This window comes from Miscanthus floridulus, chromosome 8, assembly GCF_019320115.1.
Source record: "Miscanthus floridulus cultivar M001 chromosome 8, ASM1932011v1, whole genome shotgun sequence".
Lineage (NCBI taxonomy): Eukaryota > Viridiplantae > Streptophyta > Magnoliopsida > Poales > Poaceae > Miscanthus > Miscanthus floridulus.
The window spans coordinates 18255398-18327486 of NC_089587.1; the positions used below are offsets into that span (position 1 = coordinate 18255398).

The 72089-nt window shown below is 45.4% G+C and overlaps 3 protein-coding genes and 1 pseudogene across 4 annotated transcripts; 2 read left to right on the forward strand and 2 right to left on the reverse strand.

Annotated features, from left to right (window-relative positions):
* Positions 1-21507: 21507 nt before the first annotated feature.
* LOC136468647 (uncharacterized) lies at positions 21508-31134 on the forward strand (annotated as a pseudogene).
* A 2083-nt stretch (positions 31135-33217) lies between these two features.
* LOC136471261 (squamosa promoter-binding-like protein 4) lies at positions 33218-36730 on the forward strand. Its single transcript, XM_066468992.1, has 4 exons — positions 33218-33673; positions 34322-34458; positions 34817-35050; positions 36073-36730. The coding sequence occupies exons 1-4, from the start codon at positions 33351-33353 to the stop codon at positions 36384-36386; spliced, it is 1008 nt and encodes a 335-aa protein (XP_066325089.1). The 5' UTR covers positions 33218-33350; the 3' UTR covers positions 36387-36730.
* Positions 36731-37548: 818 nt separating this feature from the next.
* Positions 37549-40918, reverse strand: LOC136475879 (serine/threonine-protein kinase STY13-like). Of its 2 annotated transcripts, none has more exons than XM_066473526.1 (3): positions 40587-40918; positions 39180-40202; positions 37549-38158 (listed from the first exon to the last, which is right to left on the reverse strand). In XM_066473526.1, exons 2-3 carry the CDS (start codon positions 40106-40108, stop codon positions 37819-37821), a joined length of 1269 nt encoding a protein of 422 aa, XP_066329623.1. In that variant the 5' UTR covers positions 40109-40202; positions 40587-40918; the 3' UTR covers positions 37549-37818. The 2 variants fall into 2 exon arrangements, with proteins under 2 accessions (XP_066329623.1, XP_066329622.1); XM_066473525.1 differs by having other exon boundaries at positions 39180-40208.
* Positions 40919-42816: 1898 nt separating this feature from the next.
* LOC136468648 (uncharacterized) lies at positions 42817-51453 on the reverse strand. The gene is made up of 2 exons (XM_066467140.1): positions 51428-51453; positions 42817-43342 (listed from the first exon to the last, which is right to left on the reverse strand). Exons 1-2 carry the CDS (start codon positions 51451-51453, stop codon positions 42817-42819), a joined length of 552 nt encoding a protein of 183 aa, XP_066323237.1.
* Positions 51454-72089: the final 20636 nt, after the last annotated feature.

The following is a 72089-nucleotide window of genomic DNA, read 5'->3' on the forward strand; positions in this document are numbered from 1 at the left end:
TCCTGACCACAACCAAGCTGCCTTTGTCCTCGCCAACCGCATTGTCAGCCAATGCCACCGAGGGGCCATAATAGTGTTAGAGTAAAAATAGTCAGTTTATGTAAAAGATTAATTCATAGGGGAGCCCCCATGTGAACAGTTTTACATTCATGAATATTTTAAGTTTGTTTTTGTAATGAAATCACTTGTGAGGGGAAGCTTGTCCCATCCGCCCTAGTTTTTATCCATGAGTAGCTTTGTTTTTGTCCTTTCTTTTTCATACCTGCCTGTTGACCCATAGGCTACAACCTTAAGAACCCAGGCATGGCCCGCGAGGCTCAGCTACTCATAACCGTAGGTCGTGGCGAGGTGTGATCGGTCGGGAGGCTAAAAGCACATGTTACGTAGGGTAATCAAAAGAACGGAATGCCCTTTTGTTTGGGTGAAAAGTGTTACTATATGATAGTAAAAAAGGGGGTGGTATCGCACCCCCGTGGAGCCCCTGAGTGACCCAGGCTGAGAGTGCTCGGGCTAGGGTGCTATAGGAGCAAGCATTGAATGGAAATAAACGGTAAGACCGAGCTTTAGGGAAAGAAACGACGTAACTGTTCGATGTTCCATGTGTTGGTGAGAACATTGTCATTGTCCTCCTTCAGTTGGTAGGTGCCTAGTCAGATCACCTCGGTCACTGTGTAGGGTCCTTCCCATGGTGGAGAGAGCTTATGTTTCTCCTTGGTTGACTGGGTCCTCTGGAGTATGAGATCACCAACCTCGAGAATCCTCCCCCTGATTTTTCTTTCATGGTACCTACGGAGAGTTTGCTAGTAATGAGCGGAGCGGATGATGGTCATCTCATGAGCCTCCTCGAGTAGGTCCACTGTGTCCTACTGATCCTCCGTGGCTTGGTCTCGGTCGAAGGCCTTTACTCTTGGGGCACCGTGATCGAGGTCGGAGGGCAACACTGCTTCGTCTCCATATACAAGGAAGAAAGGGGTGAACCCTGTGGATCAGTTTGGGGTCATTCTTAGGCTCTAGAGGATTGCTGAAACCTCTATAACCCATTGCCTGGCATACATTTTGAGTTGGTTGAAGATGTGGGGCTTGAGTCCTTGGAGGATCATGCCATTGGCCCACTCGACCTAACCATTAGTACACGATTGTTCGACCGAGGCCCAATCGATCCTAATGTTGTATCCATCATAGAAGTCTAGGAACTTCTTCCTGGTGAAGTTTGTTCCATGGTCGATGATGATATAGTTAGGGACACCAAACCAATAGATGATGTCGAGAAGGAACTTGACCTCCTCTTCTGAGTAGATATTGGTGATGGGCTTCGCCTCTATCCATTCGATGAACTTGTCCACTACCACGAGTAGGTGAGTGAAGCCACCCACGGCCTTTTTGAGCGATCCAACCATGTCGAGGCCCCAAACCACGAATGGCCAGGTGATGGGGATGGTCTAAAGTTCCTACGTCGGCAGATGAGTCACCAAGCATAGAACTGGCATCCTTCACAGCTGTGGACCACCTCCTCTACATCTCGCAGCACAGTGAACCAGTAGAAACCTTGGTGAAAGGCTTTCCCAGCCAGTGACCTTGGGATCACGTGATGTCCATAGATTCCGGTATGGACTTCGAGGAGAAGTTGTTTCCCCTGGTCAGTCGGGATGCACTTCATGAGCACTCCCGACAGACTTCACTTGTAAAGTTCATTACTAATGGTGATGAATGTCTTGGCGCATCGAGCGATTCATTGCGCTTCAGTCCTTTCTAGAGGATAACCTCCTCGAAAAGGTAGGCAAGCAGTGGTGCTCTCCATTTGACCAGATCGAGTGCTATCACGGCGATGTCATCGGGCGACATTGCCATGGAGGCGCCAAGGTCAGAGCCCCTGAGCACTTGGTCGAGGTCGGGGCATGTCGGGAGGTCGGAGCCCCTTGAGTGCCATATTGGTATTGGAGCATGTCTGGGTCAGATACTCTTAGATGCGGGCAGATGACTCATGGAGGTCATTTACGAAGACCCCGTCGGTGGGTGGTTCCCATCTGGCCGCTAATTTTGTGAGGACGGCGGCAACATCGTTGTCCTTTCAAGGGACATTATGCAGTTTGATCCCTCAGAACTTGTCCTCGAGCTTGCGAACCTCCTAGCAGTACACCACCATGAGAGGGCTCTTGTAGGAAGACTACTTCATGACTTGGTCGATGACCAACTCTAAGTCACCACGGACATACAACCGCTTGGCACCAAGCTCGATGGCGATGCGTAGTCCATTGATGAGGGCCTCGTACTCTGTGGCATTGCTCGAGGCTGAAAAATGTTGACAAATCATGTAGCGGAGCCTGCTCCCATCCGGGGAGATCAGAACCACTCTAGCCCCCGAGCTTGACACCATGACCGACCTGTCGAAGTACATCATCTAGTACTTGTGGGTGACATCCGGGGTCAGGAGCTAGACATCCATCCATTCGACGATGAGGTCGGCAAGAGCCTGAGACTTAATAGCGGTGCGAGGGACATACCTGATGTCATGGCCCATGAGCTTGGGAGCCCACTTGGAGATTTGGCCAATGGCATCACAGTTACGGATGACCTCCCTGAGTGGGTATGAGGTGACGACCATGACCTCGTGGTCGGTGAAGTAGTGTAGGAGCTTCCGGGTCACCATCAGCACAGCGTATAGAAGCTTCCAAACTTGGGGGTTGCGAACTTTGCCATCGATGATTACCTCACCGACGAAGTACACCGGTCGTTGGACCTTCAGGGGGTGTCCCCGCTCCTCCCTCTCGACAACAAGGGTGGCACTCACAATGTGGTTGCTTGTCGCGATGTAGAAGAGGAGGGATTCTCCCCGTTCAGGAGCAACAAGGATTGGTGCCGACGTCAGTGATGCTTTGAGGCTATCCAAAGCCTGATGCGCCTCCCTTGTCCAAACGAATGCATCTGTCTTCTTGAGAAGTTTGTAAAGAGGCATCCCTCGTTCACCTAGTCAAGAGATGAACCTGCTCAGGATGGCCAAACAGCTAGTGAGCCTTTGTACGCCCTTGATGTTACGTATCGGGCTCATGTTGGAGATGGCCACAATTTTTTTGGGGTTGGCTTTGATGCCGTGTTTGGACATGATGTATCCGACCAGCTTCCCCTTTGGGACCCCAAAAACACATTTTTCGGGATTCAATTTGACACTAAACCTTCAGAGGTTCATGAATGTTGTGGCCAAGTTTGTGATCAGGTCGCTAGCTTGAGCCGTTTTCACCATTATGTCATCTACATAGACAGCGATTGTTGGTTTCGGCCGCTCGACTTGATCAGGTTGGTCGGGCGGATCAATTTGGTCAGCGAAGCATCGCTATATCCATCATTGATAGGTGGTGCCAGTGTTCTTCAGACCGAAAGACATGGTTACATAATAGTACGAACCATACGGGGTGATGAATAAAGTCATGACCTAGTTAGACTCTTTCATTGTGATTTGGTGGTAGCCTGAGTAGGCATCTAGGAAGGAGAGGATTTCACACCCTAAGGTGGAGTCGACTATCTGATCTATGCATGGTAAAGGGAAGTGATCCTTTGGACACGCCTTGTTGAGGCTAGTATAATCAACACACATTCTCCACTTCCCATTCTTCTTTTTCACAAGAATAGGATTAGCTAGCCAATCGGAGTGGTATACCTCTTTGATAAATCCGACTACCAAAAGTTTGGTGATCTCCCCGCCTATGGCCCTACGCCTTTTGTTGTCAAAGCAACGGAGGCATTGCTTGGTGGGCTTTGAGCCTGAGCCTGAGACGAAGCATAGTGCATGCTCGGCGACCTCCCTCGGTATGCCCAACATGTCTAAAGGCTTCCACACGAAGACATCATGATTTGCGCATAGGAAGTCGATGAGCTCGCTTTCCTATTTGGCTAGGAGCTTGGTCCTGATCTACACCGTCTTTGTTGGGTCAGTGGGGTCGATCTCCACCGCCTTGGTTTCCTCTGTCAGGGACTGCGGGAGATGCCGAATTCCTGAGCTCTAGGAGCTCAGCAGAGTTGATGATGGCAGTGGCAAGCTCGTAATGCTCGTGGTCACACATGTAGGCATGCGAGAAGGTGCTACCTATGGTGATGATGTCGTTTGGCCCCGACATCTTCAGCTTGAGGTAGGTGTAGTTGGGGATCGCCATGAACTTGGCGTAGCATGGCCACCCCCAAATGGCATGGTAGGACCCCGGAAAGTCCACTACCTCAAAGGTTAGGACCTCCGAGTGGAAGTTGGCATGGTCACCAAACATGACAGGCAGGTCGATCTGCCCGAGTGGATACGCCTATGCCCTTGGGATCACGCCGTGGAAGGGAGAGCTCACTGAGCGGAGCTCTGATCGGGGGATGCACATGGCATCGAGGGTGTCGATGTAGAGAATGTTGAGGTCGCTGTCTCCGTCCATCAGCACCTTAGTGAGGCACTTCTTGTGGATGATGGGGTCAATGACGAGTGGGTAGTGACCCGGTCGGGCGATGTGGGAAGGATGGTCTCTCTAATCAAAAGTGATCAGGGAGTCTGACCAGCTAAGGAAAGAGGGGATGGCCAACTCGGCAGCGCATGCCTCTCTATAGCGTACCTTGTGCTGGCACTTGGAGTGGATAGCGTCGGATCCCCCAAAGATCATGAGGCATTTCTCAGGGTCGGTCAAGCCGTCATCATCCTTGCCCACTGTGCCTCCTTTCTTAGCCGCCTCCTCCTTGCCTTTCCCTTCCTTTGGCTTGGTGGCTTGCTGCAGGAAGCCCTTGAGGAGCTCGCAGTCCTTGTAGACATGTTTGACGGGATAGGCATGGTTGGTGCATGGAGTCTCCATGAGCTTGCCAAAGTGGTCGGGCTGGCCTTGCTAGGGCTGCTTGCCCACTCAGTCGGCCACAGCGACCAAAGCTGGGATGGCCGGTCAGCGCTGATCCTTCTTCTTCTTCTTGCCCCTTTGTATGGAGGGGCACTTGCCTTGTTCCTCATGCTTGGCCTTACCCCTGTCCTAACCACCACTGAAGATAGCCCCAACCGCCTCCTCACTAGAGGCGTGGTTCATGGCAATGTCGAGCAGGTCACGAGTGGTACGAGGCTTCACACAGCCAAGCTTATGGATCAAGGACTCGCAGGTTGTCCCAGAGAGGAACGCGCTAATGATGTCTGCATCAACGACATCAGGAAGGGAGTTGCACTGCTTTGAGAACCTACGGATGTAATCCCATAGGGACTCATTGGGCTCCTGTTGTCAGCTCTTGAGGTCCTAGGAATTCCTAGGATGGACATACGTCCCCTAGAAATTTCTAACAAAGACCCTCTTGAGATCCGCCTAGTTGTGGATGCTGTCGGGCGGAAGGAATTCAAGCCATACTCGAACAAGCTCCCCCATGTAGATGGGGAGGTACTGGATGATGAAGAAGTCATCATCCACTCCTCTGGCTAGGCAGGCGAGTTGGAAGTCTTCGAGCCATATACCGGGGTTCATCTCCTCGATGTATCTGGCAATGTTGGTGGGCGGTCGGAAGCGCTGTAGGGAACGGCGCTTTCTGGATGCAATGACCAAAGGCCCATGGCCCTAGGCCATCTAGGCTAGGGCTCTGGTCATTTGGTCGGCCACCATGCCTAGGGTGCATGTCCCCACACTCCTCGATGGTCAGGTCAGGGCTGGCGCCGCCTGGTCTTACCGCCATTCGATGGGCGTTATCATCGTGCTGGGTGTGGCGTCAATTGTTGATGACACTACGAGCATCATGGTTTGGCCTGAGTAGTTCACACACAAGTGGTCGGTGTGGAGTAGGCGCTGGGTTGGGCTATGGTGTAGCCATGGCTTCCTACTCCGCGCCCGACAACTGCTGTGGTGAGTGAACGGAGCAATTCGACTGGTGCATCCCCAGTCCCCTTGTTGGGCAAGAGGTCATGAGCCGGTGTCACGATGTGGAGCTCTCCACCTGCTGAACAGCAGTGGTCTCCATGAGCACCCAGAGGTTACGGTAGATTGCCTGTTCCTAGGGGTCAGCAGGCTTGGGGAGGCCGCACAGAAGCATCGCCGCAGCAGTGATGTTCTAGCCAGCCCGAGCAAACTGAGGTGTGTCGTTCCCTCCGTCCAGAATGTTATGCTAGACCTGACGGGAATGACCCCAAGCACCACTTGCTAGGTTACACACATGTGGCGTAGCATCCGGCGCCAAGCATACCAGCGCAGGTGGTGGCTGGCTCTGCTGCCTTCGTCGTAACTCCTCGCCATGCTCCTGCGCACGTGCCAAGGCCTTCGCACGGGGGTCTAGAGGGTGTGAGTCTATAGAGACTCCACTACCACTAGTGGCTATCCTGGGGCATCCACCATAGTGCACTCCTAAGACAGAGGGTGGCCAGGTGCCACGATGTCACCAATGCTGGAGCCATCACTTTCGACCACATCATCGATGAGGTCGTGGAAGGAGGCAGGAGCATACCCCGCCATCCCCATGAACTCGGACATGAGAGGGGATAGCATCAGGATCCTTCGAAGCCCCCGCGCGCACGTGTCCATGGGGGACGCGAAGCCATAGGGGAACCGGTTGCATGACGGTCATGGTGGGGACAACGGGGTCCCTCCAAAGAGTCGATGGAAGGTGGTAAATTGTGAGTAAAGAACAATATGTACATCACTCACCGTGGGGTTTGAGCCCAACATGGGCTCAAGGCGAAGCACGAGTGTCTCAACATTGAGGTCATTGAGTGGCCCAGGGCCGGTGGAGGACGCTCCTCCTCTTGTGGTGCCAGGACGAGCGCCTCCTTGTGGAGGTAGAGTACGCCGAGCTGCTTGGCAACAAAGTCCAAACTCCTGAAGGGGAAGGTCTAGAGTGGCACAAAGACGGGAGGAGCCCACATCCCATAAAGTGGGAGCATGGGAAACTCCAGTAAGCCAAAGCAAATCGTATCACTCGAGCCCGCCATGCCGAAGATGGTGGAAAGGTGGGCCATTCAATGACTAAAGATGTGAACGCACGGCGGCGTCCCCATGGACGGTGCTAACTGTCGGTGCGAAATGTGGATGATAAGTAAATATTTATAGTTTTGCCTTGCGTTGTGATCAGATGTGGCCTAGCACGCGATGACACATGATTTATACTGGTTCAGGCAATGTGCCCTATGTCCAGTTTCAGTCGATCGATGACTTTATTCCTGAGCCCAGGTGCTCAAAGTTTGCTGTGGGGTTACAAACGAGTAAGGAATGAGAAAGAGGGTGTTGGAGGCCCGGTCGGACTCTAAACCAAATGGAAGACTCTGATGGGTGCTCTAACATGCGCTAAGTATTGGAGCATATGCTCTGTGTAGCTGTCGAGTTCTAGAGCTATTGAGCTGTTCGAGTCCTCAGGTCATTGAGTCCTCGAGTCATCTAGTGTCCCTCTGTTGGGAGAGAGCGCATCCCCTTTTATAGATGAAGGGGATGGCCTTACAAGTTAGAGAGAAAACGAGAGTATGTACGTGTGCTACCTAGTCTTGTTGCCCACGCTGTCGGGTATGAGATGGTTGTCAGCGCCCACAATACTGTTTATGCCCAGATGCGTCTGGCAGGCTCTACCGTCTTCACCTAGTACGACAAACGACGGTGCCCACAACACTATTTATGCTCTGACACATCTGGAAGGTTGTAGAGTGTCCATCTGTCATAGCCTGGTGGCACCGTCCTGCAGGTGCACAAGATATGGCAAGGTACAATCCTCGGTATTACGGTTGACTTAAGCGCCTTATCTTATCTGCTCCACCTGCGCCTTGGGCCTACACCGAGCGGGCGTCCTTGGTCAGGTGCTCCCAGTTGGCCCCGATTGTGTCAGTTGGAGCAGCGAGCAGAGGTTCGGCGTATCCTCAGTTGGAGAAAGTGGGGTGGGCGAGGCAAAGCCTGCGACCCAGAGATCGGGCGAGGCGGAGCCCCCGACCCAGAGGTCGGCCCTTTCTACCCCTCACTCTAAAGGTGCCCGGAGCAGTTGTCGAACCCATCGGTGGGCCAACCTTCAAACTCCTAGGCCTAGACAGGTCATAGAAGTGTTTTTAGCTCCGTATCCCTCTTTCCTGTGATGGGTCGTGGCCCATTTGGGGAGGCCCTAGTCGAAGGTGCCGGTCAGGGACCGGATCGTGGTCTTGGCCTATTATTGTGTATCTAGGCCGGCCTAGGCATGTGCTGTTGTTGCGTCGCCTGCTGTGCCGAGTTTTGTAGGGAAGCGGGTCCATTGGGGACTCTGGGTTTATGAACCCGACAAATATATAACCCAAATTTGTAAGGGTGGGGAGGGAGTAATTCATGTTGTTAGAGCAACTCCAAGAATCTCTTTAATTTATATCCTTTCATATCAATAGAGATTTTAGTGAAAAAAACTCTTCAATGATTTCTTTATTTAGATCTCCAAATATTACTATCCTCTATTCTTGATTTATCAATAGTCAATGATGAAGAGAGTGATTGACTCTCCAAACTACTATGCACAAGATATAGATAAGTTGTTGGATAGTGGAAAAATATACAGAGCAATTTTTATTCAAAAGGCTCTCCAAATGAGAATTTAGAGGTAAGTTTAAGAAAGACTATTGGAGATGCTCCTGTGATAGGTAGCACTTCCAATATGAAAACTCAAAACAACCTTGAAACCTCTCACTAGTGACAGGAACTAAAGTTTAGTCCATGTTTTGGATGTCAAATAGAAGATCTAAATATTAACTAATCATGGTTTAACAAAAACTAGTAGAGGCTAATCTATGAGTACAACTCATTAGAAAAAAGAAAATTTTAATTAGTCCATGTTTAGCATGTTATCCAATGACGAACTAAACTTTAGTCCGGTAATCAAACAGGCCCTAATTTTCATGTTGTATGGTAGGTAACAATTAATGTGATGAGTAGAATATGTACCCAAAGTAATTTGGACACAGGTGCGGTACGGTCGTACTTATGCTGCTTTGCACCAGGATTGGATCTCCCGGCAAATCGATAATGCATGATTCATGAGATTTACAATCATGTTTCAACAGATAACCATGTTTATTCAACAAATAAAGATTGGATAACTTTCTAGTTTCAACTTGAAATTATAAATACTAGCAATAATCAAGCAATATTTATATCTTTTAGAGTGTGTTTGAGTCTTGCTCCATCGCTCGCCTCGCCTAGCTGAGCGAGGAAATCAACGAACAAGCATTTGGTTGATGAGCGAGACTATCTCGAGGCTTGTGTTGGCCAGCTTTTGCCTAGCTGATTATGGAACATGTTACGCATAGCATATCTAGATGATAGCACAAGAGATAGAGAGTTTATACCGGTTCAAACGAGCATGCCCAACATCCAGTGTCTGATGAGTTGCATTGCTTGTGCGCTAAGGTTCCTGAGAGCTATGTTGTTAGGTACCAATCATGGGCTCCCTACCCCACCTTGAATAGCTTGAGGTATAAGGTTACTAATGGATATCTCCCTGATCAGTGTACATATATGTCTTCTAGTTTGTTACTACAAAACCCTGAATGATTGGGTTAAAAGTGTATATACCTTGTGCATCAAGTAGATGAAGGACCATAAATGTCGCTCCAGTCAATCGACCCGGTCCACCCTATGTCTAGGGGGCCAAGTTCGTCCTCTATGACGATACACATGTGGTATGTAATTGTCATCGTTGGCACAAGAAACCACCTCTAGAAAATCAGGGTGATTGTTTTATGTTAATCGGACTTGAAAATAGGAAGACTTTCAGGAGTGTTTTTCTTATATGAACCACTCATAGAAATTGATTTCTAGGGTTGTCCTGGGGCTCTGATCCAGGTGGACATTTTTAAGATGGGTTATAATATGACCCTGGCTAGAGAGAAACGCAGACACTTCTATAAATTCTTTGCATAGTAGTAACGTACTCGGAGACAAGCATGGGCCACTCCTCATGTTGTATTTCTTGGCAAATTATTGGCATCAACCATGTGATTTATGTGCATTCCTATAGAAATATATGCTCATTCAATAGAAAATTGAAACTTCCAATCAACTGCAAATTACAATCAAGTACGGAGTAACATCTAGTCCATCCATTTGTAATGTATATGGAGTTTTGGATAGCAAAAATTTTGAAATAAAAAAATCACGGTCAATCCTGCTGAGCAACGCAAGGCAACATTTGGACCTCCTTTTGGAATATTTAAGTTTTCTTTAGATACATTAATATTAGCTTCTTCATGTAAAGCTCATTCTTGTACCTTAAAAGATACCCGGTTACTTGATACTCCCTATGTTCCAATACTACTCCAGATCTGGACATCACTGTCGGTTCAAAAACCCACTTCACTGCCGGATTTTGAACCAACAGTGGCATATCGGCAGTGATGGAGGGTTGACATCACTGTCGGTCCTTAAAAACCGACACTGATCTACAGGAAATAGTATCGGTTCCTAGCTCCATCCGGCAGTATCCAGTTGAACAACACTGCCAGTTTGTAGTGTCAACCGATAGTGACGGTTGCTTTAAGAGTGTCGGTTCTTGGCTCAAGCCAGCAGTGTTGAGCAAGCCTACACTGTCGGTTCATGGATCAAACCAGCAGTGTTGTAAATATCAGTGTCAGTTCATGGATCAAACCGGTAGTGTTCTTGTAACTATCAGTGTCGGTTCATGGTTCAAGCCGGCAGTGTTGAGCAAGACAACACTGTCAGTTTGCTTCTAACTGGCAGTGATAGTTACGACAACACTGCCGGTTTGTTGCTAACCGGCGTTGATGGTCTGTTCGTATTTTATTGTTTTATAATTTATTTTAATTTATATTTTTTCGTGGAATCGGGTTTCGCTTTATATACGCTACGTAGACGACAGGTCCATCAATATTAAACATTACAAATGTTATGATTATAATTCAAATGTTCTTATCCACATCTCGGTCCCTCAAAATAAAAAAGAAATGTTCTTGAACTTCACACATGCTTCTCGGACTACTTACAATAATCTGGCGAGCCGCTCTGGGCCATACTGGTCCTTGTACTTTACGGATTGTGCAATGGAAAATACTCCATCTTTTTCTAATACCTCGGCTAAGATGAATTTTGCCAGCTTCGATTGTAGTGCGACGATCTCCATGTCTAGCAGTCTTTCGTGCTTATATTTCTTAAGCTGTCGTTCAAAAAAGATGATATCCAAAGAAGAACAGTAAATCATTTTGTTGAATTATTAACCGACATAAATGAAATGGGGATTATACACACCAACTTATCGGCTTCTTCCGATTTCCCGCTGATGTAGCGAAGCATTGCCCACATTACATAAAACCCGCATTCATTGTTTCCCGTCGGCTGTAATAGGTACTTCCCCTCCATTTCGACAACCTTAAATGGGATCGGCGTCCCATCGATATATCTTCTTTGGACACTGAGCAACATTAAAAGGAGAAACATTAGAAAGCGGTATGTGTGATTAGAAAATAATAGTTATTAGGATCGCTTACTAATTCAGCACTACCACCAGTGCATCGAGATGATGAAATGGTTTTTTCTTCGAGTCCCACACCTTGAGCAAATTTTTAGCAAGATTAACACAAATAAAGACAAAATGGTTGCTGCAATCACAGAATCCTAATTATCGAATAATCTTAACGAAAAAAGAAGCATAAAATTAAAAGCCGAGAACACATACTCGCAGTTGTAGGCTAGAAGTATGTGGGTTTTCTTCTTCATCGTGAATTCGTTGAAAACAGTAATCAATCTCTATTTCAGGTCTTCCACGTCACATCCATAGAGGCCTAGACATGTCCTCTCATTGACTCGCATGGGGTCCAAGAAGCCTATGTAATCCCATTTGCTTTTTAGAATACAAAATTTTGCTATACACCTACATAAAATCATAGGAAGTACTCAAAAGTTAACAATTTGTGTCTCGAGAGAGTAGTTAATTGTAATATCGTGTGTGTAGGGTACTTACATAGTCCACAGCGTCAACATTTGAACATCGAGAGAGCGTTTCTGGTATAGCTAGAACAAGCACTCTCACTCGACATCGAACTTCTCTTCTTCAGGATATTGGAAAACATGTGACGAACGAATGACTATAGTAGGCCCTCAAAGCTTCAACTTCTGTGTTGTATTTTTTGTGCAAATTGACAGGGTAGCGATTGACTTGAGTATAGCAATCTTTCTAGGTTCGATAAATCCCAAGCATGTGACCAACATGCACTACATACCATGCCATGGTTGCCTATATATTTAAGTAAATTAGGCATGTGGTAAGTGGTAATGGTAACTCACTGAACAAGAGTTATTATTCAAGTTATATGGCCAAACTAAATCTATTTAATGTTCTTTATCCTTGACATGATAAAAAAATAACCTAAATAATTGGACTGTCTATTATTCGGAGATCAATGTGGTTTAGTAATCATACTTGCTGCTGCTACCAAGCCAATGTTAAAAGTTGTTTTTAACTTTTTCTGGAATAAACATCTATAGATGTTTTTTTAAGCATGCTATACATTCCATCAAAATCAATTGACACTCTACCTATAGCGAATATACATGTACATATTTGACAAGAATCCATCAATTGACACTACCTATAGCTAAACCAAGGAGTAACAACATGTAACTCAATCGAATAGGAATCGGCTGCTATTGGGAAGACAACAACCGTGGGGCATTTCATCGAACACTTAGCGGGCAGTGAGCCATGCACTCACTGTGGGGGTGGGAAAGTAGTTGTCCGCGCATGCTCCTAAAGGCCTCGGCGGTGCTTTGATGTCTGGTGGTGGACGGCGTGGGGAGTGCTCCGGCGTGGGGCGATGCACGGGTGTCAGCGTTGAAGAAGAGGAGCGCGGGGCTAGGAACGGTGGCACGGGGGGTGATGGACGGTTGCTCCGACGTGGGGCGGAGCACGGGCCTCGGCGTCGAAGAAGAGGAGCGCGGAGCTAGGAACGACGGCGCGGGGGGCGGTGGATGGGTGCTCCATCTTGAAGCGGTGCACGGGCGTCGGCGTCGAAGAAGAGGAGTGCGGGGCTAGGAACAGTTGGCGCGGGGTTAAAAATTTTCAACCCGTGGCGGGCTTTTATACCAGACCTCATCACTGTCGGTTCTAATTAGAAACCGACAGTGATGGGGGTACATCACTCCCGGTTGTAAGTAGAAACCGACAGTGATGGGGCTACATCACTGCCGGGCCATTCTTTAAATCGGCAGTGATTGTCGTGTAGCGGTTATAGCATAAGTAATTTATCTTTTCCACACTTTTTGAATACCTCCTACTGGCTCAACGGTTAAGACCCCGCAACTCAGCCCCCGATACCCGTGTTTGAATCCCGGATGGCCCAATTTTTTTGGTTTAATTTTATAATTTATTAAGCATATGTATTCCTATGTCAAAATGGCTTGAATTTTTTTGGTTAAGTGTCTGAACTCTGTAGCCCAAAACCCGAGCTCAAACCCGTTTTTTATTTTTTATATGTCACTGCCAGTTTTCAAAATAAACCGACAGTGATAACAAGCATCACTGTCGGTTTCTTCTCATCACTGTCGGTTTTTTAAACCGACAGTGATGTTTATATATATTAAAAAAATTCTTTTATATACTGAATAAATAGAAGCATATGTATTCCTATGTCGAAATGGCTTGAATTTTTTTTGGCAAGCTTGTACACCCAAATTAAGATCCCACACAGGATCCCTTACATAGAAGACTTGCATAACATCTCTTGCAAGGACGAAGGGGTTGTCTCTGTATGCGGTCTTAGTGAGATCAACGGTAGTGAACCCTTCGCTGTCAGTGTTGATTTCCTCGAGCCGAACCCACTGGCAGTGAAAAAGAGCTGCCTTCAACGGACCATAGGCTAGCTCCCATATCTCCTCTATGAAACCATAGTATGTCGCCTGTACGTTGCCATTCTCATCGTGAGCATCAAAACAAACACCACAATTTTGGTATGTGCTCTTTCCATCTTGCTTTTTTGTGTAAAATGTGAATCCATTGATCTCATACCCTTGGTACTTAAGATATGTACTCAAAGGCCCCTTGGCTAAGGCATCCAGTTGATTACCCAACTTTATTCCAAGCAAGCGACGTCGCAACCAGCTGACAAATTCCTCCTTATGTTTTTTATCTAGCCAAGCCTGTGACCTGCTCAGATACAGAGTTTGTAGTGATTGTCTATGCTCGTCAATGTATGGCATCACACCCTCAGCTTGCTGGAGAACAGCGAACTGTGCCTGTCTGAAAGAAACAGTGTCATCTACTGTAACAGATTTCTCCCCGATCGTTCCTTTACCATGTAGTCTTCCCTCATGACGAGATTCTAGAACTCCAACCCTTTTGATGTCCAGATAATATGTGCAGAACTCAATGGCCTCCTCTGTTGACCATCCTTCAACCATGCCCCCTTCTGGCCTAAATCTGTTCCTAACATACCTTCTGAAAATTTCATCAATCTTTCGAAAGGAAACATCTGATGCAGGTACATTGGGCCAAGGGCTCTAATTTGGTCAACAAGATGAATGAGCAGATGCAATGAGATATCAAAGTACGTCAGCGAGAAATGCATCTCAAGCCTAATGAGAGTTTTGGCTATGTTCCGCTGCAGCTACTCTAGCGTGGACACATCAATGACCTTTTTTGAGATCGCGTTGAAGAACGAGCAAAGCTTTTATGATTGGGGCACTGACCTTTGGGGGTAGGATACCACACAGGGCAATAGGGAGCAGCTGAGTCATAATGACATGATAGTCATGGGCCTTCATAGGGCCATAGTTGAACTTGAGTTCTCTCATGTTCACTAGCCTCTTCGGGTTCGCATAGTAGCCCATCGGGACTTTGAGTTCATTGAAGAAAGAAATAAGCGCACGCTTTTCTTCCTTCTTCAATGTCCATGACGCAACTGGAAGTTCGAACTAGCCATTCTCTAGCTCCACGGGATGCAGCTCCTTCCTGATTCCCAAGTGTTGCATGTCTAGGCGTGTGGCAAGTGAATCCTTCGATGTCCCCCCGGTGTCCATCAAGGTGTTAAGAGTGTTAGCGCACATGTTTTTAGTGATGTGCATGGGATCAAGATAGTGGCGTACACTCAGAAATGGCCAGTAAGGTAGTTTCTAGAAAACCGATTTTTTCTTCCAAACGCTCCCATCAGGCGCTGCTACTGCATTGTCCCCCTTCCTAAGGACAACCTCCAGTTTGTTGAGTTCTCAAAGTATCGCAGGCCCATCTCGATATTTTGGAGCTAAGTGTTTCTCAATAGCACCGTTGAAATCTTTTCTGTTCCTGCGATAAGGGTGATCCTTAGGTAGGAACCTACGGTGTCCCATATAAACTATCTTTGAGTTATTTGGCAGATTTACCGCATCGGTGTTGTCCAAGCACTCGACACATCTAGTATAGCCTTTTGTCTTCTCTCCAGACAACGAACCTTGACCTGGTAGGTCGGTGATTGTAGCGATAAGTACTCCCTTGATCGTGACATGTTCCTTTTTGTACACGTCCCAAACATCCGGCACACCCTTTTCAAACATCTCCACTAGTTCATCGATCACTGGTTCTAGAAACACATCGATGTCATTTCCAGGCTGTCTTGGCCCTTGGATCAGTAGTGGCATCTGGATGTACGACCGCTTCATACAGACCCAAGGTGGAAGGTTGTATATACAGAGCATCATTGACCAGGTGCTATGATTGCTTCTAACCTGGTCGAAAGGATTCATCCCATCTATGCTCAAAGCAAACCAAAGGTGCCTTACCTCTCCACCGATGTCCTTATAGAATATAGTTTTGACAGTCCTCTAGTTATGCCCATCGGCAGGGTGCCTCATCATTGTATCTTTCTTACGCTCTTCGCCATGTCAGCACAACAGCTTGGCTGACTTTGCACATGCAAATAGCCTATGCATCTAGGGAGCTATAGGGAAATACCAAAGACCTTTACGGGACCTCCTCTGGTCTTGGTGCCCTCATCTAACGGCCCTTCCTTGTACCATGGAGCTTCACACTTGGGGCACTTGTCCAAGTCTTTATATTTTTCTCCATGGTACAATATGCAATCATTGGAACACGCGTGTATTTTTTCAACCTCGAGGCCGATGGGGCAGATCATTTGCTTGGCTAAGTATATCTTTTCTGGCAACTCATTTTTTTCTGGGAGCATTTTCCTTATTATACCTAACAACTGATCGAAGCCTTTATCGCTCAATCCGTTTGTCGATTTGAACTCTAATAGCATGATGTCGGCTTCCAGTTTGCTCATTGGACAATTCATATACAATGGTGTTTTGCCATCTTGTCTCATTTTCTCTAGCTTTCTCAGCTGTTTTTCACTAAGACATCCGGTCTCTACATTACGTAGCAGCTGAGAAATGCCATCGTTATCCTTGGTGTCGTCAGCTAGCGTATTCCTAAACACATTATTAACTGTGGCCATAGGTTCCGTGTTGACACCGGATTCCTCGTCAGCATCGTGGATGGCCACGTCAGACATATCCACATCATCATCGTTTTCCTACAGAACATTCACACCAACCTCGCCATGCATAGTCCATATCGTATAGTTTGGCATGAACCCCCTGGTAATCAAGTGCGATCGTATAGACTCAATTTGACGAAAGTTCCTATGATTCTTGCAATCTTTGCATGGGCAGAAGACAGGGTTCCCATTCCCAGCATGGGCTTTGGCATCGGTGATAAACTGGCTGACGCCATGCATGTACCGCTTGTCTGTTCGGGACAGATGCATCCACTCTCGATCCATCTCTGCATAAAAAAATACTGAGACAGTAATTATAAAGAATTAATAAGAAATCGAGCTTCATGAACAACAATTGTAGCTCAAAAGTACCATTTTTGGAAAACATTATTGTACACTAATTATTGGAAAATTGAAATTGGTAGCCCCGGCCCTATAAATTAAAAATCGTAGTAAAAAACAATTATTGCACAATATTGAAGAACAACTATTCTACTCTACTTCTAAGAACTAATTATAGCATCACATACTAACAATGATGATCTTGACCACCATGGAATAATTAGCTAGGAATTTAAATGTGTTCATAGACACCAACCTTTTGGATGATGGATTCACCACAATTTGAGCCTGGCACAAATGTCCAATTGGAAAAGTGCTCTCTAGAATGGAGAAAGAACTAGAATGAGAATCAAGCAATGTAGCCATCAAAACGAAGCTAATTAAGCAACAAAATCAAAGGAGTCGATGTTTGTTACTAACCTTAAAGCAAAAAGATCAAACCATTCTTCAAAATTCAAGCACTAGCTTCATGGTGAAGAGCAGCTGCAACAATGGAGGGAAGGGTCCAAACTCACACCTCTGTTCTCAGGATGGAAGAGAGGAGGAAGGAGAGGACGGCTGCAGCCTTTTTGTGTTGTAGACTTATCACCGTCGGTTCTTGGCTAGAACCGACAGTGATAGAGCCCAATCACTGTCAGCTCTTGGCTTAAACCGGTAGTGATGAGTGCCCACCAAAACACTGTCGGTTCAAGCCACAAACCGGCAGTGATGTGGTCCTTCACTGTCGGTTTTAGCCCAGCCCCAATCATTTTTCATTTTCAAGCTCATAACTGGCAGTGAAGGTACATCACTGCCGGTTCTCACAAATCCGGCAGTGATGATGCCGGTAGTGATGTGCAAATCTGGCGTAGTGCAAGTTATAAGTTGTTCTAGCTTTTCTGAATATATAGCTTTTGCTATGCACCAAGATATCAATTATGCTTAGGTACGTGGTAAAAAAATATTTATCTAGAAAAGTTAGAATGAATTATGAAATGGAGGGAGTACAAGTTACAAGTTTTTTTCCCAAAACTTCTACGGAGGCAAAACCCAAGTCTAATAAAGCCCATAGAAGCATCTGAATAAATATCAACCGAGTGTATGAGATTGAAGTTGCAAGACATTGTTCGGGGTACTAGTATCCTAACCCGAACACGACTTCAGTTCCTGCTTCCTACTTTACAGATAGGGTATGGAGTGTCTACACTGGTGATGGTTCTCTCCTGGATCTTGGTGGTTCCTGTTTAGGAGGTTCGTGCATGGCGCTTCGACCAAGTATGGTGCTAATGTCGTTGATATGGAACAGAGGGATGGATGGTGGATTTGAGGAGTTGTGGGGGATGGACATGTGAGTAAACTATCCTTGTTGCTTATCGGTGATGCGCATAGGTTCATGGTCAGAGAAGCATAGGACGTGTCCTCAGTCGATGCTCTTCGTTGGTTGCCTCGTCCAATCCTCCATGGTGGGACTTTATTGCGGCTCGGTTCAAAGCCTTCATGCGATGGTGGTACCTCTGGCCTTGGGGTTCTTGCCGGCTTCTCCTTTCTTTGGTGGTAGCATCGGCGACGAGGGAAAAGAGCCAAACGCTGCATCCTCGGGTAGCACACAAGATCCCAAAGGACTTACTTGCAATTTTTTGTATAGGTTCTCTTATTTAAGAAGGTTTGAATAGGTGTTCTCTCTATACCCTTTTATTAGTATGTTCATGTGTCTGTACTCACCTATGTATATTTTTGTTGGAAGGTAATACATGTTGGTAGTATAAAAAACCCAAAAACGAATCCAAAAATGTTGGTTAAAACCGAATTCTAGAAAAATTCTATCAATACTCTATAGTTATGTACCTGTTCGCATGATCGTTTCTGTGGCTTATAAGCCGGTTGATGCTGTTTTGTTGTGAGAGAAAAACACCGTATCATGACTGATAAGCATGGCTGATACGATCAAGCGAACAGGGTTATATCTGTATAAAGTATTTGCACTTCAAAAAGATCCCAATTATTTGTGCTTATATATAAGTCTTTAACAAACTTGTATAGAAAGAAAACCCAAGTCTAACAAGCCACATAGCGGGAAATAAATCCTCTGCAACTTTGTTGAGAAGACTTATCCATCCGCATCTGTATATTGAGATCGAAGTTGAACGGTGAGCTCGCCCTCTTTGTTTCGTACAACACACTTGGGCAGAATGCTAGGTTCTCTTCTATTTGAGCGCAAACCACACAAGTAACGCCTTGTTTAGTTTCTTCCCTAAAATTTAGTCCCTATCATATCGAATGTTTAGATACATACATGAAGTACTAGATATAGATTAAAAGAATAACTAATTGCACAGATTGCGACTAATTTGCGAGGCGATTTTTTAAGCTTAATTAGTCCATGATGTGACAATGTGGTGCTACAGTAAGCAAGTGTTAATGACAGATTAATTAGGCTCAATAAATTCGTCTCACGGATAACTGAGGATTTCTGTAATTTATTTTATTATTACTATCCGAACACTCTCATATGACACCCTTATGTGACATTTGATATGACACCCTAAACTTTAGTCCCTAATATAAATACCACCTAATTATATTAAAATCGAGCAGCGAGGCGATAAGATGTATATATATTAATTAACATATGTAACGCAATAGGTAGCTCATTAATTCGATCAATAGGTGGTGGTGGATGGAGGCGTTGGAGTCACACGGCCACCTCACCATCGCATCACGGGATCACACCCATCGATGGTTCCTTCCATGTCCATCCATCAATCAATAGGGAGGGAGGGAGAAGGGCAGTGTGTGTTCTGACGACGAGGGGAAAGCCTGCTCTTTTAAACCCATCGTTCGACTTATGAGCTAGAATCTATAATATTTTTTTCTCACAGCAAAACAGCTTCAGTTAGCTTTAATATCAGTCGAACAGGAAGCCCGGAAACGTCTGACCTCCCCACTTGTCTGTTTATTTTATTACATATATGCAGCAGAAGAAGAGATACAAAGCCCCTCACGTCTCAACTAAACATATTTAATCAAAGGCTAATTAAGTGGCCCACTAGCAGCTTAGCACAAAGCAATCAGCATTATTGGCTGATGAGTAACCATTCCTGAAGCCATCGCTGCAGCAAGATACTCCCTCAGTACTAAAAAAATCAAGTTGTTTTGGACATGATTTAGCATACCAATGAGAGATTAATTATGGTGTATTTTTTCCTATTTATCTTTATTAAATATGGTAGCGGGTACTCTATGTTTAACAAACGTTTATAGCTGAGCTGGTTATTGCGGTGAAGCTAGAGGCATGACCACCAGCGTCCAGGTTTGATCTCTCTCTTGGATGGAATTTTTGCGATTTTCCCCCTTGCGCTCGCGCTGGCGCTGATAGCCTGATAGCTGCATGCCAGCATGGCACTGTGTGCGTTTTTTTTTTAGCCCTCGGCGCGGATAGCTGCATGCCTGCATGGCACTGGGTTGCCTTTGCGGCTTTAGCGCGGATCGCGCGCGATTTTTGTGCCTGTTTTTCGCTAGCTGTACCGGCCGGCCGGCACAACGTCAGCCTACGGGCGGCGGCGCGGGGCCAGGGCGCGACGGTCGTCGAGGCTCTCCAGGCACACCTGTACTACGTGAAAAAAGATTTATAGGGACGTGGCTCTTTTTACTGTAAGGGCGGCTGGCTCTTTAGCCGCCCCTACAGTGACGCTGTCAGGTCACACTCTATGCGCTGGACATCAGCCGCCCCTACAAATAGCACAGTAGGGGCGGCTGGTGTCTCCAGCCGCTCCTACAAATGGGGATCATTTGTAGGGGCGGCTGGTGATTGAGCCGTCTCTACCGTTAGATTTTTAGGGGCGGCTCAATCAGCAGCCGCCCCTACAAATATGTACAGTATACGTAGCAGCCACCGTCTTCTTCCTCCTCGGGTCACTCACTCTAACCCGAGAAAAAAAAGGTTGAGAGGCCTTGGGCTCCTCCTAAAAATTGCTCTACTAAGGGGGAGGTTTTGATCTCAATTTCTTTGGTGGGGAGGTTGTAGAAGGTAAGAAAATGCTATTTCAAACTCTTTAATTGAAGTTTTAATGGTTGGTTAGTGAGTAATTTGATTATTGGTTTTCTCTCTCGTCCATGGTGCTTGAGCTTTGTATGTAGCAAATTAGACCATAGATTTGAAGCTATTAGTGTAAATTAGGTAGAGAAATGAGCTTACACTCTTCATTAGTCGATTTTGCTTGATTTTAGACCCTAGATTACACCCTAGTTTGATTAAAGCAAATGCATGAGATCTAGTTCTAGATCTAGGTTTTTGTTTTTTTATTTTTTTAATGAAATTGGATTTTGGGTGGCATGAAAGGTAGTTTTTTAGACCATTTCTTTGTGATGGTATATATTAACCATTTTATATTTCATTTCAAATATTTATGCGTTATATTAGTAGGCAATTGATTAATTATCCTCTACCATGGAGTATATATAATCATTCTCAATTAATTAATTATTAATTTGACTCATTTCGTATATTTTCTTTGGTTGTGTTGTATTTTTAAAAGATGGAGTACAGGAACTCTTGGATGTATGATTCGTTAAGATTCGAGGCACCTTTTCATGAAGAGGTTGACAATTTTATTGAAGCCGCAGAGAAGCATGCAGCGACGTTGACAGATAATAAGGATACAATTATTTGTCCCTGCAAGGATTGCGAGAACACGATGGCATTTACAGATTCGAGTATCATCAAAGAACATCTGATCAGGCGAGGATTTGTTCGGAACTACACAGTTTGGATTCATCATGGTGAAACAATGGCAGTTGATGATGATGGCGATGTTCTAGAAGACGATGTCGAAACCCTGCAGTACCTGTCCCAATACTCAGACCAGCTTGCTCAACAAATGGATCATGACTTAGGCAATGATCAAGGTGGTGACATCCACAATGAACAAGGTGGTGATTTTTGCAATGATGGCGGAGCACGCGAGGGGGATAAAGACGACGGTGACAATTTGGATGAAATGCTTCGGGCCATTGGACCAGAAATATTACTACAGAAGAGAGGTCTACAAAATCTAGAAAGGGTGACACAAGCATCGAAGGAGACTGTGTATGGTGTAGAGAAGGGTTGTCCGACACACTGGACACTGCTACGTTTTATGCTTGAGCTACTCATCCTGAAGGGTAAGTACGGCTGGTCGGACTGCAGTTTTGATGATCTTTTGCGTCTCCTAGCATGGTTGCTTCCACAGCCAAACTCAGTTCCCACCAACACATACTATGCGAAGAAGGTTATAAGTCCTTTGATAATGAGCGTTGAAAAAATCCATGCATGCCCCAACCATTGTATCCTCTTTCGTGGTGACACATTTAAAGATCTAGATAAATGTCCTCGGTGCGGGGCTAGTCGGTACAAAGACAATGACCTTTACAGTGGGGGAGAAACCTCCACGGGGAACAAGAGGAATAAAAAGGGTGGGAAAAAGGTGGTACAAGAATCTCAGCAACCAGAGAACACTCCATTAGGCAACAATGCAAAGAAGAGAAGAATTCCTGCCTTAGTAATGTGGTACCTACCGGTGACCGACCGCTTGAGGCATATATTCCTGAACCCTAAGGAAGCCATGCTCATGACATGGTGGCAAGATGAGCGCAAGATAGCAAACGATATGATCGCACACCCGGCCGATTGTAGCCAGTGGAAAGACTTCGATAAGAACAACAAAGAGTTCAATGAAGACCCAAGGAATGTACGGTTCGCCTTGAGCACTGATGGAATGAATCCCTTCAACGAGAGGATGAGCGACCATAGCACTTGGCCAGTGATTCAGACTATGTACAACATCCCAATATGGTTGTGCCAGAAGAGAAAGTATCTTTTCCTCACGGTTCTAGTTTCTAGCCCTAAACAACCAGGCATTGATATGGACGTGTTCCTCGAGCCTGTGATGCAAGAATTTGAGAAACTTTGGAAGCATGGGGTGCCGATGTATGATGCATTCCTACATGAGGACTTCACATTAAAAGCAATAATATTTGTCACTATCAACGATAACCCCGCGTTGTTTGCACTGTCTGGACAGATCAAAGGAAAGACATGATGCTTAGTCTGTTTGGATGATACTAAATGGGTTTTCCTAGATGGATCCAAGAAGGTTGTTTACATAAGGAACCATCGCTTCTTGAAGATAGGTCACAAGTACCGCAGCAAATTATACATGAGATACTATGACAACACCCTAGAGAATGAACCCCCTCCGAAGAGACGTCATAATGGAGAACATGTGTACAAAATGGTGAAAAACATAAAGATCGTCTATGGAAAGAAGAAACTAGATGGAACGATCAGAGATAGAAGCAAACCTCCTATCGAAGGTGTACCTTTTAAGAAATAATCAATCTTCTTTCAGTATTTACCTTATTGGCCACAACTGGAAGTCCCCCATGTCATTGATGCTATGCACGTGCAGAAGAATGTGTTTGAGAGTCTCATGGGTACCTTGATGGACATAGCCAAGTCAAAGGACGGACTAAAAGCATAAAAAGACATGGTGCAGCTCAAAGTGATGCCAGAACTTCACTCGATACTTGAGGATAATGGAAAATACACTCTGCCCATGGCTAGCTACAACCTAGACCTACCAGAGAGGAGAACTTTATGCACTTTTGTCAAGGACATCAAAGTCCCGACTGGGTTTTCGGCGAACCCTAAGAAGCTAGTGTCGATGAAGGACTTGTCATTTACAAACTACAAGGCTCACGATTGTCATGTGATGCTGACCGTGTACCTACCAATTGCAATTAGGGCTATAAAGCCAGAGTTCTTGAGGATGGTCATCACCCGCATGTGCTACTTCTTCTCAAAGATCTCACAGAAGACCATTGGCAAGAAAGAGCTGAGTGACCTACATGATTTCGTGGTCGAGACCCAAAACCAACTAGAGATGTGTTTACCTCCTGCTTTTTTTTTGATATAATGGTACATCTCATGATTCACATGGTTAATCAGATACAGGCTTTGGGCCCTTGTTACCTACATGAAATGTGGTCCTACGAGCGGTTCATGTCGGTTCTAAGCCGATACGTGCATAATCGTGCATACCCAGAGGGCTCCATGATAGAGGGCTACAGTAGCGAAGAAGTCATCGAGTGTTGTCAAGAGTACCTGACAATACAGAAAGGGATTGGTAATCCTGATTCTCGTCACAAGGGTAGCCTGGCTAGGAAGGGAACCAGTGGTAGAAAAGAGTTCATAGACCAAGATTACAAAGAAGTGAGTCGGGCACATTACAGTGTCTTGCAGAGCTCTAAACTGATGGAACCATACATTGAAGAACACTTGGAAATCATTATGGCGGAGAGGGATGGTCGTTCAGATGATTGGGTCATAAAACAGCACAAGCAACGCCTAACTTCATGGTTGAAGGACAAGAACATACCGTCGGGAGAAACAATAGATTCTATTACCATCAGTAAGTTGGCAGAGGGTCCATCGAGACAAGTGACATCTTGGAATGCTTATGACATCAATGGGTACACGTACTATACCCACACAAAGGATAGTAAATGTGTGAACTAAAACAGCGGTGTTCGGATAGTGTCTCTTGACGAGGTGGGGTGAAAGACCCATTTCTTTGGCATAATTGAAGATATATGGGAACTTGACTATGGAAGGGGTATAAAGGTGGCCTTGTTTCGATGCCATTGGATCAAGCAATATCAATTCAATGACATCGGTTTGAGGGTCGTGGACCTCTAGAACATAGGCTACCATGATGATCCTTGGGTGCTCGCTTCACGTGTCACACAAGTTTTCTATATGCCCAACCCGGAAAGTACCCACCCACCGAAGAAGAGAATTAAGCACGTGGTTGTCCCTGGGAAACAACACATTATCGAAGTTGATGGCGTCGACGATGCTGAAGCCTACAATAACAACGATGAGATGTTGCTATTCATAGACTTTACTAAGAAGATCAGTCTTGTTGAAAAAAACCTACCCAAAGACATAATGCCATGGGAAAGAAAAGGTGTCAAGGGGAAAGTTGTCACGGTGGGGCCTACCTAGTGCGCGTGTCTGCAAGACTTCATCTATGTATGTGTCAATTTTGTGTATGTGTGTGAGACTATATTTATGTATGTGTCAATTGGAGTTTTAATGAACACTAGTAAAAAAATCATGAATCTCACACATAGTTTATAAAACTACTTGTGATACATGCCATTTTGTAACTAATGTTTATTAACACTTTGTCAAATGCAAAAAAGATCAAAATAAACATTGTAGATCAGGATGAGTACAACAAACTTGTTATTCATGAATTTTAAATTTGAAACCATTTAGGTTTTCAAAAACAGGTTTAAAGTTGTCTTTTTTTCAAATTCAAAATTTGAATCGTTCAAACTTTGTCAAATTGAAAATTGACCAAAATAAATATTGTAGATCTTGATGAGTACTACAAACTTGTTATTCATTACTTTTAAATTTGAAACCATTCTGGCTTTCAAATACTGGTCTCAATGTTTAAACTTTGATTTTCTATTAGAAAATGATTTTGAAAAATATTTTTAAGGGCGGCTGGGGAACGGACCGCCCCTACAAATGCCCACAGCTATATATAGGAAGGAGCGCGCTAGTGCCAAAATTTAGCTAAGTCTTGGGCGCGCTCCTCCATTTCGACGCCGTCAGGCTGCCAAATTTCCCTGCGCCGCCGCCACCGCCGCCGCCATCACCGCCGTCAAGCTCCTTCATGGCGACCCCCGCCCCTGTCCTCCTCCTCCTTGTCCACGCCCTACCCCTATCCTCCTCCTTGTCCGTGCGCCGCCCCCGTGCTCCTCCGGTGCCCCGATCTCGGAACCCTAGCTCCGGCGCGCCATCGCCACGGGAACCGCTAGGAACACCACCGCCGAGCACCTTCACAGTGACCTCCTTCTCCTCCTCCAGCACCCCATCCCAGAACCCTACCTCCGACGCACCGCCTTCATGGGATCCGCTCTCGGAACCGCGCCCCCATGCTGGTGCCCGTGCGCCGCCGTGGTGCCCCTGGTGCTCGTGCGCCGCCGTGGTGCCCCTGCTGGTGCTCGTGCACCGCCGTGGTGCCCCTGGTGCACGTGCTCCTCACTGGTGCACCAGATTCGGTTCGATTTGTTTTGTTTTGCCTTGTTCCCTCCTCTCCTCTGGGTCGACCAGCGATTCCGGTGCCATCGGAGGCTGGATTTTGTTCTTGTTTTGAGCCGTGATCCTTGGGGGAATGCCATGAAGTGGAGGGGCTTGCTTTCCATTTAAACATGCTTTTCTTTCGTCTACAGATCAGGAAAAATCATCGAGCCCCGCCCCGTGGTTGCATGGGGTACCACCGCACGCATTTTGCAGCTCTAGTCTAGGATGCTAGTACTTTTGTTTGCCAGCGGTGCGATATTATTCTTGCTAACGAGCTGGCGACCCATGGTTCCATTGTTCTTGCTGCTGTTGCTGTAGGCTCTGCTTCTCTACGCGACAAGCCTAGCGAACAAGCTACCATGGACCTGCTGGGATCCTTGCTCGTGAGCATGGCACATCTGCTTGACCCTTCCGGGCTCCACTTCCTAGGCTGGCTCATCACCGCGGGCTCCATTGCTCTCGCCGTGCTCATCTACGCTCTCCTCAGGCTACAACGTGAGGTGGCGCTGTACTGGACCAAGGCGGCTAGGGAGAAGCGCGCCGCGTGGAGGAGATCGCGATGCCCGAGCTCCTGCCACTCCTGGTCCGAGGACCACTTCCACGGCGGCTAGCCGTTGACGTGCTACGTTTGTCTGTCGTCCCTCGGCTCCACGCAGGGCGCCACCAACATGGTTCACCGCTGCTCGGTTTGCGACATGGCCGTGCACTCGAACTACTCTCCCCGTGCTGAGAAGGACTGCAAGTGCGTTGCGCAGGCTGACGCTTCGCCCTTGCTGCATCACTGGTCTGAGAGGTGGGTCGAGCTAGACGACAACCCAGCGAGCCAGCGAGGAGCACTCTCTCTACTCTATGTCACTACTCTTCTCTTTTACCCCCTCCCCTCTCCTCTCCTCTCCTCTCCTAAGACCATTGCCGATGATGAATTTGTCCAAGTCCATACTTATATGGAATATGATCTGATGAACAAGAACTTGTGAGGAACTTGGCATCATAACAGCCGCCCCTACATTTCCTTCTCCTCTCTTCTATGTTCTGATGCCTTGAAGCTCCAAGTTCATGATCAAATGATGATTGACATGTTTCTGAGGCCTCTCTTCACCTTTTCAATTCTTATACTTTGTCGCGTATCTAAAGCACTCTTTATTTCTTGCATATATTGGAACAAATCTAGAAATGTCGCGGACAGCAGACGGTGTAGCCCGAAGCATCGAACATGATGAACAGCCACCCGAAAGAGGGCAAGAACTCGAGGACCAGCTTAGTCAGGAGCAGTTCAATGACGAGTTACAAAAGGATCTAGAAGTGATGCTTACTTAGGAGGAGCTTTGTGAGGAGGAAGGGGGGCCAGAGGGAAGAGAAGGAAGAGAAGGAGAGACTGATGAAGGCAAAGAAGAGGATGATGATGAGGGTGATGCCGAGGACGCGGAAGGGGGATATTCAAGTCCTGATTTCCCTCCAACTGAACCCAGACGAAGGCCAACGGAGGACGGATTGGACAAGGATTTTAACCCAGACGATGAGGTAGGGATGATGCCTTATTACCTTGAAAATTTGGCTAACACTTTAGCAGTGTTACCTCTGCTAACACATTGACCTGTCGTTTATACAGGTCCCTATAAAACCTCCAAAAAGACAACATCGGCGTCCAGCACGTTTTGTCGTACAAGATGGAGTAGGGGAAAGGAGTGTAGAGGCAAGACCAGCAGAGACTGACAATGAGGTCTCTGCTTCACAACCTCAAGGCACATCCACAGCCTCGGGTACCGAACCAAAGAGGAAGCGAGGGGATAGAAGGGCAAACCTATATCACAAAAAGGCATTGTATGTGATAACAGAGGTCGGGCCTGAAGGGCAGATCATCAAGCCAGAGAAGTATAGAAGCCGATTCCGTAATGCGCTCGGTTACCTAGTAAGAGATAATCTCAACCCAGCAATCCCTAATTGGAATAGTGTACCTGAGTTGAAAAAGAAGGAGCTTTGGGATACGAAGGTGGCGATCAACTTCAGGTTTCTAGAGGGCAAGAGTGAACTGGTCAAAAGTCATGCTTTCAAGATAATGGGGCACGCATTCTGATGTTGGAGGTCGGACCTGAACACGAAGTATATCCAAAAGGGGTTAACTCCATTCCATGAGTTTGGCAAAATAACTCAGAGTCAATGGGAGACTCTAGTGGCCGAGAAGACTTCACCCAAAGCGTTGGCCCTTAGTAAGCGTAATAGCGAGCAGGCAAAGCAGAACAAACACCCCCCTCGTCTTGGCCCTGGTGGCTACGAGGGCAAGCGAGAGGTGTTTAGGAAGATGGATGAAGAGGCTGAAGCTTCTAGGAATACAAAAGTGAAGAAGTTGAGGCCATGCCTCAAGCAATGGATATATGGAAGGAGTACGGATTCATCCGGTAGTAGTCTAAAGTTTCCTAATCCAGAGACCAAAGAGGTAGTATCAAGGATACTGAAATATTCTGAAGACAAGGAGAAGGGCATATTCACTCCTTCCAGAGAGAGGGATGAGCTTAGCCTTGCCTTGGGAAATCCTGAGCACACAGGCCGCACTAGGGGGCTAGGGAAATTGACTACCTGGAAGAAAGGATTCGAAGAGGACATTGACATGTACAAGAAACATGGCAGAGACAAAGAGTCTAATCTTGCGCTACAAGTGAAGGCTCTGGTTGATCAGGCGCTGCAGGAGAAAGGTCTATCTACGGAGCCAGGAACACTAATGGGTCCACCAGGAGAACTGGCTTTAGTTGGTAGCCCTCTAGATGTTCCCAGCAGCCAAGGTTCCACTGCAACCACTACCGTCGTTGATTGCATACGGGAGCCAACTAGCTATAGCTTGCTTGTTCCATTTGGCAGGCACCAGTCTATGGTTGAGGTGGCAACTGGTGTGGCACATCCTCCAAGAGGCAAGTGGCACAATAAGGACATCCCACAAGACTACACTAGGGTCGAGGTGCATAAAGCCCGAGTACGTGTCGTGGAAGATAGACCACCCAACACCTGAGGGACTAGTGTTACTCGGAGATGTCATGAAGCAATTCATCCTCTGATACAAACGGGACATTGTATTGACTGCTTCTTTGCCAACTCCGTCTGATGTACATGTGCAGCGAGGTGTTGAGGATGGGGAGGTCTATTCACCATTTCATGACCACCACAGCACAGACATGCCTCAATCTTCCCCGACTTGTAAGGATCCTGATGAGCACGTGCCTGGCACATCACAACCTTCTCCAGCTCGTGTTGAGCAAGGCCAACTGGAGATGCCACATCCATCTCCAGCTCGTATTGAGCAAAGGCATGATGAGATGCCACATCCTTCTCCAGCTCATATTGACCAAGGGCATGATGAGATGCCAAGGACTTCTCCAGCTCATGCCAAGCAAATGAATGAGCAGATGGCACAGGAGCAAGATGAGGACTTGCCTGAATGGGAACTCCGAAAGAAGCATCCCATTCACATAAGGCCAGTATATACTCCGATGAAAGATGTCACTTCAGCCAGCAAGTGGTATGCCCATGACCAGTTCAAGCCTGAGAACCAAATTAAACAAGTGAAAGGGCATGCTTCTGAGAAGGCCATCACTAGCAAACTCCACCAAACGGCAAAGAGATATCTAGAAGTTGATACCATAAAATGGTCCAAGGATTACCCAGAAAAATATGAAAGAGGCAAGCTCTTCCTACCAAACCGTGTTATCCAGCGCCTGCCACATAGAATGAGAAGGTTCCATGATTGGTACTTGCGTGTTGTCCCAACGAAACTAGAAATCATACAAGCATACGTCCCTGCTTGCACATTTGGAATCCCATCCAGGCTAATTGTCTTTGACTTCAACGATGTCCAGACATGCTTTCACCTTGGAAAAATGGAAATGAATCTAATTCGCACCTACGCCCTGTAAGTCCTCGCCCTCTAGATATGATATGAATCTAATGTTTGGATTTTGTTGTAACTAACCCACCCCGTGATCTATAGAATGTAAACACACATTGTGAAACAAATGCCAAGTCTGATCTCCGGGTATGTAGACCCTCAATCTATAGCAGCAACAACTTTTAATTACCCCAAAAACTGGAAACTGGATGGCAAAGAGCTGGCTGCTGGGAAGACGGTTGCGGAGAAAGAGCAGATCTGGCAAAAGCAGATAAGGACCGAATCCATTAAGGTTGCGGCATTCATTGCACAATCTTTTAAAAACCTCCAGCATAACCAGATGATATGGCTACCATACAACTTCTGGTTAGTTCGACTCTAGACCTAAACCTGTGTTCCATATATTTTGTTCGATGCAAAAGAGCTTATGTGTTTGTTCTTTGACTAAATTCATGCAGCGATCACTGGATTTGTATAGGCGTCGATGTCGGGTGGAGCATGGCATGGGTCTTTGATTCAGCAGATTTTGAACGGGCGACATACAAGGATTTCGTAGCGATTGTCAAGACGTATACATATCAACAATTCTCATTAGCTTTTATATGTGTATATATACTAGTAACTTTCACATTTGGATACTAACAAGTTGCATCCGCTAACATCATTCGAATAGGGCATTCAGACACTATGTCACATTCCATGGAGGGAGGCATCATCTAGAAAGGAAGGAAAAGTTGGTTGTCAAAACTATGTGTGCGGTAAGTGTAACTAACTTTGGTACTTCATTACATGGCTTTCAATAGCATTACTTAACATTTCGATATGCAAAACACACAGTGCTCCAAATAGAGGCCTAGGAGTCTACATTGTGGATACTACGTATGTGCTATGATGAGTAATACAATTGCCTACCGGAGACACCCTAGTCTGGTAAGTTTGAACCACTTCGCCCGTACGTAGTATAGCTCATGTTATGAAGTACTAGGCCTAAACTTGTTCTCTTGTAGTGGAGAGAAGAGAAGCACCATAGAAGGGACGTGTACAAGGATGACGAACTCTTAGAGCTAGTCGGCGACCTTTGCAACTTCATATTGGACCAAATTGTGAATGTCAAAGGCGATTACCATGATGTACTATCTGACTTAGGTAGTAATCCTACATATCAACACCTTCGTGAGCTTGAAAGGCTAGCTCTAGGCCGATGATAACAATTTGATGGACTTGTGATTTTGAACTTGTGGATTGGACTATGTAATGATAGACTTGTGAATTATGACTTGTGATTTGAACTTGTGGATGTATATATGTATAAATGTGGTGATTCAGATCTGAATTTGAATTATATATTCTGTGGATGTATATATGTATAAACTGTGGATGTATATATGCTGTAGACAGATTTGAATTTTTAATTTTTTTTACTGAAAAATGCACTGTAGGGGCGGTTCAATAGAACCGCTCCTACAAATAACAACTGTAGGGGCTACTGGTGCTTCCAACCGCCCTTACAAATAACCTCTGTAGGGGCGGCTGAAAACACCAGCCGCTCCTACAAATCCATTTGTAGGGGCGGCTGGAAACACCAGCCGCCCCTACAAGGGTATTTGTAGGGGCGGTTAGGGAGCCGCCCCTACAGAGGTCCTATTTGTAGGAACCCCCTGGGGTGAGCGACTGGCGTAGCCACCCCTATAGAGGCTCTTAAGCCACCCCAACAGAGCCTTATTAGCGTAGTGCTGGGAACGCGCTCGCTCGCCTATGGGCGCGGCTGTAGGCAGAGACGGACCGGCAGCTCCGCAGCTGGGAAGGTGGCTCGGGCGACAGGGAGCGCGGCGGCCATGGCGGGTACCGCTCCTGGTCGCTCCATCTTTGCATCTTCGCTTCCTGCATCGGTCGGTCTACACGACGCGACGGACTCTGGCGCGACGACGCGGTGGACTCCGGCGTGACGACGAACTCCGGCATGACCTCCGGCACGACCTCCAGCACGACGGAGTCCGGCACGATCTCATCTCTTCTTCGTCCTCCGATAGCAAGCAAGCGCAGTCTCTCTCCTTGGATGCGCGACGTGATCGAGGAGACGCGATCGATTTAATGCCCACATGGGGACTTAGAGCCCATTTGGTATGGATTCAGGTGCTCCGGCTCCCTCTGACGAATACTGTTCACCGATCGAGTACTGTAGCCGGAGCCGGAGAAACTTGGCCCTCCTTAGCGCAGCTCCTGAGGGTGCCAGCTCCCCATCTCGCGACACTGTAGCGGCGCTGTAGCGACACTGTAGCAGGAGCCGTTTCGGAAATCGAGGCAGAAAATGAACTGGGGCGAGGAGCCAGAGAAGCCACGAGTTCGAGCTTCTCCGGCTCCGTGCTACAGTAGTGGAGCCGGAGCCGGCGAGAGCCGTGCCAAATGGGTCCAATTTTCCTCCCCGGCTCTGCAGTGGCACTACAGTGCAAACGGGCTCTTAGGAGGTGTTTGTCGCTGTCTCATCGAATATTTGAACACGTGTATTGAGTATTAAATATAGATTAATTACAAAACTAATTGCATAGTTTGTGATTAATTTATGATATGAATCTTTTAAGTCTAATTAGTCTATGATTTGACAATGTTTTGCTACAGTAAACATGTGCTAATGACGGATTAATTAGGCTTAAAAAATTCGTCTCGTAGAGTACTGATGGATTATGTAATTTATTGTTTTATTAGTAGCCGAATACCTCATGCAACATCCTCCCGACATACCTCCTAAATTTTAGTCACCGGATCCAACACCCTCTTACTAGCGTCGGGGCTCGGGGCACGGGAGACGAAGGATGGGTGTTTGGTTTCTCTTCCTAAATTTAAGTCGCTGTCCCATCGGATGTTTAGATATATGCATAGAGTATTAAATATAGACTAATTACGAAACTAATTGCACAGTTTGCGAGATGAATCTTTTAAGCCTAAGTAGTCTATGATTTGACAATGTAGTGCTACAGTAAACATGTGCTAATGACGGATTAATTTGGTTTAAAATTCGTCTCGTGGTGTAATTTGTTTTTTTATTAGTATCCGAAAACCTCCTACGACACTCTCATTTGATATTTCCTAAATTTTAGTCACTGGATCTGAACACCTTTTAAAACGATGTGGAGGGATGCTAAACGACTTTATTAGTGAAAACCATCCCAGTAGCCAAAAACGACTTTTCAAGTAGGGTGGGAGTATGCAGGATACAGTGAAGAGTGAAGACGGTCAAGTGAAAAGCCTGCACTTGTTCTCTTTTGCCCCGGTTCACAGCCCGCTTGAAGGCTGAATGTGAACACCATGTTTGCATATACGTACCCCATCTTTTGTAGGAACGCAAACGCAAAATGAGAATTGTCTGGATAAAAAGGTCTTCACAAAAGAGAGAGAGAGAGAAAACGTGTAAAAAAAAGACATTAGTACGCAAAAAAGTGAGGAGAAACTAAAGAAAAAGGAGGTCCAAATATAAATAAGACCAGCCTTTTTTCTATTCCAAATTCTCTTTCCCATCTCTTCTTCTCCACAGTCCACACTGTTCACCTCCTCTCCCTTCCTCTCTCTCCTCTCTTCGATCCCCAAATCCAGAATTGACCAGCCCAAATCGTCGCCCCGGCCGCATGGAGTGGACGGCCCCGAAGCCCGCCTCCTCGCCCTCCTCGCCTCCCCTGCTCTGGGACTGGGGAGACCACGCCGCCACGGGCTCGGGCTCCTCCGGCGACGCGCCGGCGCGGCGCGGCGGGAAGGAGCGGGAGGCGAAGCGTGCCAGGGGCGAGGACGGCGGCGGGGGAGCTGAGGTGAGGTGCCAGGTCGAGGGGTGCGGGTTGGACCTCACCAGGGTCAAGGACTACCACCGGAAGCACCGCGTCTGCGAGGCCCACACCAAGTCCCCCCGCGTCATCGTCGCCGGCCAGGAGCGCCGCTTCTGCCAACAGTGCAGCCGGTGGGTCGTCTTCTCGCTTTCTTTCGGTTGCCCCCCAGACCTCTGCTCTCGCTGGCTTTCTGCGATTGTTTCCGTCTTCCTTCCTATGATTGCTTTTTGCAACCATGGGTCGCGCTTTTGGGCTGCAATAATCGCGTGATTAGTTTATTGGTTTGGACAAGGAGGTGTTTTTACGTGTTCTCTTTTAGTTTTGTGGCTATATGCTGTGTGTACGGCGTTCGAGGCTGCTGTGCGGTTTTTTTGGTACGGAACTGCATTTTTTCCTGATCTGGGAGTGAAAGATGCTTCCTTTAGATCTAGACTGTAAAGTTTGAGGTATCACATGGCATGTTGCATAGGCAGGGTGTAAATTTTATTGGGTGGAACTAAACAAGGGGCTTAGTACTGCTGTACTTGTGGAGAATCGTACGCATGGGTGAAATGGCTGTGCACTGCCGGTTTCCCTTTTCCAGTTTTGGTATGGCTCTCGATATATGTGTATGCTTTTGGGATGAGCTTTTTTTTGTGGGCTACAGGTGTCTATTTTTATTCCATTATTACTGTATAAAGATTGCAGGCATATATCTGTTGTATGCACTTTTACATGGCAATTGACCATACTTAGGACCTATTTTGTTTTTGCTGATTGCTTGGGTTCTGGTAATCCAGGTTCCATGCCCTGTCAGAGTTTGATCAGAAGAAGAGGAGCTGCAGGAGGCGCCTGTCTGATCACAATGCCCGCCGCCGGAAGCCTCAGCCAGATGCATTCACCTTTGCCTCTGCAAGGCTGCCTTCGTCATTGTTTGGTAATGTGTTTATATCTTAACTAGTGTTTGAAATTTGCTATCAGTGGACACTGGCAAAATGGTTGTGATGGGCTCTTAGCATGCTTAAATTTATCTGCATGTACAACTTCCAAATAGATGTCTCGTTGCGCAAAAGGCAAGCTTTCTATCTTTTATAGTTTGTAATAAGTTGTCTGTTGTGTTTCTTCATGGTATTAAATACAAACTAGGCATTGGACTTGAGAGTACCATGATTAGTAATCTATATATCTTGTACTATACAGCTAGGATTACCGTGTTTCAGTTATATTATTCTACCTTCTTACGTCCTATTTGTAAAGTTAAATGTTCTTATCCCTGAACTCCTCTGCCACTGCAGATGATAGGAGGCAAATAAGTTTTGTCTGGAATAAAGCTCCTGTTAGCCATGTAAGACCTTTCACTTCTCCATGGGACAGCTCATCTGACTTAAAACTCCCTCATGCAAAGGAAACAAGAGAGGTATCAACAAAAGTTGGGACAATTACTGGACAAGTTCATTTGGATAAATCTCACATGTCCAGTGCTATTCCAACACTTAGCCATGGCAAAGATGAGCCTTGGCCAATGAAAGGTTTGATTTTCCAAACATTATTCTTACCTGCTGCAGATATGTGTTCAAGGAAGAAGCTGTTATTTGCTTTGTTAACTGGTTCACCATATTTGTTGACAAAGGGTTGTAAAGAATCTCTGGTTTAGTCAGACCTTACCTAAAACATCTTGGATAGTTGACACATAAAAGGAACCTTTTAGTCATTCCCTCATCGCTACTAAGTTTTGCAGAGATGGGAAGCTGATTATTATTACACGAGTACTTTGAATTTTCGTTGCAGAAGCTTGTGAACTTACAAGTCAAAATATATTTGTAGTTGTTCATATGATTTAGCCTACATAGAATGTATGGTGGAACAAAGAACGCCGAACTCCTTGCCATAATTCAATCCATACTGGGCTAGCGGATGTTTTGTTGTAGGTGGCATGATTCTTCAGTCTGTAAATTTACTCCCAGAAAAAGAAGAATACTACAAGAATTGGACCGTCAGTTGTATTCACGTGTTAGTCTAGGATCCAAACACTTGATTATGTTAGATTTAAGGGAAATAGAATGCCACAGGGACTGATATCATTTTCTCCAAAATGGTATTGGGAGTTGGTTATTAGCGATGATGAATTTTGAGTGCCAAGAAAAAGTAGATGTTTTTCTATCAATATCATATTTGGTAGCATTATTTTGTTTGTTTAATTTCACGTATTCTAGGTTTCTAAAGTTCTGTATCACTGTTGAGGTACTTACTCCTTGTTCCGTTTATGGATGACATATAAACTTCATTTCGCTTGCAAGATATTACTAATAAACTGCAGGTCCATTTGACTCTCTTGCACTTACATTTTCCTGTGCTAGGTGACCAGTGTAATAACTCTGAGCATCAGAGTTAGAAATTGTAATTGACTGTTGTCCAACTCTGCTTGTTTTTCATGCTAGTATGTTGAACCATGTGATTTCATTTGCCATGCCGTTCCTGCAACTTTCTGCATTTTGATGTTCTGTGTTGCCCCGATGGGTGTATAATATAGTCTGAATGATTGGTTGTGCAGGTCCGGACATGTCTATAACTGCTTCAAAATTCGATGGAGCACCGGATCTTCAGCGTGCTCTCTCTCTTCTGTCAGTTGGTGCTTGTGGATTGCCTGATCCTGTACATCAAACATCTTGCGTTATCCAATTTACTGGTGCCAGAGAGAACAGTAGTGACCTTCATTTATCACATGGAGGGAACTCTGGTCCAGCTTCATGCGCTGATGGACAGCATATAGCTACTCAGCCTCAGTCTCAGCTGGTTCGTTTTAACATGGATACCAGCAACAATGTCTATGAGCCCAGTTTCTTCGGTGTAAACCAGATAAATTAAGCGTGAAAGAAACACGCCACTTGATCATTTGGATAAATAGCCATGAAGATGGCCTGGGCTTGTGCAGGAAGTTCTTCAGTCAACCACCGGACATAAGGATCTCTCTGTTAATGTTATCTGCATATTTATTGGCCATCCCTTGATTAAGTTGAACCGAGTGTAGGCCAGCTTATGTTTAATATGCAGTTCCAACCTGTGATTGACCCATTTTTTATGCTGTTTTTTTGCCCCCTGTGATGTGTCTACTCTGGAGCTTTCTAAGTGTGATACTATTGTAGTTTTACACTTCTGCTGCCCTGATGACGATGATGTCAACGGTTGGGTATCTTTGAAACTGTCCTTGATGAATCTGGACTTTTTTTTTGTGCGTCTCTGTATATTGTTGTTGCTTCATTGTTTTTCCTAGAATATATATAAAAAACTGTTGTTACGATACTGACATCATTAAAATATTAGAAAAAATTCAGCTCCTGCTGCTGTTTTTGTGTTTTTATTGATACAATAGGAGAAGAATTTATGGTATAATTCCAAGTAAAGAAATCAATCTTGTCTCCAAATCAAACAAGTGTTTTGATTCTAGGGGTGGGGAATCATACAATTTGGTCACCATCACGATTGTTTCCATACAAGCCTCCCCGACCCACATGCGTATGTGGCGGACGGAAATCCCGTCTTCAGTGCAACCAACCAGACAAACCATCATACAGCTTCCCGTGTAGGAACTACCAGCCAAATTCCAGAAAATAAAATGTCCATGGTCGGCACACTCCACACAAGCATGGTCGCATGAAAAAGTCCATGTGCGACTTCGGCAACAGATGGTGCCACATACACGAGAGAGACAGATACCAAAAACTAAAGCCATGTCATCATTCTGAAGTCCCGTATCATTCTAGAGTGCAGAAACCGCAGTGGTTTTGGAACGTAGGTCAACAACCAAGTACAAGGAACTGCGATGGTGCAAGCAAACTTGCACGAGTCAGCAGATGGTGCCACATAGACAAGAGAAAGACATATACCAAAACCTTTAGTCATATCATTCTGAAGCGCATACCGAAAACTAAAGTTATATATATCATTCTGAACTGCAGAAACAGTAGTCTTGGAACGTAGGTCAACAACAAAGGGCAAGGAACAGCAATGGTGCAAGCAAACATGCTGATTACAAGAACAGACAGATGTTATTAACATAGGAAAGCTCCATTAGAGTTAGATTTTGTTCACATACAAGGAAACATCACCTATACTTTCAGAAGAGATTACTCCAGCTGTGCAACTTACACAAGATAGAATGCAACAACACAGAAGCTCAAATCCTAGGGTCTTCAGAAGAGACCCTGGCACTGACGCGAATACATGAGATAGGCTCTTTATCCTATTCCCACTCCATTCTCTTACCCACTTTGTGGTCATCTAGCCACCAACTCCCACTTCAGTCAGTGGTCATGGGTTCAGAAATACAGCAGCGGAAGCGTGCTTTGCGCACGTTGCTCACAAGCTCCAACTCAGCACTCTCAAGCATGCAGACAATCTCAGTAAATGGTGGGCGAACTTCTGGGTTCGCATCCCAGCAACGAGTCATAATGTGGCTTAGAGAAGGCAGGCAATCTTGAGGGATTACCGGACGAGCACCCTTATTTACAACAGCAAAAGCTGCCTGAACAGCCGTCATGTTGGTGAAGGGAAGCATGCCGGTTATTAGCTCCCACAAGACAATGCCAAAGCTATAGACATCAACTTTATGATCATAGGGCCTGTGCTGGATCATTTCCCTGCAAAGAAAAATTGAAGACCAAATCATATACTATACACATGGCATTAAGAAAATACAAATTCCAGAAGCAATTGGCTGCTAGTGAGGCAATGGCAAGTTGAACACTTATCTCCGATTTCTTACTGTAACCAAAAACAAATTAGACCATGTATACAAAAAAGAAACATCTTTTCAGTTATTTTTGTTATAATTGGTATAGTCGCCACTCACCCTTCCCCACTGTGGACAAAATAAGTGTAAGTGTGCAACCTCAGCAATAGTTTAGTAAAAAATTGGAACTGGACACGATAGTCTAGTAGTTCCACCATATTAATAACTTTAGAGTTAGTCTATCCACTGTGTTGTGCATAATGCAACTCACTCCCATTAACATGATTTGACTTATTGAATATGCAACAATATATAATGAAAACCTGGACAGCGATGCATAATGGAACACTCAATAATACAGTTAAGTAATCCAAAAGACAGCTATGCAGCATGTACAGTTGAGTACTTGAGTTTTCCGGTAATTATGTATGTGAAGTTGGATGTACAATCAGTAAGACTACCAAAGTGTCTGAAAATTTTGAATACCTGCACTTCAGAAACTTTGCAGCTATTTAACATAATACTGACCTACAGTACTCCCTCCGTCCCTAAATATATGTCTCCACGGTTTGCGTGCCAATAAGTTTGATTAGATTTGTAGAAAATATTAGCAACATTTGTATCTCTAAATAAATTTATTATGGAAATAGATTCAACGATCTATCTAATGATATTATGTATACCATAAATTATGTACTACCATAAATATTAATATTTTTTATATATATTTAGTCAAAGTTGTTTCTCGGGAAACAAAAATGACAGTTAGAATGGGACGGAGGGAGTACTGTTTTAGAGTGAAGGCCTGAGAACTTGTGAGCTATGCAAATTGTGTTTCAAAATAAATTAAATGCCAGGCATTACAGATGCATAGATACAAAGAAATTTCTGCATGGAGCAATCTTCAGTAAGGGGAAACTATAACTTACGGTGCCATCCAGCGGTAGGTTCCTGTCTCTGGTGTCATCCCTTCAGTTTTCACTTCTATACGAGCAACTCCAAAGTCAGCAATCTTAATGGATTTGTCTGCTGAAATCAGAAGGTTATCTGACTTCAGATCTCTGTGAATAAATCCCAATGCATGAACATATGCCATTCCCCGGGCTACATCCAACGCCTGTTTCACAGCCAACCGTAAAGGCACTGACTTGTTCTGCCTTCTCGCCAGGAATTGCCTGACTGAGCCGCCTTTTGCATACTCCGTAATAATACACCACACGATTGATTTCCTGCATGCCCCTATGAACCTTACAATATTTGGGTGACTCAGCCTAGACAACATCATAACCTCTTGCACAAATTGCTGCTCCATCAAATGGGCTCTTTCTGGATCATTCTCAGGCTTCTCCAGCAGCTTAATGGCAACATCTTCTCCATTATATGTTCCCCGGTACAGCTTCCCAAAGGCTCCTTGAGCAAAAGGATCCCCCATGTCCAACCTCCCCAGATCAATGGTCCACTGCTCATAGCTGTTGAGTATCTCTGTAGGGTGATTTGGGTCCATCAAAACCCGGGCCAATGCATCCTCATTTAGCGTGTGTGCAGCCACACGGTTTGGTCGGAAGACACTATTGCCGACTGAATAGCTTGCAGTCGGAGCATCACGGAGGCCTGGGTGCTTCAGTATGACCGTGCGGGACTCGTTGGAGCCCACACTGCTGTTGTCCACTGACATGGCCACAGAACCACCAGCACAATTGGTCAGGTTGAAGCCATCGGTGCTGTCTACAGACATGTGAGAGCCCTCCCCAAACTTTTGGTAATACAGCATGTTGTAGAAGCCATTGATCTCATTGTCCTGCATCCCCTTGCCACCACCTCCGCCTATCATACCATGAAACCTCGCCCCCTCGGCCATCTCCCAGGATCCAATCCTAATAATAGAGATAGAGCTGCTGCAGGTTGCCCATCCTCAAGCAAGAAATGCCATCTTCTCTGCCCCCTCACAATCTCTAAAACTAAAACAGGATAAAAGTAATGAAGTGAGATAAAACAGGATAAAATTAATGAAGTGAGCTAAAACAGGATAAAATCAGGGTTCCAAAAAGCGGTGCTAAGCGCACGCTTCAGCGCGCTTCAGCGCTAAGCGGTCAGGTAACGCTTCGCTTTGGGGCATAAGCGCTCCCAAAGCGGCGCGACCGCCTTGGTGGAGCAGCGGCTGCTGGCTCCAGCCTTCGCGAGGGCGGGCGCGAGGCGACTGGCGAGAGGCGGGAGGGGGAGCCACTGACGCCGCCGCCGAGCCTGGGACTGCCCCGCCGTCGCTACCGACGAATCTCCGTAAAACGCGCTGAGAGAGAGCTGCGAGAGATGGAGGAGCTGAAAAAAGTAGATCTCACCGGCTCCTTCTCCCTTCTCACGCGGGATGGACGCCGCTGCCCCCTGGATCTACGCGCTGCGGCTCCTCCTCCCTCCTCACGCGCGTAGCCAGCGACGGAGAAGAAGCCCGGCGGCCAGGAACGACGGAGGGAGGCGGGGCGGCGATGAGAGGCGAGACAGCGCGGGAGGCAGGGCGGGAGGGGCGGATGCGCGCCGTCGCTCAGCGTCGCGACGGGAGGTGTGGGGCGGTGGTGGTGGTCCAAGCGGTGGCGGTGGGGCGGCGGAGAAGAAAGAAGAGTTCGTGGTGCGCCGCGGGATCCCCGGTCTCCCCAGAGCGATGGGCTAAGGGAAGAACAAAATAAGTAAAGAAAAGAAGAAAAAAGAAAAGAAACAAAACAGGAACATTATAGATATTTTAGCCTTCTTATCTGATAGGAGAAGCTGTTTTTTATCAAACGTTTTACAAACCAAAAAAAAAACAGCAACGACTCCACTGCTAAAGCTACTCCTTTAGGCCTCGTTCGTTTGCTTGGGTTATGTTCCTGGCCCTCAAACTTTCCAGGCCTGGATACGGTGGATCCAGGTGTGTCACTCATTCCAGACCCGGATACACAACCAGGAATTAATTGTCACGGAGCTGGTGCAACTGCCGTTCGTTTCAGCCAGGAATGATTACAGGGTTCCGTTCCTGTTTAGCTACCCTTTACAGCCACTGCCACTGCAGGCTGTGGCTGTTTTTCTTCCCTATAGATTAAAAGCAGCATTGTGGTTGTAAAGAGCAGCTCAACAGGGTCAACAATTACAACTTGACATAAACACTTGTTTGACAATATACATTAGCAGGTTGTTTGACATCAACTTGACAGTAAACATTTATCTACATGCATGAAAAGCAAGGGACTGAAATGATGGAGAAGTAGCAGACAAGTAGCAAACAAAAATAGAGTCTTGATCAATAAGCATCATCCTTTTTCAGTCTTGATCAAGACAAAATAGAGTTTGAACACAAATCTCTCATAGAAGTTACAAGAACTCTAGGTTATCTAGTGATGTTGATATATGTGAAGACCATAGACCTTAAACCTCCTGCACACTCAAGCCTGGTAGACAAAAAGTTCAACATCAGTTCCAGTGGCATGACAATAGTATTTGGATTCATAATCAAGAACAGTGACAAATCAAATTAGCCCTAGTTCCTAACTGAAATTCTACTAGAGAACTGTAATTCCTCCAAAATATAAAATCCCAAGATGATTAGCCCTAGCTCCTAACCAAAATAGGATTAGTCTTGCTGATAATAGTATAAATTATACTATAAGATCTCGCAAAAAAATCCAAAATAGAGAACTGCAATTAAAATTGGTTGACATGCAGTAACAAGATCAGCATATTGCATATTGGTTGAGAAGTGAAAAAAATGTCATATTAGTTGAGAAGTGAAAAAACTGAAATTTCTTGACAGTGAATGGAAATGTCACAGCTAAATTTTCTGCAATGGACAATTAAGATTCAGTAACAATACAAGATGGATCAGCGTAAGCGAATCCAATAATTTCTATATTCAGAGAAAATACTGAAATCCCAAGACAAGCTATAAAAGAGTATGTACAGGGCCTAAAATTGCTTCCATTATTCTGCTCTCCTATTTATAGTGCTTCAGATTAGTCCTGACCAAACAAAGTATACTTTTTTTTTCTCAAACATATGTCAGCACACTACCCACACTACCAACAGGGACTCCATGAGTGAAGGGACCTTGTGCAGACTGCAGAGACAACCATTAATAGTGTGCTATTTCAAAAGTTCATGCATCTGCAAAGTAGAGGAGGCAACAGGATAAGACAGATAAAAATGCTGCAAAGCTTCTTGTGATTTTTGTTTTGGTTTCATCAGTACACTGCTCACTTTCCTTTCTCCTCCATCTTTCTATCTCTGTAATTGCTTTGCTTGTCTAGAAGAGAATAAAGCAAGCCCAGATCCCAAGAATCTCCTAACTAGTCCACTCAACTACTCCCAAGTTACAAAGAAAAAGTAGTGATTAAACGTGTATGCATAACACAAGGAATTTATACTAGTATAGCAGTAGATACATATGTACATGTATTTAAGTCTAAAAGTAGCAGGCATGTACTGTTGTTTAGAACTAACAACTATATAGTAGTACTCGATGCCAAATTGAAGAGCTCACTTGAGGAGCAACAGAAAGGAACTTAAACAGTTCCAGACAGATAGGTGAAGTATAAATAATTACTAGCAGTAACAGGGAATATGAGTTCCATCAATGGCACCTAGACAATTCTTGAAAAATGGATAGAATCTAGGATTGTCTTGGATTTTTTGATGCACTTGATTAGGATCGGGAGTTTGAAGGTAACGGCGAGAGAGTGCGGGAATGACCACCTTGAAGAAGTGGTTGATGTGATGATGGAAGGTGTCATTGTTGTGCCCAAAGAATACTTGGAGATCCTCATACGAGGCGTTGTGACTTAACATGTATAGGAAGAAACCCAACTTCTCCTCCACAGTGATCCTAGTATCAACAACAAGCCTTTTCCTTCTAAGATAAGTTGCCAATTCTCTAAAGATGCGTGGTTCCATCCTAAATGCAACTTGACAGTTCTTGACATGTCCCTCGAGGAGTCTACGAACTTTAACCTCGCCTGTTTCTTCCGAAGTATGGCGTTTCTTCTCCCCCCCCCCCCTAGTAGAACTCATAAGATATAAGGCGGGGAAAATAAATAGCATCATGTCATCGTCTTCTTCCTCCCTCCTCTTTCTAATACAATCTCACAATGAGAGACATATTGTAGAACTGAAGCATATAATTTTGTAGTCATATAGAAGCATATATAAACTTATAGTCATATAGAAGCTTTTGGAGTACCTTTTGGAGTTGGCACCGGATCCCAAGAAGGCGGAAGTTCACCTTCCCCAACTCTAAATGGTGCTGGAGAGATCTACAAGTAACAAGAAACCATTTAAGTTTATATATATGGTTCATAGAAAAATGCCAACACAATTACCACATGTCTAATGCAGCATGTTTTGAACCAGAGGAGCAGCACTAATGTAGAGCTTCAGAAAACTAAAGGTACAGAAACAATGACAAGCTGCGGACCCTACTGAACCCAACGAATGAACTGCAAGGCTAAAGAGGTCCTACCTTTCTTCTTAAAAACAAAGGATAATAACAACTCACAAGCCTTTAAAACAAAGAAGAAGCTCAATTTAGTCTGCAAGAAACTAAGGAAGCAGCCAACACATAAACTGGAAATTTAGTCTGCAAGACACAGAACACAACCTGCAGACCTGAACCTCTACTAACTATTTTTAGAAAAAACAAAGGTACAGAAGTATCAACAGAACAAGTATGCAGTAAGTTTGTACCACAGGCCACAGCTTGTTCAACAAACTACAAAGTACAGTCCACAACCACAGTTAAGGCAAGAATATGTATTCTGCTATACAACACAAAAGCATGTCACATGTAAAATGCTAGGATTATATACTTTGCATGCATGTCGAGAAAACCTAGAGATTTACATCCAAAAAGGCCAAGTTACAACCAAATGTATACAATATATCGCATTGCAGTACACAACTCTGGTTATCATAAAAGCACCATATGCATGACGCTTCACCCAACACCTTTACAAATTGACAGTGAAGTATCAATCGCAGAAGCAAAAACTACATTGGTTGGTGTGGACTAATAACAACAAAAACGGTTAGAACTATTGGTGCAGCTGCTTGAACAATCAGAAGGGCAGGAAGAAAAAAAGGACCCATAGAAACTTGTGGATTTCTAAAATGCAGGAGTATCTACTGCTGTGCGAGGGAACGACCTACACTTGTGACACAAATACTGAGACACACTTGTGGATTTCTAATTTGCAGACTAAAAATATAAGCTTTCCCTCAGCTAGAGTTTACTTAATACTGAGACACAAATAGTAAGTGCAAGTAGAGGTAATCCTCAGCAAGTGGAGAATTCCTAGTCATTGTGAGTTGTGACCAAATTCATTAAACATAAAAACATTCAACAGAAGGGCAAGGAACATTCCATTGTTTCATATTTGAGGTACCAGGAACTAGAGTATGGAACGTTACTGGTAGTAACAGAAGGACAACCGAAGTAGTTGCATTTTTAATACTAAAAAAGAAGATAATGCATTAGTATTTCGTTTCGACAGGGAGACACTGTCTAGGCAAGCAGATGGTCAAACCAAGAGATGATGCAAAGTGTTGTTTCCAGAAGACACTACTGCATGTGTTTATGCCTGAATATAATCCTGATGATGCACTGCACCAGCAAAACCACCTTAGAACATGGCTGTCAACCGGTAAAGCTAGCTAGATGGATCACTCCAGTACAAGTAGTGCACAATCAATCCACCCCCATAACTCAAGAAATCAAATTTAGACCCTTCAATGTGTCCTTCAAATGCCAATCAAGCTAGAGATTTACATCTAATAATATAAAATTTTTAGTATGGAGCTGATTTAAATATTAAAGAATGCAAGATCACATGGGGTGTCCTTCGACAGAAATATTTTTGCTTCCACTAACAGAACTGAAAGGCCCCACAATAAGTAAATGTGAATATTTCAATATAATGAAAATTAGCACATGGCAGTACTGATTTTTAATAATACAGACTGGACTTGCATATCACGGTTAGCACCATACACATTGCTACCTTTGACTACGAGAAATCAAACAACCATGATTTTTTCCATTTTTTAGCCATCTAGCCAAAATCAATTTTCCATTCTCTTAACATCTAAACGATGGAAGCAACTGACCAAAATGCTCCCAACTAAGCACTAAACAAGCAAGCAGCAAGCATATACCTCTATCAATTATTCCTTCTCCACTCACTTCTACGTGAGCACACCAAGCTAGCACCTCCCTACACCCCTCTGCACCTGGGCAAATTTCTCTCTTTCTCTGTGCTACTTATTCATCACGAGCAGATCAACATTAGGCCAGAAGTAGCAGCTCACACTTCTCCCTCTGCTCTCTATTTTCCCCAAAATCAGATGAGGCATACAAGCTACAGCGGTCCAAAAGCTAGCAGCTACAGCACTACGAGCTCAGATCAGGTCGACCGACCCATGATTCCATCCCTCCCCCAGCCACTCCGCTCCCCACACAAATTAAAGCCCCACCTCCGAGCATCCTCACCGGCCGGCAGGAGATTTTTTTTCCTTTTCCAAGAACCCTAGAGAACCCTAGAGGAGGGAGAGAGGACGAGGACGAAGGGGAGAGCGAGGGAATCACCGGCGAGAAGGACGAGGAAGGGGGAGGACGTAGGGTTGCCGTCGCCTCACGCCGCCCCACGGTCTCCCCTCGCCGCCCCGTGGTCACCTCGCGCCGCCCCGCCGTCGCCTCTGCTGCGTCGTCGCGTGCTCGCGTCGTGGAGAGTGGAGACAGGGAGCCGGCACCGATCCGGATGGTAGGAGGTGTGGTTCCGTTCCGGGCCGTGGAGACTGGGAAAAGAGAAGCCAGTTTTGGTTCCGGGCCAGTTTTCGTTCCAGGCCGGCCCGAAACGAACGCATAGTCTTGTTCCCATCCGGATTGAAAACGGGCCGCAGCGATCCGCCCGGAACGGGCTCGGGAACGGGCCAATCCGGTGGAAACGAACGAGGCCTTAGAGGAAAAGACAGATCGTAGCATACAGGTAGACATACCGGGCAGACTTGGTCTATTCTAACAACATTTTAAGCAAGCTGTTTTTTTAACTAAATAAGCAAGCTGTCCTATCAAATCAAATCTTTATATAGTAGTAGTGATAATTAATAATAATAATAATAAATAATAGTTAAACATTGGATCTTAGAGAGGATGTTTAGTTCTTATTCTAAGAAATGTGCATGCAACAATAACTAGTGCTGCAAATGAGCCATGCTCGAGTAAACTTAGCACTTCAAAATCGAGCTTGATAGAGAATTCAAGCCGAGCTTGGCTCGCTCTAAGACTGGAGGAGGCTCAAGCTCGACTCAACAAGGTTCGTTTATAGGTAAACATCATTGTTTGAGAAGTAAAAGATAATGAGGTAAAAGAAAATTTTACAAAATAATTGACATAAAGTAATATAAATAGAATCTTTCATATGTACCAAGTATACTAGTTAATGTTTTTTAAGACATCACCGGAGGGGTGGGAGCCCTACCTGAATAATTTTCTACTGATATCGGCGAGGCTGGGAACGAAGGGTGCAGAGCACCTATTACAGGACGATCCTTGAAGGTTACAAAATAATTGTATCACAATAGCAAAGTATCTATAATGAAAATTAAAGAAAATATGAGAAATAAAAGAGGCAAGGGATAGCTCATGAACCTTAATCAAGATATTTGAGCTTGGCTAGTCGAGACTCATGAGCCTACGGTCAGGCTCAACTGCTCAAGCTTGGCTCCAAACCAAACTTGAGCTTGGATCAATCTTTTCACGAGTCAAGCTAGAGTAGCTTGTTGAGTCCAAACATTTTGTATAGCCCTAGCACATTCATTCGATTTCCATCGCTTAAGGATCTGATCAACATTACGTAGCGTGGCCACCCAAGATAAGGCATCAACTAAACACACCTTTAGTGTTGCAATGCAGACATCTGACTTTATTTTAGTCTAATGATTCCTATTTTTTCTTTATTACGAGTATTTCACTTAGAAATAGTTCAACCCCTAACAAGAAACCAAGAATTAGCCCTAACACTAAGCAAAAGATAAACTAAGATGAGTCCTTAAGACCATCAAACTAAGCTATGTCCCTAGCATACACACTGGGAAAAAAGATCCTTAGGATTAGCGGAAATGTAACCTAGATAGTATACCACATGAAGTCTAAAAGCCACTAAACATTTCAAGCACACTAGCTCCAAGATGGCAACGAAAGTAAATGCAAGAAATGAAAGAGTTGGACAAGAGACAACCCGATTTTTTCGTGGTGTCATGTAGTTGCCACAACCCTTAATCCATGTTGGAGTAGCTACTAAAGTTAATCTCACTTGAGTTATCAAGGTTTAAGATCCATTAGAAGTACCAACTATCCACTTCAGATCGGCGGGTCTTAGACTAAGCACAAAAAAAACTCCATTGAAAAATTTACTTGCTCGTCCTCCTTTGGGCATATTAAACTGTGACCGCAATTTTTCATCAAAAAAAAACTATGACCGCAAAGGAACCAAGCAAGAGGCAAAGAAGAACTTCAAGGGCTACAGAAATTTCAATTTTCTTGATAATTCGTTCGTCGTCCCTTTTTATGTAGGTTGGCTTAGAAAATTGGATTTAAGAGTGGGCAAAAATGGGATGAAGAAGGCGAAAAGGAGGAGATGGGAACAAATGATGCGAAATTGTCGTGCGTCTTTTTCATATAGTGCTTTATGTGCCAGTTTCTCATATTAACATTTTTTTGCCTTTCCCACACAAGGAAAAAGATTTCTTTAAATTATAAAAAAGGATTAAGGCACATCGACAATTATAACTTAGACGGATATGAGACTATTTTTTTTGTTAATAATAGAAAAGCAAAAGAGGCGGTAACTTTTGCTAGAAAGAAGCAAAGGTCTATTTCATATGGCTTCTTTTTTCCATAAATTACAAGTACACACAAAACACACACACATCCTACTCCCTACCATAAGTACCTTTGAAAAGACTGAGCCAGTAAATCTTGCATACATAGGCATATACTCACCATATCCTTATGAGCACCTCCGGACGATTGAGCCACATGCACCAGATCTTGCATACATGTGCATACACTCATTGTACCCTTATGAGCACCTCCACATACACTCAACATACCCTTATGAGCATCTTCAGATGAAACACCACATGCACCTTGTTGTTGATGGGCACGTCGCGTGTCATGCATGCACATACACTCATCATACCCTTATGAGCATCTCCAAATGACTAAGCCACATGTACCTCGTTGTTGACGGGCACGTGACCTGTGACGCAGTTAAATTCTAGAATAAATCGAGAAAAATATAGACGTCAAGTTGATGACTTGAACAGGAGTGAGTAGGTTCCATCACAAGAAACTTGACCAACTGAACTATCCTCAATTTGCTCATATGCGTTCTTGTGGCTCTAGCTCTCCCTGCACTAGCTACTTCAGTATTACTGTTAAAAGAAACTCAATTTCTCTCTAAAGAATACACTAGGAGTCGATGTAGCTCCTAGCGTAGCTTCACTAAGAGCAAGTATAATAAGAGGTTGTAAACTGACTAAATGCTGAGGTGGAGGAGAGAGGAGAAGCGGGATGTAAGCTTATAGTCGGTTTGGGCACAAGAACTAAGAAACTCTGTGAGAGAGATAAAGTGAGCTATGCATTAATAGTGAAGAGCTAACTACTATATGAGTGGGCTGGCCAGCAAACCGGCTGTATTATTAGCCTTACTCTACTGTAGCTTACAGGGGTTATTGTGATAACGCCGAAGCCTAAACGAGCCATAAATACTAATCACAAAGACTATGCTTGGGTTTAGATGAATATACTTGAGCAACTAAAACCAAGCTTCTTTTCCACCCATGCGTGTCAGGGACAAATACTAGGGTACCCGAAGAAAAAAAACAGGAACATTATAGATATTTTAGCCTTCTTATCTGATAGGAGAAGCTGTTTTTTATCAAACGTTTTACAAACCAAAAAAAAAACAGCAACGACTCCACTGCTAAAGCTACTCCTTTAGAGGAAAAGACAGATCGTAGCATACAGGTAGACATACCGGGCAGACTTGGTCTATTCTAACAACATTTTAAGCAAGCTGTTTTTTTAACTAAATAAGCAAGCTGTCCTATCAAATCAAATCTTTATATAGTAGTAGTAATAATTAGTAATAATAATAAATAATAGTTAAACATTGGATCTCAGAGAGGATGTTTAGTTCTTATTCTAAGAAATGTGCATGCAACAATAACTAGTGCTGCAAATGAGCCATGCTCGAGTAAACTTAGCACTTCAAAATCGAGCTTGATATGGCTCGCTCTAAGACTGGAGTAGGCTCAAGCTCGACTCAACAAGGTTCATTTATAGGTAAACATCATTGTTTGGGAAGTAAAAGATAATGAGGTAAAAGAAAATTTTAACAAAATAATTGACATAAAGTAATATAAATAGAATCTTTCATATGTACCAATTATACTAGTTAATGTTTTTTAAGACATCACCGGAGGGGTGAGAGCCCTACCTGAATAATTTTCCACTGATATCGGCGAGGCTGGGAACGAAGGGTGCAGAGCACCTATTACAGGACGATCCTTGAAGGTTACAAAATAATTGTATCACAATAGCAAAGTATCTATAATGACAATTAAAGAAAATATGAGAAATAAAAGAGGCAAGGGATAGCTCATGAACCTTAATCAAGATATTTGAGCTTGGCTAGTCGAGACTCATGAGCCTACGGTCAGGCTCAACTGCTCAAGCTTGGCTCCAAACCAAACTTGAGCTTGGATCAATCTTTTCACGAGTCGAGCTAGAGTAGCTTGTTGAGTCCAAACATTTTGTATAGCCCTAGCACATTCATTCGATTTCCATCGCTTAAGGATCTAATCAACATTACGTAGCGTGGCCACCCAAGATAAGGCATCAACTAAACACACCTTTAGTGTTGCAATGCAGACATCTGACTTTATTTTAGTCTAATGATTCCTATTTTTTCTTTATTACGAATATTTCACTTAGAAATAGTTCAACCCCTAACAAGAAACCAAGAATTAGCCCTAACACTAAGCAAAAGATAAACTAAGATGAGTCCTTAAGACCATCAAACTAAGCTATGTCCCTAGCATACACACTGGGAAAAAAGATCCTTAGGATTAGCGGAAACGTAACCTAGATAGTATACCACATGAAGTCTAAAAGCCACTAAACATTTCAAGCACACTAGCTCCAAGATGGCAACGAAAGTAAATGCAAGAAATGAAAGAGTTGGACAAGAGACAACCCGATTTTTTCGTGGTGTCATGTAGTTGCCACTACCCTTAATCCATGTTGGAGTAGCTACTAAAGTTAATCTCACTTGAGTTATCAAGGTTTAAGATCCATTAGGAGTACCAACTATCCACTTCAGATTGGCGGGTCTCAGACTAAGCACACAAAAAAACTCCATTGAAAAAATTACTTGCTCGTCCTCCTTTGGGCATATTAAACTGTGACCGCAATTTTTCATCAAAAAAAAACTGTGACCCCAAAGGAACCAAGCAAGAGGCAAAGAAGAACTTCAAGGGCTACAGAAATTTCAATTTTCTTGATAATTCGTTCGTCGTCCCTTTTTATGTAGGTTGGCTCAGAAAATTGGATTTAAGAGTAGGCAAAAATGGGATGAAGAAGGCGAAAAGGAGGAGATGGGAACAAATGATGCGAAATTGTTGTGCGTCTTTTTCATATAGTGCTTTATGTGCCAGTTTCTCATATTAACATTTTTTTGCCTTTCCTGCACAAGGAAAAAGATTTCTTTAAATTATAAAAAATGATTAAGGCACATCGACAATTATAACTTAGACGGATATGAGACTATTTTTTTGTTAATAATAGAAAAGCAAAAGAGGTGGTAACTTTTGCTAGAAAGAAGCAAAGGTCTGTTTCATATGGCTTCTTTTTCCGTAAATTACATAGTACACACAAAACACACACACATCCTACTCCCTACCATAAGTACCTTTGAAAAGACTGAGCCAGTAAATCTTGCATACATATGCATATACTCACCATATCCTTATGAGCACCTCCGGACGATTGAGCCACATGCAACAGATCTTGCATACATGTGCATACACTCACTGTACCCTTATGAGCACCTCCACATACACTCAACATACCCTTATGAGCATCTTCGGATGAAAAAACACATGCACCTTGTTGTTAACGGGCATGTCGCGTGTCATGCATGCGCATACACTCATCATACCCTTATGAGCACCTCCAAATGACTAAGCCACATGTACCTCGTTGTTGATGGGCACGTCACCTGTGACGCAGTTAAATTCTAGAATAAATCGAGAAAAATACAGACGTCAAGTTGATGACTTGAACCGGAGTGAGTAGGTTCCATCACAAGAAACTTGACCAACTGAACTATCCTCAATTTGCTCATATGCGTTCTTGTGGCTCTAGCTCTCCCTGCACTAGCTACTTCAGTATTACTGTTAAAAGAAACTCAATTTCTCTCTAAAGAATACACTAGGAGTCGATGTAGCTCCTAGCGTAGCTTCACTAAGAGCAAGTATAATAAGAGGTTGTAAACTGACTAAATGTTGAGGTGGAGGAGAGAGGAGAAGAGAGAGAGGAGAAGCGGGCTATAAGCTTATAGTCGGTTTGGGCACAAAAACTAAGAAACTCTGTGAGAGAGACAAAGTGAGCCATGCATTAATAGTAAAGAGCTAACTACTATATGAGTGGGCTGGCCAGCAAACCGGCTATATCATTAGCCTTACTCTACTATAGCTTACAGGGGTTATTACGATAACACCGAAGCCTAAACGAGCCATAAATACTAATCACAAAGACTATGCTTGGGTTTAGATGAATATACTTGAGCAACTAAAACCAAGCTTTTTTCCACCCATGCGCGTCGGGGACAAATACTAGGGTACCCGAAGAGGAGGAACTAATGGCCGTCAACATTGATTCATCCGAGTAGTCAAGAGCGCGACTATAGCTCCAACCAACCCCTAGGTGTGCGGGCTCCGTCTCGTCCGACCCCGAGGCCGCGGGCTTCGCCTCACTCAACCCCTTGGGTGCGGGCTCTGTCTCGCCCGACGGGGACCCATATCGCCGCCAATCACTCTAGGTCCAAGCGTATGGGCCTGGGTCAAAACTCTAACACCAAGGAAGAGACCGGCATGCCCTAATATAACCCGTGGCCATGACGGGCCATACTTGATGATTCACATCAAGAACAGCGTCGGGCATGCCAGTGCTGTTCTGCCTAACCCTCGTACGAACGCTGACAGGCACGTCAGTTCACCACGACGCCCGCCGGGATGGAATGGGACGCCATGACCGGTAGACGACGCCTACGCAAGGCGTTAGTGACGAACAGGGCCGCGGCAGCCGTCCCTATTGATGGCTATAAGATCAGTGGGACCCACATGAAGGAGAAGAAGGACCCGACGGTCCTGGCACCTTCCTCTCTCTCTCTCTCTCTTGTTCTTCTCCTTTTCCTTCAATGTAACCCATGCTTTCCCTTAGCCTATAAAAGGGAAAGCAGGGCACCACATGAAGGGGATCGATCCATCGAGACCCGATTGGATCCAGATCCGTATAAGAGCACAACACGAACACATAGCTGAGCAGCGATCGAGCTCTCAGCACCTGTTTACTCCTTCCACCAGAGACTTAGGATCATTTCCCTCTCTCGCTCATTTGTAACCCCTACTACAAACTTTTAGTGCTAGTAACACGAGCAACAACGATGAATTGGACATAGGGACTTTCTGCCCAAACTAGTATAAACCTTGTGTCCTCTAAAGCACACCATCCGAGCCAGGCGCGCAATACTAGAAATTTACTCAATGGTGGTAACTTGAAACACCGACAATTGGCACGCCAGGTAGGGGCCTTTTGCGTGTCTCGACGTCCACACCAGATCTCAGATGGCTAGTCATGGTGTCAGCTGGGTCTTGGGCGTGCACGAGCACTTTGGGAACCTAGACTTCATTGTCACAATGGAAGGAGAGTTGGTGCAAGCTCCCATCGCCGCCCAACCTCTCCACTCCACCGACCTCGATGCGATCGCCGAGGCACTTGAGGAGCTACAACTGTACGCATTAAAGGCTCATGCCCCTGAGAGCGACCAGCTCCTCGACTTTGACTACAGGGGGGTTAGAGCATCGGCTCGGCGCCTTCCTAGGACCCTGATCGTCCTGGGAGGACCTAGGCCACCTCACCTTCTCATTCACCAATGTCATGACATAGCTTGCTGGAGGAGAGCCTCTCTCCTCGGAATACCTCATCCAGAGTGCCCTGACAGCGCTCCCGTTCAGTTTGCGCAACACCACAGAAACCGCAGGCCACCTTGTGGCGCAGCGCACACCTGAAAGCTCTAGTTTGGTTTTGGTTAATTGATGAAACCCTAAGTGCTAACCTAGTATATCAAAGTGATTATGAGATAGATAGCACTACTCTAAGTAATGAAGCAATGATGAAGATCATGATGATGGTGATGGCATGGTGATGATCAAATTCTTGAACTTGGAAAAGAAGAAAGAGAAAAACAAAAGGCTCAAGGTAAAGGTATAAATAGTAGGAGCCATTTTGTTTTAAGTGATTGAGACACTTAGCGAGTGTAATCACATTTAGGATCGATAGTCGTACTATTAAGAGGGGTGAAACTCGTATCAAAATGCGGTTATGAAAGTGCCACTAGATGCTCTAACACATTGCATATGCTTTAAGATCTAGTGGAGTGCTAACACCCTTGAAAATGTTTGTGAAAATATGCTAACACATGTGCACAAGGTGATACACTTAGTGGTTGGCACATTAGAGCAAGGGTTAGGAACTTCATCATCGCCCTAGACAAAAAAGATGGAGGTCACTGTAAGTGACCGGATGCTGGTCTCAGTAGGACTAGCACGTCCGGTCAGGTGAAGCATGAAGACGCTGGCGTCGGTCTCTGACTAGACGCTGGGTCACTTAGTGACTGGACGCTAGAAGGTTGCGTCCGATTCTACTGACGTGGCAGCGCACAGGGGAGTTGTTGTATGACCGGATGCTGGGTGTGTCCGGTAGAGCATCCGGTCATGAAAAGTCATCTCTGGATGCTTACTGGAAATGATCGAATGCTGGGGTTCAGTGTCTGGTCACTTTGAGCTGCTGTGTCCGGTCATCACTTGATCATTGAGATCAGACGATCAACATTTAAAGAGAGGGGACACGTGGCACGCATCGCGTGACCGGACGCTGAGGTCCAGCGTCTGGTCGATTTGACCGGAGCGTCCGGTCACCTCATGTTGTGCCCAGTGAAGGGGTACAACAGCTCTATTTCATGGGGGCTTCTATTTAAGCCCCATAGCTAGCTCAAGCTCACTCTCTTGGTCATTTGCATTGATATAACAACCTTGTGAGCTTAGCCAAAGCCCTCCCACTCATCTCCATCATTGATCCATCATCATTATGAGATTGGGAGAGAATCCAAGTGCATTGCTTGAGTGATTGTATCTAGAGGCACTTGGTATTTGTGTTTCACTGCGGGATTCACTTGTTTCTTTTGGTGGTTGCCAACACCTAGACGGCTTAGAGCAGCGGAGGAGGATTGGCATGAGTTGGTGATTGTTCGTGGCCATCTCCGGTGATTGTGAGGGGATTTGTACTTCCCCGATGGAGTGCCGAAAGGTAACTCTAGTGGATTGCTTGTGTCATTGAGTTACCTCACTTGTGGGAAGGTTCTTGCAGTATCCAATTGTGTGGATGAGGTTCGTGCAACACCTCTTAGCCGCCGAACCACCAAGTGTTGGTCGACACAATGGGGACGTAGCGTGTTGGCAAGCACGTAAACCTCGGGAGAAAATTGGTTGTCTCTTGCCCTTTGGTATTCTTCCGGTGATTGATAAAGTATTCATCTTGTGATTGGTTCACTCCTCCACACGGCGGTATAATCACCTCACTTACTCATTTATATTTCTGCAAACTAGCTATAACAAGCTCTTTAGTGTAGCTAGAATTGAGAGCTTGCTTTGTGGATTAAGTTCATCTAGTGGAGCTCTTTAGTGTAGCAATTGTGAGAGCTCTTAGTGAGTAGTGACCTTATAAATTGTGTGCCTAGTGATCATAATAACTAGAATTATTAGATAGGTGGCTTGCAACCCATGTAGAGCTAGAGCAAGTTTGCATTTCGCTATTTATTATACTAATCAAATTGCTCTAGTTGGTTTGTAGATTTTTAAATAGGCTATTCACCCTCCTCTAGCCATATAGGACCTTTCAACGCCCCATCCCTTATGGGCGGCGAGTTCGTGGGGATGACCGAATATGTCACAGAATCTTTCCATGACCTCCTCATAGGAGAATATGAGTCGCCCTCTAGCTCTGACTTCATCAAGGGGAGCCATCACCCCTCTTGTGAATGTTTCATGGCAAGTACCCCTGAGGGACACGTTGAAAGCATCCACAAGGGAGAGGCTACCCCAATGAACGACTTCGACCATGAGGTCGAGAGGGATGCAGGGGACCCACCTCGCCCATAGGTGGAGTAGCTAAAGGCCTAGCACCAAGAGCTCGAGGAAGCACGACTCTAGCTCGAGCAGGAACGCACGGATCTCGAGTGAGAGATTGAGCGCCATAGAGACGGTGGGCCTACGTGTGCCGTGGCCTGTGACGTGAACCGAAGGATCATTGAGGACGATGAAGCCCTCCCACACTTCACCCGTGCAAGCCAAAACATCACTGCTGTGGTGGCCTTGCTCCGGGGGCTTCTGGGGCCCACGATGCCCAAGGGTCAACGAGCCCATCATGAGATTAGCACGCTACTCGAGCGTGCGGCGGCGCAGCAGGCCGAGAGCTCATTGTCTCGACGACGCGAGCTCAACACCAGCCAACGCATGCCCTTAAAGCAACCCAACAAGGATGTGTCAGTCCACCAGGCACAGCAAGGCGGTAGGCCACACACCATGGTCCCGGTTCATGAGTGTCTTGGCCTCCACCGAGACACACGCGACACCATCGATGCCCACAGGCATACCCACAGTGATGTGAGGGAGGGGGCTAGCTGTGGCTACCAACTATGTCATGGAGGATGCTATGATAGCGGCGAGGACCGAAGCCCGAGCCTTGACTTGTCGAGACCTCAGGCCTTTGACCGACACATCCTTAACACCGTCTTCCCACCATGGTACCGACTACCGACCAATATCCTGAAATACTCTAGGGAAACAAACCCCAAACTATGGCTCGAGGATTATCGACTTGCTTTCCAAGCTGGTGGAGTGAATAGTGACATTTTCATTATCCGCAACCTTCCATTATTCCTGCCCGATTTGGTGCGACCGTGGTTGGAACACCTTCCGCCCAACCGAATCCAAAGTTGGGCGGACATGAAAGAGATCTTTGTGGGAAACTTCCAGGGCACATACGCGTGTCCTGGGAACCCATGGGATCTAAAAAACTGTCGATAGAAGGCCGAGGAAACTCTTTGTGGGTACATTCGACGCTTCTCCTGGCAGTGCAACGAGCTGCCCAACGTCGCCGATGCCGACGTCATAGGAGCCTTCCTGTCTAGGACCACCTACGAGTCCTTGGTTCACAAGCTAGGACGTAAGGGCCTATGAACCACCAAGGAGCTTCTCGACATCACCACCAGCCACACCTCGGGCGAGGACATTGCCGGGGCAATTTTCGACCGCCTCAAAGGCAAGGTGAAGCGGGATGAGGACACTGGCAAAGGCGCCTCCAACCATCCTAGCAAGAAGAAGAACAAGCAGCAGTGCGAGAGCTCGCTCGTGGCTGCCGCCGACCACAAGGGGGTCAAAATCCCACCGATGGCACCCTAGACCACTTCAAGAAGTTGCTCGAAGGACCATCTCCGAACCATGCTTTCCCCATCAAGCACCTATACAAGGACTACGTCCTCATGAAGCAGTTTTTGTCTGGAGGCTCCAACAAGGGGAACATAGGGGGGACCCTAAGCCAGCAGCAAACGACCTCGAGGGGAAGGACGTTGGATTTTCAATGCTAGATGGCTGCCTTATGATCTTCGAAGGGTCAGTGGCCTATGACTCCAAGCACCCCAAAAGCTTGTGCCCCATGAGGTCTATATGACTGAGCCAGCCGTGCCTTCCTTCCTTTGATGGTCAAAGTCTGCCATAACCTTTGATCGGACCAACCACCCAAAAAGCATCCCATAGCCAAGAAGATATCCGCTCATGGTTGACCCAATCATCGGCACGAAGCAGCTCACCAAGGTACTGATGGATGGAGGCAGCGACATCAACATCATGTACACTAAAACGCTCGATGCCATGGGCATCAACCGAGCACACATCTGGCCGACCAAGGTGCCATTCCATGGCATCGTGCCCGGAAAGTAGGTCGTGCCACTCGGGCAGATCGATTTGGCCATCACCTTTGGGGATTTGACCAATTATAGGACGGAGACCCTTACCTTCGAGGTGGTTGGATTCCATGGAACCTACCATGCCATCCTAGGACATCCATGCTACATGAAGTTCATGGCCATCCCTAGCTACACCTACCTAAAGTTGAATATGACAGGTCCATGTGGGGTCATCACCATTGGCACCTCCTTCTAGTGTGCCTACGAGTGCGAGGTTAAATGCTGCGAACACGCCGTGGCAATTGTCACCTCCAAAGAGCTTGCGGCCATCAAAAAGGAGGTCATCGAGGAAGCACCCAACCCCAAGCAGTCGGACGAGTCTTTCGAGCCTATAGAAGGCGCTAAAGAGGTCCTCATAAACCCTAGCGGCTCTGAAGGCAAAGTGGTGCGCATTGGCACCATGCTTTCCTCCGAATAGGAAAGCGCGCTCACCGACTTCATCCGCGCCAACTAAGACATCTTTGCGTGGAGACCCTCATATATGCCAGGTATTCCAAGAGAAGTCACCGAGCATGTCTTGAAGATCAGGCTAGGCTCCAAGCCGGTGAAGCAGCACCTACGTCGCTTCGACGAGGAGAAACACGGGGCCATCGGTGAGGAGATTACGAAGCTTTTAGCGGCCAGGTTCATCAAAGAAGTATACCACCCCAAGTGGTTAGCCAATCCCGTTCTTGTATGAAAGAAGAGTGGGAAATGGAGAATGTGTGTTGACTACACGAGTCTCAACAAAGCATGTCCAAAGGATCTGTTTCCTTTGCCACGCATAGACCAAGTAGTCGACTCAATCTCAGGGTGCGAAACCCTTTGCTTCCTTAATGCATACTCCGGATACCATCAAATCATGATGAAAGAGTCTGACCAGCTCATGACATCTTTCATCACCCCATTCAGATCGTTCTGCTATATCACAATGCCGTTTGGTCTGAAAAACATAGGGACTATGTACCAGCATTGTATGCTCAAGTGTTTTGGGGACCTCATCGAGCGAACCATTGAGGCCTACGTGGATGACATCATGGTCAAGTCCAAATGGGCTGACCAGGTCATAGTTGACCTAGAGCAGACCTTCGTGAAACTTTGAGCAAATGGCATTAAGCTCAACCTTGATAAGTGCATTTTTTGGGTCCTAAAGGGTATGCTGCTGGGTTTTATCGTCTCCAAGTGTGGCATCGAAGCCAACCCAGAGAACATCTTGGCCATCATGAGGATGGGCCTGATTCAGAACATAAAGGGGGTACAGCGAGTTACAGGGTGCCTCGCCATGCTTAGCCGCTTTATCTCACGCCTTGGCTAACAAGGTCTCCCCCTCTATCGGCTTCTAAAGAAAGTCGACTGTTTCAAATGGATGCCGAGGCCTAGGAGGCACTTGACATGGTCAAGTAGCTTCTGACAAAGGCCCCAATCCTAGTCCCTCTAATCGACGGGGAATAGCTTCTGCTTTACATCGTGGCCACCACGCAAGTGGTCAGCGCCACCCTAGTGGTAGAGCGAGAAGAAGAGGGATATACCCTCAAAGTACAGTGTCCCATGTACTTCATTAGCGAGGTCTTGTCTGAATCTAAGACTTACTACCCCCATATCCAAAAACTCCTGTACACCATCCTTATCGCTAAGAGGAAGTTGTGTCACTACTTTGAGTCGCATTCAGTGACGGTCGTGACGTCCTTCCCTCTCAGTGAGGTCGTCCAAAACTGGGATGCCATAGGAAGAATCACGAAGTGGGCACTCGAGCTGATGGGCCAAGGCATTTCATATGCCCCTCGGACGACCATCAAGTCCCAAGTGCTGGCTGATTTTATCACAGAGTAGACCGAGGTCCAAATGCTGCTAGTAGTCATTGACCAAGAGTACTGGACGATGTACTTCGTTGGATAGCTAATGAATAAGGGTGCTGACATGGGGCTAGTCTTCATTTCACCCCTCGGGGTACGCATGAGGTACATGGTTCGCATCCATTTCCCCTCCTCCAACAATGTGGCCTAGTATGAGGCACTCATCAACAACCTACGCATCGCCGTCAAGTTGCGTATCCGACAGCTTGATGTCTAGGGTGACTCCTAGCTGGTCATCGACCAAGTCATGAAGGAATCAAGCTACTACAACCCCAAGATGGGTGTGTATTGCCAAGAAGTCTGCCAGCTAGAGGACAAGTTTGATGGTCTCGAGCTCAATCACATTCTGAGGCGTCTTAATAAGGCGGCCGATGTGCTGGCAAAAACGGCGTCCGGCCGAGAGCCGGTGTCGATAGGCATCTTCGCTAGCGATTAGTATAAACCCTCGGTTCGCTACAAGGAGCCAAAACAAGCCAGTGATGAGACACCCACCCTAGGCTCAAGGGCTAACCAACCATCGGCTCCATCTGACCCCGAAGTCATGGAGCTTGATAAGGATCCAGCGATAGAGCCCGACCCTCTGGCCGACTGGAGAATGCCTTACCTCAACTACCTCCTCCATGAGGCACTGCCGACAGACAAAATGGAGGCTCGGTGGCTTGCACGTCGTGCCAAGTCCTTTGTCCTTATTGAGGGTGAGCTCTATAGGTGAAGCCACATCGGGATCCTGTAGCACAACATCCCCATCGAACAAGAGAAGCGGTTGATGAGCGATATCCACGATGGGGTCTGCGATCACCATGCCGTGCCTAGAACCCTGGTCGCAAACATGTTCCGACAAGGCTTCTACTGGCCGACCGTGGTAGCCGACACTAAACATATCGTGCGCACCTACAAAGGGTGTCAATACTACACTCGGTAGACCCACCTACCAGCCCAAGCGCTCCAAACAATCCCCATCATGTGGCCATTCATGGTCTAAGGGCTCGATCTGGTCGGACCTCTCAAGAGGGCGACCAGAGGCTATACGTACTTGCTTGTCACTGTAGACAAGTTTACAAAGTGGATAGAGACTTGATCGATCTCCGCGATCAAGTCCGAGCAAGCCGTGCCATTCTTCCTTGACATTGTCCATCGCTTTGGGGTCCTGAACTCCATCATCATGGACAATGGCACACAGTTCACTGGAAAAAAGTTCCTCCGATTATGTGATGAATACCACTTCCGCATCAATAGAGCCACCATGGCGCACCCCCGCACGAATGGGTTGGTTGAGCGCGCAAACAACATGGTCCTATAAGGCCTCAAGCCTAGGATCTTCAACCAGTTGAACAAGTTTGGTGGACAATGGGTCACGGAGCTTCCCGTGGTACTCTGGAGCCTAAGGATGACCCCCAGCCGGGCCACTAGCTACACATCATTCTTTATGGTCTATGTTTCGAGGCTATCCTCCCGACTGACCTCGATTATAGAGCGCCAAGGGTCAGGGCGTATGACGAATAGAGAGCCAAGGGGTCCCTCAAAGATGCCATGGACCAGCTAGATGAAGCACATGATGTCACCCTCCTCCACTCAGCCAAGTACCAGCAAGCGTTGCGTTGGTACCACAATCGTCGAGTGTGGGGTTGGGCCTTCAACGTCGGAGACCTGGTGCTCCGCCTCATCCAGAGCAATAAGAACCGTCAAAATTCTCTCTGCCATGGGAGGGACCGTATGTCGTCGTGGAGGTACTCTGACCAGGCACCTACAAGTTCAAGACCATCGACAGCAAAGTCTTCATCAACGCCTAGAACATCGAACAACTGCGTTGCTTTTACCCTCAATTTACGCACACTTTCTCTTATTAGTTTGACTATCAACTCCTCTATCTTTAAGTGACACCCGACCCTAGCAATGGTAGGGAATCGGACCTCACTCGGGGGCTGATAAGAGCATATGTATTCAGTAGACATTCTCTACGCTCGACCCTTTCTCACGTTAAGACCCAAAAATAAGGGTTGCAAAAACATACGCTAGGTAAATCTGGTCAGACTGCAAGAAACCTATGCCCCAATGGCTATGGCATTTTTGCTCACTAGCGTGATCAGAGTTTTTTCTGCACCTCGAGTTTTTTATCCTTAACTACAGAAAGAGTCGATACGCATCTAAGAGTATATCCACCTGGCAAATATTCTCTATGCCCAACCCTTTCTCACATTAAGACCTAGAAGTGAGGATTGCAGAAACAGACGCTGAGTAAAACTGGTCGGACTATAAGAAACCTATGCCCTAGCGGCTATGACGTTTTTGCTCACTAGCGTAATTAGAGTTTTTTCCGCACCCTGAGTTTTTTAGCCTTAACTACGGAAAGAGTCGGTACACGTCTAAGAGTATATCCACCTAGCAAACATTCTCTGTGCCCGACCCTCTCTCACATTAAGACCCAGAAGCGAGGGTTGCAAAAATAGATGCTGAGTAAAATTGGTCGGACTGCAAGAAACCTATGCCCCAGCGGCTACGATGTTTTTGCTCACCAGCGTGATCAGAGTTTGTTCACCCACACCTTGTGCTTTACAGCCTTAACAACAGAAAGGGTAAGAATGCATTAACCTTTTTTATACAAAAAGGGGAGAAAGGCTAACAATTTGTTTGGCCATAACAAAATTTAAGAGCTTGTCCACTTATTATGAGTTCACCGCCTAGCTTATCTACCTAACTAATTTCTTGGGGAGGATGATCTCATCCTCTATCTCCGTAGGAAAGTCCTATACCAGTGGGTCACCCAAGTCAGTCGGATGACTCGGGCCACTGCTAAGAGATGGGTAAGAAGTAGTAGGATGCCCCATGCGGGTTATGCCGACTCCGTCATGAACGACGGACCCGGATTCCACTCAAACATATCCGGTAAGAGCTCCCCGAATCCATCACTTGAGTCATCAAGGTAAGTCCTATACTAGTGGTTCACCCAAGTCAATTGGACGGCTCAGGCCGCTGCTGAGAGACGGGTCACCCTTAATTTATGCACGTTTTCTCTTATTAGTTTTGCTATTGACCCCTCGATCTTTAAATGACGCCCAACCCTAGCAACGGCAAGGGTCATGCCTCACTCGAGGGCTGGTAAGAGTATGTCTATTCGGTGGACATTCTCTATGCCCGACCCTTTCTTACATTAAGACCTAGAAGCAAGGGTTGTGGAAACAAATGCTGAGTAAAACTGGGCGGACCACAAGAAACCTAGAAGCAAGTGTTGTGGACCTAGAAGCAAGGGTTGTGGACCTAGAAGCAAGTGTTGTGGACCTAGAAGCAAGTGTGATCAGAGTTTGTTGCCCGCACCTCGAGCTTTAGCCTCCACTGATGAGGACATCACTCCTTTGGATGTACCCGCTGATCCTCCAACCATCATGTAAGGTCCAATGACCCGAGCTCAAATGCGTCAACTCAATTTAGAGGTGAGCTCGTCCTTAAACGATCCTTTTCATACTTTTGAGAATAGACTACTACCTAATTATGTTATCTTGCTTAGGAACATTGGAGAGGGTCATGAGGGACTTAGAGGAAGAGGTGGAGGCGTTGATGACCAGCAAGGACGTTCAACAGAAACCGAAGGCCTGGTCCAACATGATTTCGAGTCTGCCTCGACATCCAGTACCAGTCTGCCTTAAACTGGTCACCCAGGACACATCCAGACTCCGTTTTCAACGATCCACATATGGTTGGAAAGATAATTTGATAAGGAAGCCAATACAAGTGGTCTCACATCAAAAGGCCTCCAGAATCAGCAGGAATTGTTGAAACAAATCATCATCCAGAATCTGTCAGGGTGCTGCGATACCGTCTTTTGGTCCGATGGACCGTGTATCGTGTTTGGCCCCATTAGGGGGCATGTCTAGGGTAGGCGATGACCCTAAGACCTTTATAATCATATGCCGCCACCATCATTAGGTTTTAGGTTTTTCTTAGATTAATCTGTCAAGAACAGTTTTACCGTTCATCGGTTTGTGAGACCCCAACTTCGTGAGATTAATCAATCATCTGCAATTTGGTTGCTTTCTTTCTTGTTCTTGCTTGTGTTCTTCGTTGCGCAGGCAAGGATTAGCCTTCTTGGTGAGGTCAACCAGATCTGTGTCTTGGTTGATAACCAGAGGAGTTATAGTGCTAAGATTACAGGGTTCGATCTTTCGATCTGAAACCGGATCGGTGTGTGATTTTCCGCCACAACGATAGTTACCTCTACCTGACGAAAGATCAGGATCCCTGTTCCCATTAAGTGGTAATCAGAGCTAAAGTATACTATCAGGTTCATATTTATTCCCTAGTTTGGAGTGTTTCACATTCGTCCCATAGTCCAGTGCCATACTTTTTTTCCTGTCCTAGAACCTTCTGCGCCATAGCCTTTGCATATTTCAGTTTCAGAGTCCGTCGTATTGAGTTTGTGTCCTGGTCGAGGTCTTGTTGCTGGTTAGGTCGTGTTAGAGTCTAGTTCGTGTGTTTTTCCCCATCATTTCCATCAAATCTTTGCTGCTGTGACCAATTATGCGCACATTGTTCCCGTTTTATCCTCTAATTCGGAGCCAATTCTTAAAACTGGTCTAATTTTTGTATACGAACTCAGATTTCGACATTCCATATACCAAAATTGATCCAAAAAAAATCAGATCCGTCCATCCCCCGACTCATTAGGGTCGGAGATTTTTATTTTGGTCAAAAACTGGTCATAAGATCCTCTTTTTGTGGTCACAAGCTTTTTGTCATTTTTGAGCACGTCTTCTGAAATTTCCACAGGCCACACCTTTCACTTGTTTAGGCTCATATTTTCTGTGGTTACTTCTTTTGTGCTCCTAAGTAAAGAAAAAATATCAAAAAAATAAAAGTAAAAAGTAAAAATTTCCCCAAAAAACAACAACAGCCCAAAAAATAGAAAAAAGAGAGGGATAAAAGAGAAATAATATCTAGAGGAGCACATAGAGAAGGTCAAAGTGAGCTGTGTTAGCGTGTACCGTCTGGTTTCTTGTTTGTGTTGCTGTTGCCATCCATCATACTTGTTTTTCACACCCTTGTCACCTTGCTATCCACCATACTTTTTTGTTACACACTTGGTACTTGGAACATTTTAGACCAGTAACGAGAACAAGTACTTTGGACTATAATTCAACATTACTTTCTGTTACTGACTTGTGTGCCAGATATACACATTATTCTTTGTGTGCGTGCCAAGCTCCACAAACTCTTCAGATCAGTATAGAAAAAGGGCCTTGCAATCTCGGTACCACTGCCTCATAGGTATCACGAACCAACCACCGGTTGTACCACCCACTGCTTGTGTTGGTAAGAACTTTGTAAGAGCTTGGTAAGACACTTCCACTTACTATGAAAAGTGACACCACTGCAACTACAACCACGTAGTCATTTGTTAGGGATAACTTTCACCGTTTGTTTCTGTTTTTGTGTTTATAATGGTAGGAGGTGATCAGATTGGAGATAACAATCCTAAGGGTTTCAACGAGTGTGTCAGCTAAGAGCAACTGCAAGCTGTTGTAGAGGATATCCAAAAAAGGATGAATGAGGTCGTCACTAACGCACTCATTGAACTCAACATTGGTAACAACATGGAGAGATTGGATAAACGAATTTCCACGCTAACCGATAAGGTTACTGTGTTGGAAACCTTTGTGGCGGGCAATAACGACGTCTCCGACAGCAACACCGATGGTCTCTTGCCAGAAGACACGGTGCATGATGCTAGTGGGAACATAGATTGAGTAGCCTTCCTACAAGCAAGATTACGACAACGTCTTCGCCACAACACAACAGGTATGGGTGGTGTCCACCACCATCAAGGTAATAATCACCGTATGCCCGATGATCCTTATGCTAAGATTAAGTTCACAATACCATCTTTTTTGGGTCATTATGATGCTAAGGGATATCTTGATTGGGAGATGATAGTAGAACAAAAGTTTAGCACCCACCTTGTGCCTGAGCATCATAGAGTTCGACAAGCTACTAGTGAGTTTAAGGATTTTGCCATTATTTGGTGGAATGGGCTAGCTGCACAGGATGTTTTACCTGGTTCATGGGAAGAACTTAAGGTAGCTATGCATGATCATTTTGTACCTCCTTATCATAGAGACTTGCGTAAGAAATTGATGCGTTTAGAACAAGAAGATAAATCCATACAGGATTACTATGGTGAGCTCTAAAAGGGATTGATGCGTTGTAGTGTTGTCGAGGGGAACGAAGATTCTATTTGTCATTTTTATTCGGGTTTGAGGCATTAGATTCAGGACATTGTTGATTATAAAGAATTTAACACTATCAGCCAGTTGTTTCAGTTTGCTATGCTTGCAAAAAAAGGAATTACAGGGGTATGAATAGTAGAGCAAGAGCAAAGTCAGCACCACATACATGCCACGCTCGTCACCATCTTCAGGGCTGACCAAGCCAACCACTTTTTGGGTGCCTCCACCAGTGAGCAAGCGACCAACAGCCTTTGGAGTTACCGCTACACCTAAGGCACCTCCTGCATGACCTTTAGATTTAGGTAAAAATTCTTTATAGGTGCCTTCCAAGAGTGCCTCATCCGTTGCATCGATGGGACGTACTTCGGGCATTCAGTGCCACCGCTGCCATGGCATTGGCCATGTGCAGAAGGACTGCCTAAGTCAGCGGGCATATATTGCTACTGAAGATGGTTACATCAGCACCTCTAACATTGAGGATGAAGAAGACCAAGATACAGATGAGGAGGACGGCGAAGTCCTTGGTGATGAGGCCACGGTGGCCTATAGGAGCATCATTGTATAGCGGGTGCTCAGCTCACAAGTGCAGCAACCTGAGAAGCTACAACGCCATAACTTGTTCTAGATTTTCTTCGTCGTCAGCAACCGTCGAGCATGTGTCATTATTGATGGAGGTAGCTGCAATAATTTGGTGAGTTCTGATTTGGTCAAGAAGCTTGGCTTGACCACATGCCCACACCCATGTCCATACCATATTCAGTGGCTAAATGATTCTAGAAAAGCAAAGGTAACACAAACTTATAGAGTTTCATTTTCCATTGGCTCTTATGCTGATTCTGTTGATTATGATGTGGTACCTATGCAAGCCTGTTCACTCTTATTAGGTCATCCTTGGGAACATGATAATGATGCTACACACCATGGTAGAAGTAATAAATACACCTTTGAGCATAAAGGAAAGAAAATTACTTTGGTACCTTTGACCCCTGCTCAAATTGTATAAGTTGATAGAGAACGCGCTGCTAGTTTGAATGATGTTCGATCTGAAAATCAATAAGTTGCTAATTCTATTGTCCCACCTAAAAAGGATAAGTCCACATCTATTTCTATGACTGAGGGGATTAAATTGAAGGGTGGTGTTATACTTGCAACAAAATGTGACTTTGCTGAAATTTCTGATGATGATATTTGCTATGCTTTGGTATGCAAACGAGCTATGTTTTCGCTTGATGATATTGTTAGCTCGGTGCCTCCTGCTGTCACTAACCTTTTGCAGGAGTATGAAGACATTTTTCTAGCTGAGATACTCCTGGGGTTGCCACCTATGAGAGGGATAGAGCATCAAATCGATTTGATTCCGGGAGCAACCTTGCCCAACCGTGCTGCCTATCGAACCATTCCCGAGGAGACTAAGGAAATTCAACGGCAAGTCCAAGACCTTTTGGACCACGGGTATGTACGTGAAAGCCTTAGTCCTTGTGCCATTCCTGTACTTTTGGTTCCTAAGAAAGATGGAATTTGGCGTATGTGTGTTGATTGTAGAGCCATCAATAATATTACTATTTGGTATCATCATCCTATTCTAGGCTAGACGACATGCTTGATGAGTTGTGTGGTTCTATAATTTTCACCAAGATTGACTTGCGAAGTGGCTACCATCAAATTAGAATGAAACTTGAAGATGAATGGAAAACTGCGTTTAAAACCAAATTCGGGTTGTATGAGTGGTTAGTAATGCCTTTTGATTTGACAAATGCACCTAGCACTTTCATGTGCTTAATGAATGAGGTTTTAAGAGCTTTTATTGGTCATTTTGTGGTAGTTTACTTTGATGATATATTGATTTACAGCAAGTCTTTTGATGAACATATGGATCACTTACGTGCTATTTTTAATGCTTTACGTGATGCACGTTTATTTGGTAACCTTGAGAAGTGCATCTTTTGCATGGATCGAGTTTCTTTTCTTATCTATGTTGTAACTCCATAGGGAATTGAGGTGGACGAGATAAAAATTAAAGCCATAAAGAGCTGGCCGGTTCCCCAAACCGTCACACAGGTGAGGAGTTTTGTTGGTCTTGCAGGATTCTACCGTCGGTTCATCAAAGATTTCAGCACCATTGCTGCCCCGTTGCATGAGTTGATGAAGAAAGGGGTGGTATTTCATTGGGAAGAGGCACATGAGGAGTCCTTTGACACTTTGAAGGACAAGCTCACACACACACCATTGCTACAACTTCTAAATTTTGGTAAGACTTTTGAGCTAGAATGTGATGCTAGTGGAGTTAGCATTGGGGGTGTTTTGATGCAAGATAGTAAACCCATTGCTTACTTTAGTGAAAAATTGCATGGTCCTGTTCTTAATTATTCCACGTATGATAAGGAATTGTATGCACTTGTCCGTTCTTTAGAGATGTGGTGTCATTATTTGTGGCCTAAAGAATTTGTTATTCATTCTAATCATGAATCACTTAAGTATCTTCGCTCTCAACATAATCTGAATAGTAGGCATGCTAAATGGGTTGAATTTATTGAATCTTTTCCTTATATTATCAAACACAATAAAGGGAAGGATAATGTGATTGCTGATGCTTTGTCTAGACGATATACATTGTTGTTCCAACTTGATTGTCGGATTTTTAGGCTTGAATCAGTAAAAAAACAATACGCGCTTGATTCTGATTTTAAGGACGTGTTGCTAAATTGTAGAGAAGGACATACATGGAATAAGTTTATGATCAATCATGGGTTTTTGTTTAGAGCTAACCGCCTATGCATTCCAGTTGGTTCTATTTGTCTTTTGTTGTTGCAGAAGACATATGGAGGCAGATTGATGGGATATTTTGGAGCCAAGAAGACAGAGGAGGTGCTGTCCACACATTTCTTTTGGCCTAGGATGAGGCGAGATGTAGAACGGTACATGGCTCGGTGCACCACATGTCAAAAAGTTAAGTCACGGTTGAACCCACATGGTTTGTATATGCCTCTTCCTGTTCCTTCTACTCCTTGGGCTGATATATCTATGGATTTTGTGTTGGGTTTGCCAAGGACTAAGAGGGGGAGGGATAGTATTTTTGTGGCGGTTGATCATTTTTCTAAGATGGCATATTTTATTCCTTGTCATAAGAGCGACGATGTTGTTCATATTGCTGACCTTTTCTTTCAAGAAATCGTTCGCTTGCATGGTATGCCTTCTACTATTGTTTTAGACCGCGATGCAAAATTCTTGAGTCATTTTTGGCGCACTTTGTGAAATAAATTGGGGACCAAGCTGTTATTTTCTACAACATGTCATCCCCAAACTGATGGGCAAACTAAGGTAGTGAATCGAACATTGTCCACCATGTTGAGAGCCATTTTGAAGCGCAATTTGAAGATGTGGGAAGAGTGTTTGTCGCATGTGGAGTTTGCATATAACAGGGCGGAACATTCCACCACCAAGGTAAGTCCTTTTCAGGTAGTGTATGGTTTTAACCCTCATGCTCCTATTGATCTTTTGCCTTTACCTACCACTGAGAGAACACATAGTGATGCTAGAGAGCGTGCTGAATTCATTCGTAAGTTGCACGAAACAACTAAAGCAAATATTGAAAGAATGAATGCAAAGTATAGAATTGCTGGTAGTAAAGGTAGAAAAGAAATTAAACTTGAACCGGGTGATTTGGTTTGGTTACATTTGATAAAAGATAGATTTCCTAAGCTGCGTAAGTCTAAATTAATGCCAAGAGCAGCTGGTCCTTATAAGATAATTGAGAAAATAAATGATAATGCCTACAAACTTGAGTTGCCACCCAAGTTTGGGGTTAGTCCCACCTTTAACATTGCAGATTTGAAGCCTTATTTGAGAGAAGAAGATGAGTCGAGGACGACTTAGTTTCAAGAGGAGAGGATGATGAGGACATCACTCCTTCGGATGTACCTGCTGATCCTCCAACCATCATGCAAGGTCCAATGACCCGAGCTCGAATGCGTCAACTCAATTTAGAGGTAAGCTCGTTCTTAAGCGATCCTTTTCATACTTTTGAGAATAGACTACTACCTAATGATGTTATCTTGCTTAGGAACATTGGAGAGGGTCATGAGGGACTTAGAGGAAGAGGTGGAGGCGTTGATGACCAGCAAGGACGTTCAACAGAAACCGAAGGCCTGGTCCAACATGATTTCGAGTCTGCATTGGCCTCCAGTACCAGTCTGCCTTAAACTGGTCACCCAGGACGCATCCGGACTCCATTTTTAACGATCCACATATTGTTGGAAAGCTAATTTGATAAGGAAGCCAATACAAGTGGTCTCACATCAAAAGGCCTCCAGAATCAATGGTAATCATTGAAACAACTTATTGTCCAGAATCTACCAGGGTGCTGCGACACCATCTTTTGGCCCGATGGACCGTGTATCATGTTTGGGCCCATTAGGGGGCGTGTCTAGGGTAGATGATGACCCTAAGACCTTTATAATCATATGCCACTACCATCATTAGGTTTTGGGTTTTGCTTAGATTAATCTGTCAAGAACAGTTTCGCCGTTCATCGGTTTGTGAGACCCTAACTTCGTGAGATTAATCAATCATCTGTAATTTGGTTGCTTTCTTTCTTGTTCTTGCTTGTGTTCTTCGTTGCGTAGGCAGGGATTAGCCTTCTTGGTGAGGTCAACCGGATTCGTGTCTTGGTTGATAACTAGAGGACTTGTGGTGCTAAGATTGCAGGGTTTGATCTTTCGATCTAAAGCTGGATCGGTGTGTCATTCTCTGGCACAACGATAGTTACCTCTACCTGATGGAAGATCAGGATCCCTATTCCCATTATCCACCTTCCTAGGAAGGGTGTGGAGGGGCCAACCGGTGGAATCTCCATCGAGGAGAGGCTAGCAGGTCACCCAAGTCGATCGGACAACTCGAGCTGCTGCTGAGAGATGGGTAAGGAGCAACAGGATGCCCCATGCTGGTTAAGCCGACTCTATCATGAACAATGGACCCAGATTTCACTCGAACATATCTGGTAAGAGCTCCCCGAACCCGTCGCTCGAGCCATCGAGGTAACTTTACCAACCCCCACTTTACTCTTCTAGTGCATGAGCATTCATTCATCTATTCTCATACATCCAAGCATCTCATATGCAATTATTACATCACAACACTTTGTGTCGCGTCACGAAGTGGTAGTCGTCTCATTCGATATGAACAGTGGCCAACCGAGGTTCAAAGGCTAGACCACGAAGGGCTCGAGGCCACCTCGCATCAAATAGAGCTAGGGGAGAAAACACAGATGAGCCCCAGTGGCCTTCGCCTGACCCGCTTAGAAGAGGATAGGGTCATCTCAACCTTCTCATTCGATCCTAACCTCGAGCCATGCCCATAGAATCTCCATCGAGGAGAGGCCAGCGGGCCACCTAAATCAATCTCTAGAATGACTCGGGCATCTATCGAGAGGCGGGTTAAGGAGCAGTGGAATGCCACATGAGGGCTATGCCAACCCTATTACGAATGACAAACCTGGATTCCACTCGGACATGCCTATTAGTGAGCTCACCGAGCGTGACACATGAGCCATTGAGGCAAGTGTCATTAGCTCAACCCCTCTGGTTATGGAAACCATGGATGGGGTGACGCATAAAACTTGGCCGACACCTACCAAGCACAATGGGGCTCAGGGGCTTGAGCCACCCGACCCTGACTCGAGAATCTAACCGACCAAGGTTCGAAGGCTAGCCCACGAAGGGCATAAGGCCACCTCACATCGAACAGACCTAGGAGAGAAAACATAGATGAGCCCCAGTGGCCTTTGCCCGACCCGCTCAGAAGCAGACAGGGTCATCTCGACCTTCTTGTTCGATCCTAACCTCAAGCCAAGCCCATAGAATCTCCATCGAGGAGAGGCCAGCGGGCCACCTGAATCGTTCTCTAGAATGACTCGGGCATCTATCGAGAGGCAGGTTAAAGAGCAGTGGAATGCCACATGAGGGCTATGATGACCCCGTTACAAACGATGAACCTAGATTCCACTAGGACATGCCCGTTAGCGAGCTCACTGAGCGCGTCACTCGAGCCATCGAGGTAGGTGACGTTAGCTCAACCCCTCTGGTTGCAGAAACCACGAATAGGGTGATGATCACAAAGACAAGCTGACCCTCGACCGGACCCCCGCTACGCACAGGGGCTCAAGGAAAGTTGGAATCGCAAGGAGACCGAATGCATGGTCACAGAGCAATGGCTCAGATCCTAGGGATGGGATACATACAAAAACTAAGAATAACATTTGTAAAACAAGAGGCGCTTTCTCCTACTAGTTTTGTTATCGTCTCCTCGATCTTTAGTTAAAACCGACCTCGGCAATGGCAAGGGGTCAGGTCTCACTTGAGGGCTAATAAGGGTATAGATATATACCCTTTTTTGAAATAGTCGCCATGCCC

What these genes read in the sequence shown, in the direction of transcription:
- LOC136471261 (XM_066468992.1), top strand. Translation starts at nt 33,351, where the DNA reads ATGGAGTGGACGGCCCCGAAGCCCGCCTCCTCGCCCTCCTCGCCTCCC. An exon ending in GCTGCCTTCGTCATTGTTTG is followed by an intron (nt 34,459 to 34,816) that starts GTAATGTGTTTA and finishes CTGCCACTGCAG; the next exon opens with ATGATAGGAGGCAAATAAGT. An exon ending in TGAGCCTTGGCCAATGAAAG is followed by an intron (nt 35,051 to 36,072) that starts GTTTGATTTTCC and finishes TTGGTTGTGCAG; the next exon opens with GTCCGGACATGTCTATAACT.
- LOC136475879 (XM_066473526.1), bottom strand. Translation starts at nt 40,108, where the DNA reads ATGGCCGAGGGGGCGAGGTTTCATGGTATGATAGGCGGAGGTGGTGGC. An exon ending in ACCTACCGCTGGATGGCACC is followed by an intron (nt 38,159 to 39,179) that starts GTAAGTTATAGT and finishes TTTTCTTTGCAG; the next exon opens with GGAAATGATCCAGCACAGGC.
- LOC136468648 (XM_066467140.1), bottom strand. Translation starts at nt 51,453, where the DNA reads ATGCCCGTTAACAACAAGGTGCATGT. An exon ending in GTTAACAACAAGGTGCATGT is followed by an intron (nt 43,343 to 51,427) that starts GTTTTTTCATCC and finishes AGATTGTATTAG; the next exon opens with AAAGAGGAGGGAGGAAGAAG.